Raw genomic sequence first — 72089 nt, 5'->3', positions numbered from 1 at the left:
GGGACTCCATGTTGCATCTGATGGGGCTGTTACATGACGCTGTCTTCCTGTTTGTAAATATAAAACTATCTGTAGGCAGTGAGCGGTTTGTTTCCTCTCTTTTTCGGGTCCTTTCTACTGTGCGCACAAGCTTTGTTTCATACCCGGGGGCAGAATGTAAACACCGCCTCTGCCCACAGTATGTAGTATGTGTGTGTTTTCATGTGTGTGTGTGTACTCTGTGTTTACTCTTGCTGAGCGTGGGCTGCTTGTTTGGGTTGGCTCCACATAAGGACAGTGTGAATTTACAAGTTTGTTTTTTTGATTCTCCCATGCTCACTCCTCTGTCCAACCATTCCTCGTCTGTGTTTATGTGTCTATATGTCTGCTGTTTGTCCCATTGTAATGCGGACGTGTATTATTGGCGCATGTTTGTACTGGCACCCACGCCAGGCCCCCCAGACCAGCGGAAGCTCCCAGGCCAGAGGAAGTGCCGGGCTCCTTTGTGAACAAGGCCCCCCCGGATTAAGCGTATCGCACCCTAAATGCAAGCCCTTTCTCCTGGGGATTATCTAAGGGACAGGGGGGCGCCCACTCCCACTGGGGCCCTGTCACCCAAATTCAACACACCGTCACCAGACCGCTCCCTAGCCCCCTCGCTAGGATACAGGACATGAGGGGCGGCATTGTGCCCCTAGAGACAATGCTGAAGTGATTAGCCTGAGTTATTAAGGGACCATAGAAAATGCATTTTGACACGGGGCTTCAAGTTGATCCAACTCGCTGTTGGACATGGTGAAAATATTCACAAGCATCAGGTTGTTGTGTACATATGTATAGTCGGTCTGATGCAGGCATGTAGACAAGGGTCAGCTATTTAAGCTCAGTTGATTTATTTGCAAAATGGTTTAAATTCATTGCTTGTGTGATACTACTGTCAAAGTGATTTACACTTCATGAGAAAAAGGGCCTTAAATAAACTCATATGGATTTGATTTATATCGATGTCTGCTGTGATGATCAGTGACTGGAGTTAACATAATTATTTTCTACTAAGTGACCAGACAGAAGCCTCAAACAGTAAACCAGCTGTTTTCTGTGCAACCTTAAAACATAATTTGCATTGTTTCTTCATTGGGAGTACCTTTAAACCAGTGGCGGATGGTAACTAAGTACTTTGCATACAACTTGAACTTTGCTTGAGTAATTTATTTTTTATTTTATTTTATTCATTTATTTTTAATTTTCACCTGAATGTTTTCTTGAAAAAGATGCTGCAGATGACTGGAACTGGGAGGTATTACTTGGAAACCACAAGGAGACCACAGCATCAGGCCTTACCCAGTCAAAATTCAAAGTAAATAACAATATCAAAGAAAATTAACAAAATTTTTCAAAATAAGAGGGTAAAACAATCTACTACTAAATGTGTGAAAATAAGTGAAAAACAAATCAACGAAGAAAAGATTGCCAAGAAAATTTATACTACTCATAACTCAGAGCTAAATATTGTATTTTTATCGAGGATCCCAGGAATAATAGCTGTTGCTTTGGCTACAGCTAATGAGGATCCTAATAAATGAAATGAAATATTGTACGCCACTACATTTAATTTATAATTGTAGTTATCAGTGACTTTAAACGTTAAGAATTTACATAAAACATATGATAAACTTACAAAATACAATGAGTTATGAAGATTAAATCATGGGGTTTCAAACCTGACTTGACTTCCAAAAAGTCTGGTTGGGGCCCCCATTCAGATATCTATGAGTTGTAAGCAGTTCAACCACAGAGACATTTTTCAGATGGTTTCATTTAAATAATTGTTTCAGGCTCAAAGAGGAAAAAAACCCAATATTTCACAAAATGCAAACATTAAGAAAGTACTCCAAAAATACAAAAAGTGTTGTGATCCTTTGGAAACCACTGGATTTAACTAACTGTATTTAACTGTACTTTTTTTCTGATAATATTTCTGTACTTTTACTCAAGTAGGATTCTGATGCAGGACCTTTGCTTGTAAAGCAGTATTTTACTTTTTGGTATTTTACATAGTAAAGGGTGTGAAAGTATAAGGTTAAACTATAACCGAAAACAAGCTTTGTAGAACAAAAGCTGTTGAGTAATTCATCATTATCAATTCACTGTGTGACTATAAAGGTGAACCAGGGTGCACAGGCATGAGAAGAGAGCCCCTCTGGTGTTAAAGCGCTGCTGTGTCGGCATGGAGACACAGACAATGACTGCAGGGAGATAAATGTTGTCATCATATAAAACCCCCTCTGTGGTGTTAATGCTTCTCTCCCTTCTCTCTCCCTACAGGTCTTTACCACATTAACGTCTCTCTTCTGTTTACCCTTTCATTGTCTCCTCTCCTGCTCTTCTGGCACAGGCTTGTGCATCTCTTTCTCTCAGAGGCAGTCATACATATTCCCACTGGCATTAGAATACTAATGTGTCAGAGTGAATAGAGAAGAGCTTTCTGGTGGTGGTGGGAGTCGACCCACCTCTCAATATGTGTGCTGTCTCTTCTGGGGAATCTAAATCTTCTTTTGATTGCTCTCTCCCTGCTGCTTTTTCTGCCTCACAATCTCATTTAACTCCCCTACGGAAACTCTCCCCGTCTCCTGTCCCGTTTATTTTCTATTGGATATGGGAAATATATTTTCCAGAAGTTTAGGACAGGTAGAGATGAGAGTCACAACCGACAGCAACCGCCTCTTAAACTTCTATGCCTCCCATTTCTTGGCCCATGAAAGCCAACGCAGCCAATATTTGCAGAACTCTAAATCTTCGCCTGTTGAATGCTGCCGTTGTTGTGGAGGGGAGCGCTTGGCATCGACACAACGACCTGCTGGGTCTGAGGGGGAGCTGGCCCGTGGAGGAGAACAGAAAAATGTCTGTGTAATTAAGATTATAAAAACGCTGATATTTATGGCCTATACGCAGGCTACACACTGACACTGTTTTTCTTCACTGTGACATTAATGGTGTTTCTCTTGACGGAGGTGTCGTAGTAGTATACAGTATATGGTACCTTTTTTCTTTTTTCGTACATCTCACATTCAAATATTTTCATGCATTTGCTGGGGGAATCACATGCACATTTCTATGAGGCGAGTATTCACACTATACCCTGCACAAGATGCACCTCAGCATCTCACTTTCTTCCTTCATTCAAACCTCATTTCATGCTCTAAATGCAGTTGGCCCTCAAATCTAACCAATAAAGAATACAATCTTTACCCCTAATAGCCTATAATATCTTAATAAGCCATTTTTCCACTTGTAACAATTGTTTTTATGATTAGGGTTTTACAGAAGTACTTACAGTGTGGGTTCTTAATTGTCTAAGAGGTTAAAAAGGGTGTTGTTACACAATATCACCAGAAATAGTACGCAGAGTTCGTGGATACTCACAGCATGCTTGACCCATGTACAAATATTTTTATAAAGTTATATTGACGTGAACAGCCTATAAACCTATGAAAATATATAAATCACCGCCAGATTATTTGCAGAACTGTATGTTCTACCCCCAAAGTGTTATACAGCTGTACAGCATCACCTCCCCTCTTTTTCCTCCCTGTCTCCCCCAGTTAGAGAATCCTCCACACATGAGCAGCCATTCCTGATTAGCCACACATTCGAGAAATGTCAGAAATGTTTCATGCAGCTTGTCTCAGCTCAACTGGTGCAGTCAGATGTCCGTAAAGGGCTGATAAGGGCTATGGGCCGGGGAGCCGAGGGCGCTGCATGCCATGGGGCCACTATTTGGTTTAGAGGATGAACCCTCAGCCAGATACTGCTACCCTCGATGCTTCCAAGAATCATTTGCAGAGGGAGAAACTGATGTCTTTCTCTGAGAAATCAGATGACAGAAGTGAAATCCGTCCATCGTTAAGGACCAAAGCACCTGAACTCCAGTTGCCCGACAGCCCATGAGACCGTTAAGCCATTTGCAGAAACACTTAACTGAACAAATATTTATATTTCTGGCAAAAAGCGGGCACAGGCCGTCAAATTGCCTGGCTCGGGTTGACAGTGGGAGAGGGTGCGGCTGCTGGTGGAGCTGCCATGTGTGGATGGACGAGGGAAGGGGGACAGATGGGGTAGTGGAGCACGATGCATTTCCCAAATGGAGTTTGGAGAAGACTTAGGAAAAAGGTGTAGCAGCATTTTTCATGGACTGCATATACAATTTAATGACTGTCTTTGTGATGTTATTTAGTAGAGGTGGTGGTGCATTCATAGCTGCCATAGTTAGGACGTAAATAAACTGCACTACAATATGACCCTACCATTGTGTGTATGTGTACCCTCAAAACCACTCCAGAGAATGATGTAAAATCTTTTTAAAATGTCAAGTACTGTGAGTTCAGGTAACAGCCAATACATCAATATAAACCACAATTGCATTAAATACTTTGGTTGATGTGGTTTGCTTGGACGCTGTACGCTGAGAGAGAATTCGTGTCTGGGTTTTGAGTTTGTGGTCGCTACATGGCGCCCGTAAATCGAACCAAATAAGGACCGTGGCCAGATATCATGCTCACTCCGAAAAGCCAGAGCCTCTGAGCCCTACGGAGATAGAAGGAGAGATTCACTGATCCCAGAAATCCCCCATGGCATGCAGCCTGGCCTGCTCTCGTTCAGCCGCTGTGGCCGCTGGACCGGGGCCCATCAGTGGCTCGCAGAACTGATCAGAGTCACAGAACTACAAACTGTTCCACTCTACCGAATGTGCGTGAGTGTGCAGGCTTAAAGTGCTCTCTGCAGGTTTATTGCTGACTTTGCTGATGCATGAACGGGGATTCACAGAGTATTCCTTCATACCAGCACTCATCCAAGTGAAAACACAGCAAGAAATATTTCACTGCTCTTTTTTTTTTTTCCCTACCAACTTAAAGGCGTCCATTTTCAACTCTAGGTCACTGCTAAACAAAGACAGCATGGACCAAAGTCTCTTTCAGCAGTGATTCAAAGGACGCTTGCTCGGGTCAGCACACGAGGCTGCAACGAAGAAAGTTGTTGGCAGAGGGGATTTCTCAGAAAATATCCCCTCCGCTGGTTAGCAAGCCACAAATCCCTGCTTTGGCCAGGGAACTTCGCTGAATGTGCAAGAAAAAAACAGCAGATGAGAAAAAGGGAAGAAAACAGTGGGCTGCCATGCAAATTAAATGCAGATTCTGTATGTATGATTTTTATGTCAAATTGGAAAAAAAAAGGAAGAGATGAAAAATGGAGAGAAATAAACATCACGGGCTGGCTGGGCCTCTTGTTTCATTTGGCGAATTGAGGCCCAGTACCATTACGGCTCAGTCATTACCCAGGAATCCAGAGTTAGGGAAAAGAAAACCAGGCCTTTCCTTCCTCTTTTTCCTCCTCTCCAGCTCTTTCACTCAATTTCTCTCACCCTTTACGTCCTATACTTCTCTTTGCTCCTTTTCTGTTTCTCATCTACCCCTTTCCTTGTCCTCTTCCTCGTTTCTCTCTGGATTGTTCCCTCTATCGTCTGTTCCCTCGAGGGCAGTTCTAATTCACTTACAAGCCCCTAAAAGACCCCGACATGCTGCACAGAGAGACCGTTTCAGCCTGTTTGGGGTTTAGAATAAGTCTACTGTTGGTGTGAGTTTGGACTGAGAAAGATTCTGAAGTGCACCACTTTCAAAAAGCACTAGATAATTTGGGGTTAGTGTTTATGAGGCACTCTGGCAGCCAATACTGTAATATGAAGAAAAATATAACAAAAACCTGATCTGCAGAGCTGCGGGAAAGGAAGTGTTTGGGCTCTGGTCACGTTATTAGTATTATTCTTCATGGAATGGGTTCCTTTCTGGTGGGAATGAGGAGCCTCAGAGTGAGCCCACGTCGGTCTGTGGCCTCCGGGTTTTACTGTTCAGTAAACAGAGCGGGGAAGAAGATGGTCTACGCCACACATGTAGAGAACCCAAGAAACTTCAGCGCTTGAATCAAAAACGTCTGTGCAGGAAAGCTCTCGAAGTCTGGTGCCAGCTTCACCACACAGGATACTAGCAGCCAGAAGTAAGGAGAGAGGAAAGAAGCGTCGGGTTGGGTGCATGGGTGGGGTACAAAGTTGAGAAGTGGGTGAAAGAAAATGGATCTTTTGTGTCCCCAAAACTTATGAATAATAATTTTTAAAAGCAGCAAAATGCAAATCAGAATAAAGATTCTGTGGTATAAATTTGGTTTTATGCACTCCCTTTTTTTCAATGCAAAAATAATAACGCTACCAGTGACTGGTGTCATTGGATATAAGGACAGATGGAGTGAGATACACAGAGACAAAGGCAGAAACAGTCGTGCATGACCAGCATTATCCCTGGTCACCACTCTGGAACCAGGTTGTCGTCTCTGTGGAAATTACCATCACAAACTAGACTCTGAAACTCGCTCTCATTCGCGGGGGAAAGACATATTCATTATCCTTTTAAGATAACACCCCATGCGGCTCTTCCAAAATACATTTCTACTTGCTGTGGTTTTTCCACTGCATTAACCTGCGTGTGTATGTGTGTGTGTGTCTGAGGCTGCCCCTTCAAATTATCTCATCTTCTGACAGAAAGCCTCCCCTCTCCCTCCCATAAGTTTCCTCTTAATTCTCCTTTGGTTCTTTAAAGCAGCTGGCTTCAGACCGGGTGAGCTGAGTTCCTGGCCTGCTAAGGCGACTTTCCATCACACTGATGTGTGTCTGGAGACAGGACCGGGCCTCTGCTGGCTGGGATACCCCACTCCCAGGTCCTCAATGTTGGGGTGAGATATGGGGCTGCAGTCGGGTGCCTGCACGGTGTAGGGTGCAAACCTGGATAGACAGAGAGATAGAGAACATTTCTAGAAACTGTATCCTTTTGGGAACAAGGTAATATTGAGGTAAGGTAATCTAACCATAGCATAAACAAAGGGCTGTTAATGTCCAGACATATGTTGGCATAGCACAGTGAAGCTATAAATGCATGCTGCTCCAACTGCCATGTTTTTTTAACCTTTATTATTACAGAAAACATTTCAGTTTAATCAAAACCACACACAGAATTAACACTTTTTGTTGCGTGATTCAGTGCAGCTCAGTTGCATGCAAATCTTCAATAAATTTCAGGGTGTCATACAACTCATTCGCATAGAGTCAAGTTGCATGAAAAAGATCCAGTGTGGTGAAAACTTCCTTCACAAATTCCCTTATTATTATCTTGTGAAATTTGACAATGAAAGCATATCAGCACAGTGGAATTCCTGATATCTCAGCTATGGCTTTTGGTTTTAGTATGCCACCCCCAAACTGTCAGAGGCACTCTCCGTCCACCCGTAAGAAAGAGTTCATGGGGCGCCACTGGTTACAGATGCAAAGACAGTGGTCTGGAACATTTATAAAGTTTAATATGGATGGAGGAAATGATAAAGGAAGGGCTGAGTGCTGGCCCTCAGGGATGTCCCTGTTTCAACATCTAGATAGGAAGAGGAAAAGACAAATCTGGGTACTTAAGGTTAGGAAGTAGCTCAATTGCTTGACGACCTCTCAACAAAACTCCTCCAGAACAGTTTGGTCAGTGTTACACTCAATGGGATTTGAAAGGGATTTGAATCTTTCCCTAAAGTCATCACGAAAAAGAGAACCCTTTTCCATCCAACTCTTGTTGGTTAACAAGAAGTGAAAAGTATAAAAACACATCTGAGCGTTAAACTCAAGAGCCAAATTGGTACCAAGCACTAAATATCCTGTGATGTTGTCGGACACAGGGCTGTGCTCCGAGCCTCCTGCCAGGAGCATCTGTGTCATTGTGCCAGGGGGAGGGTGGCATCAGTGTCAGTCTTTTCACACCGCCCACCATCCCTTGTGGGCAGATTTAGCATGGTGCATTCTTCCTTTTCAAAGAGTCTGAAGGGCCGGAGGAAAAGACAGAAAGAGACCCTGTTCATGACTGGACGAGGTGGAGTCACTGGGCACCGTGCCCACAGTCTCTCCTCCCCTCCTCCCCCACTGGTGGACTGACAACGGGTAAGAGTGTGAGGCTGAAGCTTTTGTCAGTCATATTAATGAATGGCAAGCCGAATGATTTTTAATGTGAGTGGTTTTTGGGGGGAGGATGTAGTTGGAGTGGGCGTGACCATCAGGGTGTGGGGTGACAGGGCTTGTCAGTCAGGGGGACTGACAGACAGGCGGGCTGTGGGAACGGGTGACAGAGGCCATCCGAGGCCTTCATGGGCTAACTTGGGGGCCTTTTATGGGTTTATCAAACTGCTGACCCCCATCACCCCGTGGACAGGAAACGCTCTGGCAGATGAATGGAGAGATCATGTCAATGAGGATGATGGGGCCTGGGACAAGAGGCTGGGTGGGGGTGAGTCATGTGAAGGGGGGGAAGATGAGCAAGGGGGAAGTGTGGGTGAACTTGGTGGGTTGGGATGGATGAGGATAAAGCTCATCCCTCTGTCATGACGACAGTCACTCAGTCCGTGGGGACTTGGCTTGGGAACCTCAAGTCCTCGTACAGACCAAGTTCGGGGTGTGGCCTGGTATATGCAGAGGTGTCAGTTTGCTTCCTAAGCAGTCCACTGTCAGGTGTCCTTGAGCAAGGCTCCAAGCCCCCAACTGCTCAGGGCACCTATCCATGGACAGGCCCCGCGGCTCTGACGTCTTTCTATTAATGCATGTGTATAGTTCCTGTTTGTGCATGTGTGTATTTCAAGTCTGTGTGTGTGTAATGTGGAAAAAACAACAACAGAAGGAAATACCTGAACTTCCCCTCGGGGATTAATAAAGTATGTTTTCTTCTTCTTCTTTTTCATTTTAGCCTCTAAAATATAAAAATTCATACAGAGAGCCAAAGTCCGTTCCCTTCCGGTGTCTCCAATGTGACTTGGTTTAGTTGGAAAAAATATGTAAAATGGCCAATGGCGACAGACAAGTACTGTTTTTGATCCGGTTTGAATTGTGCCATGAATTACATAAATGATGTTTGTTAATTTACAAGATAATTTTGCAAGTCAAGAAAGCCACAGTTTGTCTTAGTACCATTTAGTTTAGTGTAAAACTGCTCAGTGAACCATGTCTTTCATCTCGCACAATACATCACCAACACCAGCTAGCTAGCTAACTTAGCTATGTGCCATTCACAAATGTAAAGTTATCTCACCTGATGTGTTTTGTCCAGTGACTCCAGAGGCCTGTACTATGAAGAAGGATTTGGAGTTAGCGAGGTAACTTTAGGGTTAACTCTGGGTTTTCAGTACTACAAAGCTGGCTATCTTTTTAGCGGGATAAATCACCATGGTAACTGATGTCGAACAGTTGACTGCCCCGGAGCAGGTTAACTTCAGAGTATAGAATTGGATGACAGCCTGTCAACACCCAGTCCTCTGACCAATCAGATCACAGAAGAAAAAAGTATCCATGGACAAAGGTTTGGAGTCTCAGGTAAAAAAGAGGAGCCCATATGCTGTTATAGGTCAGTAGAATCATTTCGTCATTCCAGGGCTCTATTTCCACTGGTTTTAAAATAGAGCTTCTGGCAAACAGAGATTGTTTACACACTGAACACATGATTTTAGCAGGATTTTAACTTATGCAAAGTTTATTTTAGTTTGCAGTGATTGCTGACAGTGCTGCTACTTTACACTCTGATTCCATCACTGCAGCTCAAATATCATGAGTGACCTGTGTAATGAGAACATGACAAAAGATAACAGATTATAAGAAATATAATCTACAGTGTGAATTGGCTCCTGTAATGCAACATTTGGGTCAGATAGACCTCATCAATCATTAACTAGGCCACTTTTCCACCCTTTATTCGGAACAATCTGGCATCACTTTAAAGTGTTTCATCTGACACATTCAGAGTAGTTTTGTCATCTTCCAACTAAATAGCAAAAAATACTCTATACTAAGGTCACATATAGCCTAATGACACCTACATGTAATTTGGGTCTTGGCCGGTGGTGTATTTTTGGATAGTATTTTCAATGTTTTTACAGTTTCCATGCAAGATTACAGAGTATCATTTACATCCCGTGTCACTGACATTTTACTGTCTCGCACACTTTTGGTACCATTTCATCTCATGATATGAAGCAGCCTCCTTCATTCATGGTTCTGATGATGTTGCTCATAATAAACACCCCTGCCTCTTTCACATGAACACACTTGTGGCTGGAGAGGAAAACCCAGAGTTGATTGAACTAGTTGCTAACCAGCTTTGTAGTACCGGTTATCCAGATAATGTTAGGGTTAGTCAAGTCAGATAACGAAAAGATATCCTGGATAAGTTGAACTGGCTTCGTAGTACAGGCCTCTGGTCTTTTTATCCGATGAGAAGCAAAAGATGAGCAAGACCTGTTGCTTATGTGAGTATATCCTGGTACAAAACACACAGGCATCGTAGCTTGTCCGTATTTTTTTTAATGAAATAAGATCCAATGGTGGTCCACCAGAAGGGAAGGGAGTTCACCTCTGATAACTAAATAACTTAACAGATTAAAGAGATAGTTTGACATATGCTTATTTGTTTTCTTGCCGAGACTTAGATGAGAGGCTCAATATCACTCTCATGTCTGTATGATGAATATGAAGCTACAGCCAACAGCTTGTTAGCTTATCTTAGCACAAAGACTGGAAACAGCAGGAAACAACTGGCCTGGCTCTGTCCAAAAGTAACAAGATCTTCTCATCTAGCTCTCGGCAAGAAAGCGAATAAGAACATTTCTCTGTTATAGATTAAATGACACAAATAAATATGCTACTACACGTTCAAATGTTCATTTCCTGAGACCATCAAGTTGCTTTCGTGCTGCAGTCGGATACTGAGCTTGGGGTTAACCGTGTGAGTGGATTCTGATCCCCTTAAAACAGTGTTTTGTTGTTTCTCTCCCTCTGCCCGGCAGCGAGGTATTGGTAAACAGATCATGTAGCATTGCAGCACTGAAGCGAGCAGTCGCAGACAGATCAGCTGGATGATAGAGAAGGATGGCAAAAGTTAGCAAGAGGGAGGGGGAGTTATGACAAGAGAAGAGGAGAGAATAAGAGCATGCTGAAGATTTTCAATATGTGCTACAAGCACTGCATGTAACGTCCAGTGTGGGCCTGCGACTGTCAGGTTATAACATCTGCAATATATGGCAAAGATCTTAATCTGAATCCTTGCCTTTATAGTTCATCCCTCCAAAGATCTATATACTGTAAATCCATTATTTACATAAAACTCTGCTTTTTATCAACCCTCCATGTGGGAGTTACACAAAACATATCTCACCCTGAGACAGATATGTGAAAGAATAACATGAGAAGTGGAGCTGAGCATCAATCTCCTGTTCAAAGCGTGTGGAGCTGAACACATTTATATGAATCTGACCTGTGACCTCTATAACTGAATTTAAGGGCAGTGAAAGTGAGCCGCCCTGGCTCTCTCTCGCTGTGTGTGTGTGTCTGCGTCGGTTTGGTCCAAGCTGGGCTGTCTGGATTTAAGGCCAGGGCCCCTGTACTCTGCGTCTGTGTGTCTGGGTTCGGGTGTCCTCCTCTCTCCAGGCCGGCTTATTTATGACCTGAGCAGGGCCCGGTCCAACAGTCAGAGACAGAGAGGAGAGGAGGGATCGAGCGCTGCATAACCCTGGTGCATTCCTACGCACACAAGACCTGACTGACACATATTCACATAAAACACAGACACACTACAGATAAGGAGATGGAAATATCTCCCATGATCTCATATCAGAAACTCTGAGTGCTAGGCTGTAGAACAGGCCACCTTCCCTCCCTACTGTTTGTTCTCACCTCTCTGTCTTTCTTACTCTGATTCTTTGTCCAGTGATCACTATAGGCATTGGTTTCAAGGTCATGGCCGCGGCTTTACCTTGAATAAACTGATGGAACTGAAACTGAATGCCATTTTAAAAAATATTTCTCTCAACCCTTCATCTAGATATTTGAATCTGCGACAGAAATATCAATGAAAGGTATCCTTAACCATAAAAGTCATGGTGATGCAGGTTCAGGGTTAAGCCTGATTGAGAATATATCATCAGGTCTGGCCACAGGGAGAATCGATTCTATGACGTCTGCTTCGAACAGCGTGACGTCCCACATTGCTCTCATTTTCTGCCCCATTTCAGTTGACCTTTGAGATGTTCAGAGAGAGCATTTTGAGCCTTAATGCTTTATGCTATGAGAGCAGATAGACTGCAGATGCTGATGGTGCACAGATTTCCTTGATTGGGTTTCAAGCTGATATATCAAAGCCCTGCTTCTTCTCTTACCTTGAAGGTACTGAGGCCTCTCTCAGTCAGCTTGGATTAGAGAGGATACAGTTCAAAAACTGTGCATCTTACCTGTTCTTTATTTCTTCCCTCCCTGCTGTCTTTTCACCTTTTCCCCCCATATGTAAAAGCTCGGCCCTATCTTACATCACTGCTCAGTAATCTCTGTGTCAGTGAACTGGACAGAGGGCACCAAAACATCTCCGCAGCAAAACCGAGGCTGTTGCTGCTGACTTTCTGCGGTAGACATGTAAAAGAGAAAGGACGGATAAGAGAGTAGAGTGCTTCACTGCACCTCTCTCTCAAATTCGCTCTTCCTTTTTTGTGGTTAAATGCCGCGGAAAATTGGCCGGCCTGGCAAAGCAGAGGTGGATGTTTTCCCCGAAGCAGAGTGCGGATGGAGCACATTCCAGGGGAAAGCTGTGTAAATCCCTCCATTGATTTGGTGCGAAACCCTCCTGACCTCTGGAATACATTAGCAGATTAGCCATGGAGGCCATGTGCACACAGCTCTCTTAGCTCAGCCGCCGGCCTATTCAGACTCAACGCCAGCAGCAGTCTGCTCATGGGCCCCCCAAACACCGAGCCCAGATACCCGGGGCAGATGGGCCCACACCCGCTCTTATACTCTCAAAGCCCAGTTACAGCTCTGTGTGTATGCACTTAATGTATTCAATTGGAGTTACGTCCATGTTGTTTGCTTCATGTATGTCTAGGAGTGGCTTAGCGCGCTGAATTTGAAGTGGAATGGTTTTAAGCTCTCTTTGTAACTTCAGATACTCCTTAACTTTGAGTTTTCTGGGTCAGACTCCAGACACAAGACAACTGAGTGTGCCTGATCAGTTTCAGATCTAGACTGTAAAGGCTCATGTATACCTTCACTTTTCATAGACAGGTGCATAGGGGGAAATATCCATAGGCAAGAGAGGAGAGAAGTCCTGCACACTGTCCTTTACATGCAATAAACTTTATCAAAAATACGTTTTAGTCCTGTCCTCTTCTCATACCTAAAAATAATTACAAAAAAAAATCTGTAAAAACATAAAGAACTTATTGATTCAGACTTTATTCTTATTGTGAATTTGGTAAATTAAAAAGTCTTCACACTAAGATGCAGCATAATATCTTATAAAACTGTTGGTGTAACATCTTCTCTACATGTCTTAATGGCTGCATTGTGCTTTTGTGCAATAAATTGGTAGTACTAACCTTTACCAGATCCCGAGCATGGATCTGGTCGCCAGCTTTCCCATTGTATTGCAACCTCTGGACATGTGCTTTTCATAACATTGTAAGCTCATATAAAAGCGAACAGAGTGTTAATGGATCAAGCAAGTGGTCATTGACCTGGTATTGTGCATATGTGTGTTTGGATGCGTGCGTCTTGTTTGGGGTGAGGGGTGGTGCTCTGGGTCAGGGGAACAGGCATCATGGTCACAGGCGACAAGGCCCACCAGGACCCCTGTGCCCCCTCAGAGGGGACACATGGCCCGTCACCCCCCGACAGACCCCCACGCCATAGGCAGGCGGTTCACCCACCGGCCAAGCAGCCGGACGCCCAGATGGTGGCTCCATCTTCTCGCGTGAGGCAGAAGAAATGAAATCAACTCATCTGTCATCAGTATGTTCTCTGTTTGTTTTCTCTGAAGACTGAGTGATCCGCTGACCTCTGGGAATAATAAAGATATTAATATAGATATGATCCATTCTACTCTATTGGACTTTACTGCTTTCTTTACTCACACTACACTCCTACACTTCATTCTGAAATACTGTACTCTACTCTGCTCTACTACCATCCTTACTGATAACCACCCACCCACCCACACTATTCTTAATACTGTACTGTAGTCTAGTACAGTACTCTACTCGGCTCGACTCGACTATTCTGCTGCCCTCTTTACATACACCCACCCACACTTTAGCCTTTACATCTATGCTTTACTCTACTCTACTCTACTCTACTCTACACTACACTACTCTACCCTACCCTACGCTACCCTACTCTACTCTACCCTGCCCTACCCTACCCTACCCTACTCTACCCTACTCTACTCTACCCTGCCCTACCCTACCCTACTCTACTCTACTCAACCCTAATCTGCTCTACTCTACTCTACTCTACTCTACTCTACTCTACTCTACTCTACTCTACCCTACACTACACTACACTACTCTACCCTACCCTATGCTACCCTACTCTACTCTACCCTACCCTACCCTACTCTACTCTACTCTACCCTACACTACACTACACTACTCTACCCTACCCTACGCTACCCTACTCTACTCTACCCTACCCTACCCTACTCTACTCTACTCTACCCTACCCTACACTACACTACACTACTCTACCCTACCCTACGCTACCCTACTCTACTCTACCCTACCCTACCCTACTCTACTCTACTCTACCCTAATCTGCTCTACTCTACTCTACTCTACTCTACTCTACTCTACCCTACCCTTACTATGCTTTATTCTACTCTACTCAACTTGACTCTTTTCTGTTCTACTCAACTCTGTTCTACTGCCCTCTTCACATACACCCACCTACATTTAAATCTTTACATCTATACTATACTTAATTCTACTCTATTCTACCCTACTTTACTCTACTCTACCCTACTCTACTGCCGTCTTTACTCACATCCACCTACACTTTATTTTTTAAGCTTTGCTGTGCTTTATTCTACTCAACTCAGCTCGATTTTGCTCTATTATACTTTACTCTACTGCCCTCTTTACATACACCCACCCATACTTTAGCCTTTACATAATTCTACTCGACTCGATTCGACTCGACTTGACTCAACTCTGCTCTACACTACTCAACATGACTCTACCCTTTTTATCCATCCCCCCACCCTTTATTCTCTACGACTGTACTGTACTGTACTTTATTCTACTCTCGCCTCTATTCTATCCACTCTATCTCTCTCTCTCTCTCACTCTCACATGCTATATATAACTCTATGGCTTTTTTTTAACACTTGCTTTATTCCACTGCGCTGTATTCTACTGTATTTTACCCTATTCTGCACTACTCAGATATACTGTGCTCTAATCTATGCTACTCTTTTTTTACTTCCCTACCATGCCATATCTTCAGTTTCAGCTGAACTCTGAACTGTGCAGTATGCACACTCCACACTGTAAATTGTGAACATACACACTGGCACACAGACACTGGTTAAAAGTACATATCTGATGTTCCACAAAACAATTACAATACCCACAGAGCTAAACATCCTCTCTGTTCAATATCATTGTGGGCAGCTGACTGTCACTACTGACCACAGGAAAATGTTACAGATGGGAGAATTTGCTTGTATGCATTTCTGTGCTGTCGCAGTGGAGTAAACAAGTTCCTAGTCTAGACTGTCTGGGGGCTGTGATGGTCAAACACAGGGGACATTAAATTAAATACACATGGCACACATGCCACCAGCACCACATATACAGCTGCTGTAAAAGCATGATGGGGAAGACGTTTACCGCTGAAATAGTTAACACTACTAATTATTATTTCTGCACAGTCACATTGTTGTTTGCAAAAAAATGTACAAAAAAGTCTCAAACTTAGAAACGTGTTTCTCTTATCTTAAGATTAAGGCCTTTCTTTACTCACTGATTGCACATGCAGGGAGTTTGGTTGCCCTGTTTGTCATGCTGTGTGTGACTGAATTCCTACTTTTTCCCTGAAAGAGTTTCCCGCCCTGCAGCTCTCTGTACCCTGGTTAATGTTTACACGGTGATTGATTTGGCTCTTCTGAGTAATGCTAGATAAACAACAACTGATCAGAACTATTAGCACATCAAGTCTCAGAAGTGGCTGCGCTCTGCTAGAGAACAATTTGGCTCCTCAGCTGGAAAGCAAAACGTCGAGCCCAAAGGTGCCGTGTTTTCACGCCATCTTTGATTTATGCCTTGTCTTCGGCTGCACCTTGGGTCATGTTCCTTTTCTCTCTTTCTCTCCATCTTTTCACCCAGCCTTCCCTCCTCCCTCCTATTTCCATTTCATTCCTATTTCTCTACCTATTGGTATTCTTCCCTTTGCTCCTATTCCCCTCCATTTCCCTCCCTGGCCTTTTTGTCTACTTTTAAGTACTTAAGGTCTCTCAGGGAAAGAAAATGCTCCTCACACTCAGCGCTGCATTTGAGTAGGGGTGTGAAACTTAAACTGCCCACCCTCACACCACCTCTGTCTTTTTTTCTATGCTTCGAGGTCAGAGGTCACCAGCTCACTATTCCTCAACCTACCAGCCCCTCTCTCAGGACCATATTGATTGTCAGCCTCATTGTGGCCTTTTGGAATAACAACAGCACTATAGCAAAATATTAATTGTGGGTTTTTCCTGCTGCAGCAACGCAGCAGGACGTCATAATGTGGAAGGAAATATTAAAATGGCTTTTGAACGATTATGACAGATAATGGGTTTATATGCGTGACAATAGCGTCCTCTCCCCTTTGGCCCTCTCTTCCAATCTTTCTACCCTATGCCCTCTTTCTCTTCTCTTTGTCCCCTCCTAAATGTCCCCGTCTGCCCCCTCTCTTCTTCCAACTCTCAAACCCCCCTCAGTTTTCTGTGAGGGATCATGGGTAGTGTGTAGCATGGCCAGTTGTTTGTTGTCACTGTGAATTACGGTGACATACTAAAGGAGTGACAGCTCGTGCTGGGTAGCACAGGCAAGAGAGAGTAAGGCAGGGGCCGGGGGTTGAGATGGGTGTTTGTGTGTGTTTTGGAGTGGGGGAGCTTTCGGCTTAGTTATGCAGCCTGAGGAAGAGACAGGGGAGTGCCGTTCAGTGTGAACATCAGGATTCTCAGGCATCAGTTTACAAGGTGTGTCTCCTTGACTTTCACTGTTACAGTAATTACAAGCTGAGGTTTTCCCACACTGCTGCACTCTGCACTGGTTGTGCATTTAATTACAGCAAACACTCCACAGGATGATAGATTATGTGTGTCTTTTTCTAGGCTGACAAGGCGTATCATCTTGTTATACAAATTCATCCATTCGGTTACAGGCTGTTTATATTGACAGTTTACCTTTAAACTTGCAGTGGGTAACATCAACCAGCACATTATAAATGTAAAGGAGGACTGTTTTGTTAAAACACTCAAGTTTGATCCTGTTAAATGGGATCAAATTCATGCACATTTATATGCTGTATGCAAAATCATGTATGTGTAAAGGTACTTACACTAAATGTTACCACTAAGACACTTTATTTATAGTGATAACAAATGTTTACGTTGTAACTAATGGTTTTGTTAATGGTTAATGAATAGTTTGATAATGGTTAAAGATCAACAGTAAGCCAGTAATAATGACTTTTGTGTTGCCCACAGTTATGAAAAATCTGTTTGGTTTGTGTAGGCTATGTCCTCTTCCAACACAAATTACTGATGGCTTCTAACAAAGTGAGGTAATCATCAAAAACAGGTTCTTCAAAAACGATATTCAGCCAAGTCTGCAGTTGAAAGATACAACTTATAACTGAAACTTTGAGTTCATGTAAGTATTTTTTTTTGTATAATTCCAAGCACGCAAATGTTTCAGAAGCCAAGTGGTTAAATGTTCTATGGGTGGGGTCTTCTCGATTGGTTAAAGGAGCTCTATACAATCTTCAGAACATTAATAAAGCAGCAAACCACTGTTTGCTATATAAAGATATAATAATCCTGAGCAGAGAATGAAGTTAGCTTCCTCTGTGTGTGTTGTAATCCAAGCTTCTCTGTTCTTTGTTGTGGTAGATGGTCCGGCCACACGTCCATGGAAGTGTGAGTCCCTGTTTGTGTATGCTAGTTGTTAATGCTGTTGCTCTGCAATGCACCTATACGTCAGTTATCACTTATAATGGGATACTGGTGTTGTGGAAACATAGCACCCACCCTTATGTTTACTCCTCGGTTAACACTGTCAGCTGTTTTAGCACTATTCATGCTGTTAGCACAGTTTGCACTGTTGGTAGCTGCTGGCTCAGCCTCCTCCATGTTGAGAGCCGTGTGTAGACAATTGCTGATTTGCTCTGAATATATAGAGCTCCTTTAAAGCAATAGCCAAAAACAATTTTTTACAACCTAGCAACCTTAATTTGGTCTTTCAAGTGGCTTATTATTCATCTATAAGGCTTTAATAAATGATTTATTAGCCATTATTAATAAGCCATTGGTAACAACTTGAAAACCCCCTTATAAAGCATCCCCAATTAGACGGTGGCACAAACTACACTAAATGATATCCTTTAGTTAGAAACATTTTATTACATCCCGACTCGCAGATGTATTTCTTTGCTGCTCTCTGTACTTTTCAACACAAACCACATTTACAATTCCGTCATTCTTTGCTAAAATGCTGCCCCGTTGGAACAGTTCTGCATGTTGGCCTCGTCCCATCTTTCCAGAGGGATTTGATCATGATTGATGGAATATGCACTAACGGGGCACCCGAACTGCTAAGTGCTTTGAAAGGAAGTGTAGCATTCAGCCTGATTAATTTATTTGTTCGGTACGGTTTTCCAACAAGTGAAGTGTACATTAGTCGACACATGTTCAGGCATATACGTCTGTTTACATGAAAATTGTAAAGAGTTTTCCCGGCAAGTTGCCAAGGTTGGTGTAGGTATAATCTTTTCTATAAATGAATCAGTCAATAGGTCTTTTGTCTTGAGGGGCATTCAGCTCTGCAGAGGAGTCTATCCAGGTGCCTTCATAAGTACTTGTTTTTTTTTATAGGCCTTGTAGGAGTTTTTAATCTGCACTGCTTTGCTCAGCTCAGGGTTTCTGCCATTGCTGTGGGCAAGAGGGCGGGAGAAAAAGAAACGGGTAGATGCTGAGAGATGGGTTTTTCAAGGGATGCCATTGCTCAACAGAATGATTAGAACTTGCAAGTGCGGAACAATGTGGTAGACAACAATGTAAATCTGTCAGTCTGCTGCAGAGGTGGGCATGCTGCAACCTGAAGCCTTGAGTCAAGCCAGCTCGCTCACAGACGCTCCTCTGTTACTGAGTACGGGAAACTGTGTAAACAGCCGGGAAAACAGAACACACAAATGCACACAAAGAAAGAAAGACTGGAAATCTAAGTTTGTCGTTTTTAAAACTGTATTTTGAGAGTTGCCGTCCTGTCATGTGTGCACAAGAGTAATTTGTCATGATGCAGAGTGTGGAGATGTTTAATAAGACATATATCTCTGTCACTTTCCTTCTCTTCCTCTATCTTTCTCTCTGGATGTAGTGCAGGAGCAGCTTGAAGAGGTCAAAGTTCAGGGCCCTGGTGAGGAGGTGACTCCTCAGGAGACCGCTCAGCTCAAATTAGGCCTCAGATTGGCGTTCACGGTCAAAATAGTTAACCTTAGCTCACCTCATCGTTTCTTAAGAAAACATATGCTTTACCTCAATGCATTAGTCTTGTTTCAGCAAAGTACGTCAGCTACACAAAGGCAAAACAACAGACCGCTGACACTTGTCTAAATATCTCCTGGATAAACAGTTACTTTCAAATAGCCATATTGGCATAGAGTACAATAAGAATAATTAAGAACTCTATAGTTGTTGTTAGATGTTACTGACAAGACCAAAAACATGTTGGGGCAATAATGTTTCCTCTGTCCATAACTTACTGTTTCTTGTGCTCCTGCCACTGGACAGAGCAGTTAGTAGGGACACAGAGAAACAATAAACAGAGTTAAATGTGGGAGCGGGGAATGGAAAACAGCACCAAGCCAAGGTCAAGTCTATAACTGCCGCCCTGCAGAGTGATTTAGGTGCTGAGGCCAGGGGCTTGTCCAATAGCAGCTCAGCAGTGTGAGTCAGGGTGGGATGGTTGAGGTGTTGAGAGCCTTGGCGGTAATGACTTGCTGATGACATCAGGACATAGAGCAGAGTCTTTTCTCTGCCCCAGGGTTAAAGGTCAGACAGCCCATTCACTGACCTTGTGATTTATTCCCTGGGCCTCCCTCGATCTATAATCACAATGAAAGCTATGTGTATGCTGGGAATGCATGACTCTCTCTGAGGTGGGCACTCCAGAAAGACCCTAAATGCTTTGGGTTTATATTCTTCAGCCCTCTTTAGTACTTGCTTTATCACTGTCTGCCACGACAAATGTTCTCTAAAGATCAGCCAGATGACAGGCTCTGCTCATCTTCAAATGGTGTAAAGACTCTGAATAGAAAACACCTGCTTTCAAAATGCAGTGAAAGTCTTTCAGAAACCCCCGCTGCCTTAAAAGAGAGTCCACGAGGACTTCCTCAAAGATAGCATCAGTTCTCTTCATAGCAGCGGATAGTGCTGCTGGTAAGAGCAGTAGATTGTAGGTACTACAAAGCACACATCCTGTGAGTTGTCACTCAGGGCTGCTGCTGTTTTTCTGGGGAAGAGTTCGACTCTGAACACCAGGTAATGTTTAACCTGACTTCCTGCTGCTCCGGACAGAAGAACTGTAGTGATCGCTGCAGTCAGCGCTAATGTCTAACTCCCTCCAACAACAGGGAATCAGGACCAGACTGCAAATTCTATGAATGTACCCAAGTAATGTAATCTAACACAGAGCATTAAGGTCTTACGGTTCACACTGTAAACCAAGTGAAACAACGTATTTCAGTGGTGAGAGTTGGTCTCACTTCTGTCTAACTTTTTGATACACTTTTTTGAATAGGTGACCTACTTTTTAAACAAATACTGTATGAAGACATTTTGGAGAATAGGCTGATTTGCCTTTGGAGAGTTAAATGAGAAGACTGATACCACTTTCCTATTTGTTTGATTAATATGAAGTTACAATTGGCTAGCTGCTCACTGCTGGATAGCCTAGCAACAAAACTGCGGGAACTGCCCATTGGTTCGACAGCCCATTGTTCCGACCATATTAAACCCATTGTTCCGAAGTCCATTCCGAAATCATCATGATGCCCTGTGGTTAAGGTCTGGTTAGGTTTAGGCACAAAAACCACTTGGTTAGGGTCAGGAAAAGATCTTGGTGTGGGTTAAAATGAAAAAGAAAGTGACAAACACATAAGCTGTGAGCCTGCTTCGCCTCAAGCCTTTCCCAGCTGACCCAGAGCCAGTCGCGGCGCACCATCAAGGCAGAAGTACACCCGCTGGGAGCCGTTCAGCACCGCGGACCGTCGGACTAATGGGATGTCGGACCAATGGGATGTCGGACCAATGGGCTGACATGGGCTGACATGGACCCAAAACTGCAGGGACACAGTTAGCCTGGCTGGTCTGGTGGTCACAAAATCTGCCCACCAGCACCTCTATAGCTCATTAACTAAATCTGAGGTTTACAAATGACGGTTTGCCAATTTACCATTACGTGCCATACTATTTCTTGGCTCTGACCAGTTTCCACTGTCCTCTGCAATGAATGTTTTGTTGCTCCTTCAAACAAAGGGAAACATAGGTGATCTGGACAATTACCAGAATAATTACATAAAATAATAAACATTAAATAGTCTTATTGTATATATTTTATGTCATTTTTTGTGAACAATACACTGTCACCATTGCAACATATCGTCATGCATGTTTGGTTTTACCGTCCTGCCATCCCGTCAAACTGCTTGCTTGTTTTTCTAGTGCCATCTACAAGTGTTGTCTTTCTTTTGTCTAGCGTCTGCCTGATTCAATGTCAATGCTGCATTAGAGTTGCTGGTAGGCAGATTTTGTTATGACTGGACAGAGGCAAGCTAGCTGTTTACCCCTGCTTCCAGCCTTTATGCTAAGCTAAGCTCACCTGCTGCCATCACACAGATACAAGAGTGGCATCAATCTTCCCATCTAACTCTCCACCAGGAGGTGAATAAGCATATTTCCCAAAATTATGAACCATTCATTGAAATGTACACCAATGCAAATGTATTTTGCTAATGCTTATGTTGGAAAACTTCAGATAGATGTTTCCATAAAATGGACGTTACTGAGGTTGTTTACTGGCTTTCTGGATGTCTTTTTACCTGTTTTTTTTTTCTTTTACTTGTAAAGCACTTTGGTCTCAGCTCTGTTGTTTTAAATGTGCTATATAAATAAATTGGTATGGTGTGGTATGGTATGGTTTTGTTCTCTACCTGTGGTACTGTTATACTAGGTTTTAAGATTTATCAGTAATACATAACTTTCAGGCTACTTGTGATCACTGGCTCAGCAAAAATGACAAAATAAATAATGGTTTTCATGGTTATTGTTATTCAATATTTCTCCCTACTCGAGACTTTCAACAGGGACACAAGGACTAACTTGATGTATTTTCTGTCCAAGCACTTTTCTACTGGGAGCAGGATTGAGCGCTGAGTCACCGAACTAATGAATCTCTGGCTTTGCAATGACGTAAGCCTTACAACTCATAGTCAGGATGTGTACCTTCGCTTAAGAGGAATATTGAGCTGTTGTAGTTAACTCCTACAAGACTGTTAGCTTGAGGAGAAAAACAAACCAAACTTCAACAGTGTCAGCACAGGCTGAAGTCCTGACTTGCAAAGTATGAGTCATACCCACAATGACTGAAGTGACCTGTTCTCTGAAAGCAAATGAGCTGTGTAATGTGTTTGTATGCGTGTGTGTGAGCATAATGCTCATGTGTTGTGTGACCACTGAACCGTGGAAAAAAGGGAGAAAGGAATGGTGAAATAAAAAGAGAGACAAAGACAGAGTGAAGAAGTGAGAGAGAGAGAGAGAGAGAGAGAGAGAGATAGAGAGAGAGATCCTTGTCACTGTTAAAATGCCAGGAAAAAGCTCTGTTCATTCTTCATTTTATATAGAGGTATAAAGTTGTCAGTTCTACTCAGCATTTCTCTGTGTTTCTCTTTGGAAAAAGTCCTGTGTTATTTTTACAAGGAGTAATGGTGCCAGTCAGGTGGGAGGGAAAGCAGACATTTTGATCAGGAGTTACACTGCAACACTGCAGAGCGCCACATGTTTCTGCTTCTTGTGCTGCTGTTTGCTGTTTCCCATTGCAGCTTGAGGGAGTTGAAACTACCAAACTCCCAGTTTCAAGCTGGAAACATCACCCCTCCTTCTCCTTGTGCTCCCCTTTCAGCTGAGCTCCACTGCAAGCTCAATCTGCAGGCATCCCAGCTATTTCAAACACTCTGGAGTACTGAGGTGGAAACATGTGAGGAATCTGGATGATTGACCCTCCACTCCCCCTCTATCCACTCCCTCTATCCCTGCTCTCTGTTACCTGCTGAGGGGGAGGAGAGGACAGCGGAGGCCTGGCTTTCTGGATGAGGTTATTACAGCGTATCAGTGACAGTGAAGAGGAAGACCTGATGACTTATGGGGTGATGCCTCCTGAGCTAAAAGCAGAGGGACTCGCTGTGTGAGATGGCTCATGTCGGGCAGAGTGGAGGGGGTTCAGCAGTAAGAGCTGGCCTCCTTGATAGAGGAGATATCCAGTGTGCCCACATGAAGAGATAAGGAGCTGCTCTCACAATACTCACCATTTTCAAACACATTTCTTGTACTGCTACTACCAGTTCTCGTCCCCCTCTCTAACCAAACACCTAAACTTTCCTCTTACACTTTCTCTCAGGGTCCCCTTACATCGCCACATGGCTGCAGAGAAGCTAACATATATGGTTCAAATTAGACCCCGAGGCGCATGTCTACTTCTTAGTTCTCTCCTCAATCCGTCCCCATCCCCCCACCACACACAGCTCAACGCATTTGTTTCATATTTTGCACAGGATGTGAGTCACCCACGTTTGTTGTTTTAATTATATAGTGTCAGTGATATATTGGGAGAAAAAGGAGGGGTCTCTCCAGGATTTGGCACAGTGAAGTTACAATAACATATCACTGCCACTCATGATTAACAGCAGCACCCTCAAGGAAGAAGCAAGAACGATCTTCTAAAGGAGAACAAGTGTGTTTTGTACTCACGCGGTTCTCAACAGTGAATATCTCCGTTAGGCTTCAATAGCATTCAGAGACACACAGGGAGGGGTTTAGCCATCCTGGCTCAGCACACTGTAAGGGAGTGGATTGTCTGTGTGCCACTGCAGTAAAAAAAAAGCACTGTATAATGGTTGATTGCCTCCAATAGAGGCGTGAGCCACAACCGTTGCCTGTGTTATCACTGATATAGCACTGTTGGGATTTGAGAAGACTTGTTGTGATGACTGCGCCTGCCTTAAATAGACATGTCCGAGACAGAAGCTGCAGTAGAAAAGTTACAAACACCTTCACAACACCGGAATAAGAAGGAGTATTTGGCCAGGCTTGTGCCTCTGTGAGGAGGACGATCACCAAAGTCATTAGGGTGCATCCCTCAGGCACAATAAATGTCTGTACAAAATTTTATGGCAATTCATCCAATAGTTGTCAAGATATTCTCTGGATGAAAGTGGTGGGCATACAGACCTAAAGCCATGGTGCTAGCATGGCTGAGAGGTAGCAATTTCTGGCACCAAGTAAAATATTATAAATATCAGGCTAAACAATTAAGGACATACGAAAACCCTCTATTTTTAATGATAATTTGTGTCTTTATTACATACATTCATTAACTTGTTAAAACTGTATAAAATACATACTTCTCTTCTTCGATTACAAATCCCAAATTTTTAGTTTCAAAATGAAAATCCATTATCATTGTATGTTTTCAAGTCTTAGTTGGTTAGATCTTAGCAACCTAAAAAAGGCTTACCTAAAAAGATCAGTATGACCTTAAGCATATGCAATATTTAGAATATTTTCACTGCTTTACCTTGCCGTCAGAGATCCCTTTCTGACAGGGAACAGAAGCCACTATCTCAAAGCCACCAGACTCCATTGGGCCCATCTGAGTGCCAAAAACATTCATTTTAATTTGCAGATCACAGGAGTTGCTCTGCTGGTGCCTTGATTGATTTGTGTGCAAGGTAAAGCAATGGAAATATTCTAAATACAGCATGTGCTTAAACTGACTTGAAAAAAGTTCCAATGTTTGATAACATTGGTCGTGCACACGGATCCGCAAAAATGACCAAAAAGGCTGCAGTATACATGCCAGGCCAGTAGTTGGCGGTGTGACGCTTACGCTTCCTTCTACAGAGCGGCGATGTATAAACAAACAAAATGGCAACCGCACAAACGTTTGTCTGGACAGACGACGAGGTGGAGTTGCTACAGTAAATCTACACTATGTTGGGGAAGCGTTGATAAATTCGATAGGGTGAGCAGCACAAGCAGAGCTCGGGAGTCCACCATTGTTGTTGTGATGGTCGACTTTCCGCGCATGCCTAGTGACTGGAAGTGTAATGCGCATGTGTGAAAAGTCTCCGTTTTGAGAGGAACTGCATATTGCAAGTTTACATGACAACGGAGACGGTGCCATTTCCAAAAAGTTGCACTCTGGAACCCGTTTTCAAAACGTTGCGTTTTCAGGCACCCAAAATGCCGCTGTCGTGTAAACGATTGGCCAAAACGCAACTAAAGTTTACTGTTTTCAGTTGAAATCGTTGTCGTATAAACGGAACCTTAGAGCTGAAAATGACAACAGAAATAAACAAGGTTGCCAATTTCACGAATCTTCCCTAAACAAATCAGTTGTGTTTCCAGAAGTGATTGTTAGGACGACATCATGGTGATTCGGTCTATAAGTCTCACAGTGGAACATAACTGGCCTCCAAACTAGTTGTGATGACAAAAAAACATGTTTATATTGACGTGTTTTTAAGGTGAGCGCAGGGAAGCTTTCTCCCTCCTCTGCAGATAAATTTGAAAACAGCATCCTGGAGTCTCTGCTCTCGCATCATACTGTGCGGTGAAGCTCAGACATCCAAGTGAAGTAACAATAAGCAAAACTCATTCTGGAGTGTAGGGGGACTTTAATGTGAACCAATTATCCGGTCCATGGACAAAGGGAAGTAACGGCTAGTTGTTGATTAGCTCTCCTCAGCAGCATCTTAGATTTGCATAGCAGCAGGAGGCGTGCTTAATGACTGGTGAGTGGCTCAGCCTCAAACATCGCTCACAGCTTCAATCGTCACAGCAATAAGAAGTATTCCCACCATTAAGAGGCAGTTATTGGAGAACCTCACCAATAAGCTGCCCTCCTGATGATTTCTATCAACAATGACAAGGAATCAATATGTTCATCTGCGATGGTGATGGCAAGCTATTAGCTTGTCACTTTCTTTTCCTCTCACTCTGCTTCCTAATTCCAAACACTGCGGCGGCTGGCGCAGGAGGGATTAAGGAAGAAAGAGGACTGAAGAAAAGATTGGAGATGAAGAGGGACAATGACAGGTTGACGGATACCACAGTGCAAGGGCATTGAGTCCATCCAGTTCTTAGTCAAAAGGCCCATGAGACTCTGCTTGATGAGGTTTCTTTCAAACGTGGGATGCCCGAGCAGTGGAAAATAAATTGGGCGATTGTAAATAGACTCATGTAGTAGGAGGAAAGAGACACACAGAGACGGAGAAACAGTGGGGGGTAGTTTGTGCCACTCTTGAAAAATGAGTCAAACTCTCCTTCCTCACCTCTCGCTCCCTCTTTATTTCTGGCCAACCTGTCAGCTCCACTGTTATCTGATGGCTTCACTGGTGGAGGCAGAGATGGGAGAGGAGAGAAAAACAGACGTAGAACTCTCCATTCACAGGCCAAACCTTTGCCTCAGAAAAAAAAGCCTTGTTAGTGCCTCTTTTCAAAATGAATGGAAGAGTTTTCCCTCCCTTGTTTAAAAAAAGAGGGCTTCAGCAGTGGAAGTGAGACAAAAATAAAAAGTCTGTGGAGATTAGAGTCTTCCACCCTCCCCTGTGTCTCTTTCAGAGCACTTGAACGCCTGAACCAATGCAGGAGACAGCTTGAAGCAGTGGGGGACGAGCTACAGGGGGCCAGCCTTCAGTCTCTCTCTGGGTAGCTGTGGACAGATCTGTTCATCTGTAGAAAAATTATGAACTTCAGTTATTTCAAAATCTGCAACAGGACGCCATATCATAGGAAAAAAATCTGTCAGTCCCTCCCTTTAACCTCTTTGCTTCCATGTTATCATTATGTTATCACAGGCGCTTTGCTTAATACTGGATGCTTAAATTCTTGTATAATGTTTGTGATGTGAAATTTAATGAATATTTATTGTTGAGCTCATTGTGTAAGCAGGGGTAGAAGAAGCATTCAGATCAATAATTAAATTTAAGTAGCAATACTATGTTGCAACAAGTCCTACATTCAAAACTTTAGTCGACAGGATGAAAGTTTTAGCAGCAAAATATACAGTATTCAAAGTATCAAAAGTAAAAGGAGGCTACTCATTCTGAAGACAGAGGGGCCACCTTCAGAGTTATATAGTGGTATATTATTATATTATATTATTGAATCATTATCATTAATGCATTAACATGTAAGCAGCATTGTAAGGGTGTAACTGGTGGAGCTAATTTTAACTACTGATACTGTAAAGTACTTCAATCTACAATATGTCTTTAAACTGATCACACATGTGTGTCAAATTAATCTTTAAATATTATATATTTATATTATATATTATATATATATATTTAAATATATATATATATATATACTTTATTAATCCCCCTGAGGGGAAATTCAATTTTTTCACTCTTGCTGTCAATTACACACAGGTCCGAAAGACACACACATGCACAAACAGGACCTATACATGAACAAAGTGGAGAGAGGTCAGGCGCCGCGAGCGGTTGGGGGGTTCAGTGCCTTGCTCAAGGGCACCTCGGCAGTTGGGGGGTTCAGTGCCTTGCTCAAGGGCACCTCGGCAGTGCCCAGGAGGTGAACTGACACCTTTCCAGCTACCAGTCCACACTCCATATTTGGTCCGGATGGGGACTCGAACAGGCGACCCTCCGGTTCCCAACCCAAGTCCCTATGGACTGAACTACTGCCGCCCCACAAGCTTACAGCACCAGGTATTCCCAGGCGGTCTCCCATCCAAGTACTGACCCGGCCCGACCCTGCTTAGCTTCCGAGATCGGACGAGATTGGACCTATGTCCTGCAAAAGTAAAGTAGCGTCAAATATACCTCAGTACCTCAAAGTTTGACTTAAAGCAACGCATTACGCCAGTCAGAAGCCTCCACGTGGGGAAGACAGACAGGACGCTCGGCCAATCATTGCATTCGGATTGATTGGTCGGAGTTTTCTTAGAACCATATGAGAATGGTATAATTATGAGTTTTTATCTCTGGTGGAATTAATTTACATTTTAGTGTGCCATCAGCTTATTAATAGCATTTTAACCTAAACAAAGAAAAGCGTAAAATTTCCAGAAGGGTAAGTGTTGCTTTAATGAATGCATAGGTCCTGTTTGTGCAAGTGTGTGTATTTCGGGCCTGTGTGTACATGACAATAGAGTGAAAAAATGTAATTTCCCCTCTGGGATTAATAAAGTATAAACAATTAATTCAATTAATTATATCTTATTTCACTCAGATATTCTTCTGATTAATTTCCATGTGCATATGTTGCTATAAGAAAGACAGATTTCACTCATGAGCTGCCCCTCTTGGCCAAGTAGTTAGTCATCTGCTGAAGTGATCATGAGGAACACCCAAGCCTGACTTGCTGTAAAGGTGCCATACAAGTTGCTGGCTGTATTGCATTGCATAGGATACATTTTGGAGGGGGGGGGGATGCAGGGGACACAGCCCCCTCAATATTTAGAGCATGTGCCTCTGTTGCCAGCAGTAAGAACATGAAAGTAGAAAAGGAGTTTTATTTTGATGAAATTAAAGGCATTTACACCGTAAATTGATACAGAAAAGGCAAAATTGGTGCACACAAGAATGCATAAAATTATGTGTTTGACACCCAAACCCTTTAATTCATATGTGTCCCCTTAAGTGTTGAAGTGAAACCTACAGTAAGCCCTTGTTGCACTGGTTAACATTCATCCCCTGGTGCAGCATCTCACTGGAACAATAAAGTATTTACTGAAGGTCTGCTACTAAAAACAGTGTCGATGTACTTCACTTGAGTATTCCCAGTTTACTTTATGCTTCAAGGGAAGATGAGGGGGAGAGGGAAATATTGGACTTTATACTCCACATCTATAGTTACTACATGGCAGATGAAGTATTAAAAGGAAAAGTACCTGTAATATTATGACTTTGCTATATTTCATGTATATTTTGATATTGTTGTAATACTACTGCTGCCTCTGTTGCTCCATAATATATCCTATTTAGAAGATGGTGCCATGTTCTATGCTATACAGGCTACTTCAAAACTTTTACAGGACTTCTTCTTGAAACAGATTATATTCTAAAGTGCTTCTGGTACTTTTACTTACAAAAATGATGTAGACATTTCTTGCACCACTGCAGGATTTGAATATGCTAAGTGTAGATGCCTTGAGCGTTTGTGTGTGTGTCCCGCAGATGTCATGCCTTGGCCACTGAGGGGCGTTGTTACTGCGGTCTGACAGCTCCGGAGCGGAGCGGGGGCCCTCCTCGTCCTCGTATTGGCCCCAGTTTGAGCAAGTTGAGCGGGCAGGGCAGGCAGGCGGGCAGGCAGCGCTGCAGCTTGATGGGCGGAGGAAGGCAGGGCCCAAAGGCACTGCGGCCAGGAAAAGCGGCTCGAATTACACGGGGGTGCTTGGAGGGGGGGGGGGGGGGGGGATGACACCCACTGGAGTGAAGGAGGAGGGCAGTGTGTGGAGACGTAAGGAGGAGAAAAAACCGAGTAAACCTGACAAAGCGTCTGAGAAACAGTGCGAGGACTGTCGGCGGAAGACGAGAAAGAGACGCGAAAGACGCACTTTTCACCAGGGGAACGCGCATTGATGGATTTTATGACATTTTGCATCGGACAACTATCCTCTTGTACCTTTTAGACCCCGTTCCGCCTCCCTCGTAGCTGCAAACTTTCTTTTTAGTTGACAAGTGCGCTGCTCGGGAACACTGGGCATGTTTTGCGCCCTGGAAGAAACTTGGTGACGGGGAGGAAAGTTTCGGGGGGACAGCGGTATGGTTTTCCGAACTGTTTATGAAGGATAACGCGTGTAAACTCGGATTTCTTTGCATGGCACTGGACTACGCTGCCAGTCGGGTTTGGAATATATCCTCTGATCTGAGTTGATGCCGGCTGATTGTGGAATAGTAAGCTGAAAAAGGCAGCGCCTCGCAGATTTTTTTGGTGCATTGTGGAGTTGGAGACATTCCTCCCTCTGGATTCAGCTCATGCTCTCTCCTCCCTTATCTGTGCATGCCAAAACAGAGATCTCCACGATTTTATTCCTCCCTGGTAAGTATATTCTGGTTACGTCTGAACGTTTCTCTCACAATCTCATCTGTCAGGGTTTTGGCTGTCATGGCCATTAAGCTACGTGGTTGTAGAAATGCCTTGCGCTTTTTTGGGTTTTGCAATATTTTGTTCTTCTTCACAGCTGCACAGCAAAAATAATTACAATTTCATAATTACAACTGAATTTACAAAGTTGTCTGAGTAAGAAGTCTTTATTGAGACTTTTCTTTAAAATATGCAAAGTTGTCTATAAAGTTTATTTGAGTTAAAAAAAATACATCTAACAAAATAATGCAGTGCACTTTATTTATTTTTCCACCACCCTAAGTGAAATCAGAGAAATCCTTGTTTATCTTAGGAGAGGAGGAACCACGCAGCACCTTGCATCATCACTTTAAGGCCCATTAACAAGTGTCCTGGTTATTTATTACTTTGCTTAATTTTCTACATTGCATTTATGGTGCCAATTATCCCGTGACCGCAGTTGTTTTTTCACTGCTTGGTGCCGGAGCCCTAAATCACTGAGCAGCTCCAAATGAGCCCCCATTGTGGAAAAAGCCAACTGATTTGAATTTCAATAGGAATTCAATCAGCGCCAAGAAATTTCATTCAAAGCCCGGTTTAAATGAAAGCTGTGGACATGTATGGAGCAAAGTCCCACATGTGTCAAAATGTCATGTCGTCAGCAACATGCAAAAAGGAGTTTATTTAATGACGAGCACATTATGTAAACTCTTTAAACCATTTTCTCTTAAGTTTTATGAGTTTATAGATTTCATATTTTATTGTCAACGGTTCTTTTACATATGTAGCTCTTAGTTATATTCAATACTTGCTGAAATATTCATTGTTTTGTGTGTGCCACGCGCTTTTAAATGATGGTTTCTGCGTAATTCTGGTCTCTATTCGTCCAGATGAAGTTTTCAGACAGCGGTAAGCCCAGTGGTTGATTGGTGCACTGATTGGTTTACAATCCATTAATAATTCATACGTCTGAGCTGTAACTACGCAGAATTATTCACCTTAATTGCAAAATCACACCGGTGCACATATTTCTAATAGAGTTAGGATGTCGGGGTGCATTCATGGATTCACCCCGACATCATGTGCGCATCCACTGTCCGTGTCGCGTGTAGTCCCTGAGGGGGGGGATTAAAGATAAACCAGGCTCCACGTTTTCAGGTTGACTCTGTAGAAGTCAAACTACATGTGTCTTTGCGGGTAAAAACCAATCGATACGTCCAGCTGGAGCAGAAGGAGCGCAGGGAAGCGTGACTTCACCAAACCTCCTGAGACACTTCAGCACGGTTGAACCGCAGATGTCTGGCTAAACAGATTGCTGTGTGTGTGTGTGTGTGTGTGTGTGTGTGTCCAATATTGCAATATTGCATTTCAATTAAAGCCTTACTGGTTTCATAATCAAGTCACGCAAATGCAATAAGAGCCCCCTCTTTAGGAATACAATTAACACGGATGCAGCAGCGCGGGCAACAGGTTTGGCGCATCTGTTGCGCACGGGAATAAACGATGTCCATCTAATCCAAATTGGTGCCACATTGGCTGATCTGCTGTCCATCCTGTGCCAGGGATATTTTCAAATCACATTATGCCTCATCACTGAAGAATAGCTTTTAGTATTAATTTGATTTAGGAGAATAAGCATCAGATTTGTGTGAAATCACATTTTAATTAACTTACACAACGTCTGGCAGTGTGAGTCAGGGATACATCAGACTGGTTAGACTGTGAATACTAAGACCTACAGAGCTCTTAATTGGTTTCTCTAAGACACAATTCAATGCATTTAATTATAGATATGAAGTAAAGATAGATGCAAGTTGTGTTGACTGCTGCTGCCTCACAGCTTCGGTATGTCTGTGGCACGGCTTGTTTGACAGCATTGTGAAACCCTCTGTGTCTCTGTTGCTTTCTCTTGCTCCATTTTTTTGTCTCACTCTGTAAAATAAAGAAAGAAGGAAAAAGGGTTCAGAAACAAGGTCTCTGAAATGAATTATTCCACACTAACAAATGTCCTTTTTCTCATTCTTGTGTCCACCTCCTCTGTCATCACTCGGCCACCTTCCCTTCCTCCTTTTCTCTCATTCACCTCTCAGCCCAGGTGATTGGGTGAATTCCACTGAGTGACAGGCCGACCCGGCAGCAGTTGATGGTTGGGTGGACCCCCTCAGATGGGATCAGTGTCCAGGGGGAGGTGGAGAAGGGGGGTATGGGGAGCGCTTGCCCCCACTAACGGGATGGCCTCGTGGGCCTGGCTGCTGGCCGCTGTCCTGCTGTCCCTGCTGACCGTCAGCGTGGCCCGGCCGCCCCTCACTGGCACCAAGGAGGAGGAGGCCACTTTGGAACCTGAAGGTAAGCGGAGGGGGATGGGGAAGGACTAAAAAGAAGAGTGTGGGAGGTGGAGCAGGGGGGAAAACCATTTGTTTGGTTTGTTTTTAGAGAGCAGGTGTAGCTCTGTCAAGTTTGTTTTCCCTACTCAAACCTTGAGTTTTGGTTAACTCTTGCATCCTTTCCTTAGAATTCCTGTCCTTAACTTAAATGTCAGTGGATAAAAATCTACAATATGCCTCCACTGAACTAAGGGATATTTCTGTTACATCCATTTTAAGATAAAACAGTCGCAAAATAACAAGGTATCACTGTCACTTGTACACTTACAAGTTAGTATTTTATATTTCTTGCAGAGGAGACCGGTCTTTTGAGCCCTTCTAACCATATAAACTTCACTAAAAGTCTAACAAGTAGAAATAGCATTCATGTGAGACTTTCAGGAGATTAATAATACACTGAAAAGGAAACAACTAACCTCAGCATGGCGAGCCTCTTGTTTTCCTCACCATGAGGCGTGGGATTCACACTTTTATGTTTTATTTCTCCTGCTGATGTCTGTGGTAGTTCAGGGTATACTTGAGTGTTAAAGGCAGGTTTGTGACCCCGCATGGGAGGACAAGGGAGAGCCGTGAAGGAGGGTGGGACTGTGTTTATGCTGGCATTTTCTCTCATGCCCTGTTTGTCTGGAAAGACGCACAAAGAGGGAGGGAAAGAGAAATGAGAATACAGAGTTCAGGGCTTTGCTTTGTTTCTTCGAGTCACGACTGCCTGTCTGCGTTGTTGTCTGCAAAGTTTGTGAATTTAAATGTTATAAACCCATGTTTTTTTATTAGTAAAAGTATAGGGAAAGCTGTTTGTTTTTCTTGTCTTTTGAGGCTTCTCCGTTTTCTGTCTCCAGTCTGGTCAGAGACTAGCTAATTAGAGTTGTTGTGATGGATGGTGACTCACATTCCAAAGCCTTTTGTTCCCGGGCTTTTAATCAGCATGCTAATTGTAAGTTGGGCCAACAACAGAGCATCACTTTTTTTTAAGCCACTTCCCCCATCTGTCTCTCTCCCTACACACACACATACACGCTGTACCTTGTCTTGCCCTTTGCCCTAGAGGTCAGGTATCATTCTTACCTACCTTGATGAGAGGCTGCCTGCGCTCTCCTCTCTTGTTGATGTTTTTGTTGTTCTGTCGCAGACTGTTTGGCTCCATGCTGGTGAGTTCAGAGCCCCACATGGCCCGGGCGCTTTGCTACATGGCCATAGAGAGGACAGAGGGAGAGTTTTCCAGAGTTATACAATCCTCCAGGAAAGGTCTAAGAGGATTTGTGCATATTTGACTTCTTCCTTTAGATGGAGAGATTACAGAGCGCTGGGCTGCGGTGAAGTCATGTGACTGGAGATTAAGAGGCTAGACCTGGGGGTCACATGATGAGGGATCAACGGGGCACAGAGAACCCTGGCCTGCTTATCTGATCCTGAGTCAGTTTGCCTGCTACACACGGCAAACATAGATTTTATTTTTCAGCTGTGTGTGATTGAATCAGTGCGTCCACGGCTCCGGTTTGTTGTGGTCTCCCTGTGATCACAGCTCCTGGTGGGCTGCACTGCTGTCACCTGTAGGGTATAGATGTGAGGGAGACAGATTGGCTGGTCCCGCCTTCTACAGAGACGTAGGATTTCCACCCCCCCTCACCCCTTTTGCCCTGCAGCCTGGGTCACACCACTGCATGTGTGTGAGAGCAGTAATTGCTGTAGATCCATCAGATTGCATATCAATGTTGTCTCCATAGAGTCCACGCCTGCACCCCTGGTGGCCTTGCTAGTTTGTTTACCTGTGGCTGCTGTAACAGTAGAAGTAGAGCGAGCGCGCTGGTTAAGGCCTCCACAACAGACCTATTGTTGTCCCTGTAGCTACTTCAATATCTATGGGAGTGTTTACCTTGTCCAGGCGCTCTCCGCTTGCACAGTGATTAAAATACTCTGACTGAGCTGAATAACAATGGTGCCAAACACAGCAGGTGTGTGTCTTTAACATTGGTATTCTGTGCTCTCTGGTCTGTTCAGCCAGGGCCCTCTTTGCATTAAAACGTGGAATAAATGTGGCATCAGGCACGCTGACTGGAACGAAGGCTGAATGTGAGTGCAGCTGACAAAAGTCAGCTCATGGTCTGGCTGTACTTTCCTGTTCTCCCCTGCCAAATTCTGTTCTTCAGAAAAAGCTCTGATCAGCATGGAGGCAAACACTTCAAAAGAGTTGAGTGGTTAAATAAATAAAGGCTGCATTATGTGTCAAGGATGAGTCTTTCATTCTCAGACAGAAACAAGAAAAGGATGGATACTTGTCGACAAAAGACAAGTTGTGTTTCATAAAGAGTTTCTGCGTACAGTAGGAACCTAATTGCCTTCTTGGCATATCTCTGTATTTATTTGCTGCATGATTTCTACTCTTAATCAAGTTTCCACTGGTACGCTGCGTACCTTATTTCACAAGATACATCGTCTGCTTGTGTTAAACACAGCAGTAATTGCCTTTATTTCATTAACAGTCATGATGATCATACACTGCTAATTAAGATCATACATTGTAGTAGACTGTTGGTGGTTGTGTGTGAAAGTGGGAATGTGAAGGAGTTGCTGTGCTATCTACACAGCAGGGGTACAGCGGTAAAAGTATAAAAGAGTCAGCTGGCCAGTTAATGACACAGAGTGTGTGTCTGTGTGTGTGTGTGTTTGACTGTGGCGATGGCAATGGAACTGAACTCCAAACAAACGCCGGTGGTGTGACCGGGGGGGCAGTTGGGCGGAATATACGGCCCTCACACAATGACTTTTATTAGCCTGCCGTTGGCCAGTGGTAAACTTGAAGGTTTGAGTGTGTGTGTGTGTATGTGTGTGTGTGGACTGTTATTTGCTTTGGCTGATGTGCCAGAAAATACCTGGTCACTCCACCGCTCGATCTCACACCTGTCTGATAAGAGGCTGGGAAGAGCTGCGGCCTGTGCCAGCTTGTGCCTCAGGTCTCAGTGGACTGTCCGGTGTGCGGCAGGAGGCAGAGTGGAATCTGAGCCAGCATGGATAGGGGAGGTGGTGATGGTGGAGGAATAACACTGACTAAAACTACTGATTAAAATTTAAAAAAAAATAGATTAAGAAATGAGACGCTGAGGCAAAATCAATGTTGCAATTTCCTAAAGTAGCATGCATTTTACTAGATAATGTTGCACCTACTATGTAAGTTTTTTTTTAGAGTAGTTGCTCAGGATAATAGATCATCCTTTGATGTGTTTCTGTGCGAGGCACTGAACCTCCTGCAAGTAATGCCACTTGTTATGTTAATTAGTATATTAGAGTTAAAACAATTAGAGGAAAAATAATCAACAACTGTCGTGATATATTCAATTGATCATTTCTATAATTTTCTATAGTTTTCTGGTTCCAGCTTCTCCGCTGTGAGCATTAGCTGCTTTCCTCTGTTTTATATCATTATAAACTAATTATCTGTTGGTTTTGGATTGCTGGATTGACTAAATAAGACATTTGCAGATGTCACCCTGAGCTCTGGGAAGTTGTGACGGGAAAAAATAATTGGCAGATTCATTGATTATGAAAATGGAAAATAGATTAATCTCCAGAGGTCAGAGCAAAGAAGAGGGTCAATAGAGCTTCAACTTAAGAAGATTTTGGGAGATAAGGGGTTAGCCTGTGGGTTAAAGGGGTCGGGTGGGGTTCAGGGAATGCCTTGATGAGGGGTGGAGGGGTGGGTGAAGCAGAGGGGCTGTTGCCATGGACGCCAGCAGGAGCCAGTTCATGGAGCTGCTCCTTTGTCATAATAAAAAAAGCTAAGGAGGGATTTGAATGTGAAAAGACACTGACATCAGAAAAGAGGGAGAGACAAAAAAGGGGAGAAAAGTCCTGGGATTTGACTACGTGAGGAGGATACAGAGGGAAGAGGAGAGGAAGAAAGGAGGGATAAGAAGGGCAGCAGAGATAATGTGATTTGGCAGTGTGTGTGTGTGCCTGTTGCATGCATGCTGAGTGTATGCCTCAGATGGCAGTCATTACATTTAGTCCGCCTATCCCGTTGTGCAGAGCGCGACAGGGAGGAGATGGGAGAATAGATTTGCAGCCGAATGTGCCTCTCTGCAGAAGTAAATTCATAAGATCATTTACGTAAGGAAATCTGTCGTAAACTCCCCCTTTGCCACTTTGCCAAGCCTGGCTCTCGCTGGCTTGACAGACAGACAGACAGAGACAGACAGTCGAGCAGACGTCAAGTAGATGTTGGTGGGAATTGCTCGCTGCATTTTGCCGCAGACACTCAGGCTGCGAGACTAATTATTGTCAGCCAAGACGGTGTGAGTGAGGACAAAGCCAGGACTGGACAGCCTGAATCTATCACACCTGATAGACACTTGTAATAGCTGTCAGAGAGCGAGAAAGATGGGTTTTGAAATGGAGGTGTGCTTCAGGAGAAGAGAGGCAAAATGATAGTGGTGATGGAGGGAGGGGGAGAGAGGAGAAAGCTGTTTGAAAGAAATCGAGCAAAAGTGTGAGTGTGTGTGTGTGTGTTTGTGTGTGAGAGAGAGAGATAGCGAGGCGCACGCCCCCTCCTGCGGTGCAGAGCGGGATGAAACTTTGCAGAGATGAAAAATCTGCAGTGAAGTGTTTCAACTCTTCAACTCAGCATGCATCCCTGGACCCTTGTAAACTCTCCTCAAGGTGTGTGTGAGTGTGTGTCAGAGCCTGTATGTCCTGGTGTGCACGTGTCTGATTCATGCATTTATTAAGGTCCAAACTCTGTATCTTAATTTTCTCAGTGTCGAGGTTTCTTTAGGTTCTTGCTGCATTCACTTTGTGTGTGTGTGTGTGTGTGTGTGTGTGTGTGTGTGTGTGTGTGTGTGCTTACGTGACACAGGTTCCCATGAACAATTGGGCATGCTGGAGGTGTCAACAGGTTTGGGAAGGGTCAGGGTTAGGTCAGCAGGGTCAGTGGGGGGTGGAGAAGTGTGGGAAGGGGGGAGGGAGAGGGCAAAGCTGAAGGGGGAAATGAAGGAGCAGCGGCAGCAGGAGGAGGACTTGATGGAGGGGGACAGATGGACACAGCAGAGATAAGAAAATGATGAAGGCAGAACTAACACGTGCATGCTTTCTTTAATCAGACACACCATTTGGAGAGATTCCTTTCCTCTCCTCTGTATTTATTTTCTTTCCATACATGTCTCCTTCTTCCTTAGATGTCTCCTTGTAGTGTAACACACATGTGCATCCATGTATCTGTATCATCTTTCTATGAAGCACCTCAGTACCGTCCCTATTTCTTCAGTGTGCTGACACACAGAGCGGCCTGTGTGTGTGCATACATTCCAGGTGTTGCGTTCCTACGTCAGTGTCATTGCGGGGATCTTGAAATTGTCCATACCTGCTTACTTCCCAGCAGATACCTACACCGCTTTGTGTCCTGGAAGTTACGACATCTCTAACTCTACAAAATCCTAAATTAAACAGCAGAGGAAAAGCTGAAGCCAGTAATAATATTGGAGTAAAAGGCAGTGGCCCCCGGTGTGGAAAACCATGTCGTAAAAGGTAGCGGAGACAGCTCCCATCAATCAGCGCAGGAGCTCCACCTCTTATCAGACCACACACTCAGAGTTGGGTGGAGAAGGAGGGGTTAATTATTTCCGGATCGAAGGAAAGAGGGAGAGAAGAGAGAAAAAAGACAATTCAGTAACTGTACCTGTCTGTGTGTGTCTACTTGCCCAGGGGGAGCGTTTAGAGGCTCGCACACATGCCTCGACCGCTGGCTTGTGTCGGAATGACTTTCCCTTCCTGTTGAGGCTGGAGTGTGTGTGTGTGTGTGTGTGTGTGTGTGTGTATAGTTTACATTTAACACACACGTAAGGCCAATAAAGGGGGTGGAATGTTGTTGAAAAGGTGTATTGAGGTACAGGAAAGGCTGGGAGTGCCACTGCCTCTATAATTACACCTATCAGTCTTCACTCAAACACTACATATACCTTCATCGCTGGCTTTTTCGTATGCTTTTCCATTGTTGCTACTTTCCCCCCCTTAAATCTTTTTAATCCCTCTCTTTTTTTGCCACTTTCACTCAGTTCCCTCTGAAGAAAAAACACAAACAGACATTTTTGTGCTGCAATAAAAAGAACTTGGAATTTCTTCCAGTTTTTTTTTTCTCACTGGATGGTTGCAGAGATCGTTTGAGCTGAGTGAATGTACACACTTGTGCATGAATGTGTGTGTGTTAAAGTCTGCAACAGCCTCAAGGTGACTGGAATTGGCTACAGTATATGTAGCAGAAGCCAGCTTGTATTTCAGGCAAGTTTCCCCCCTTTTGCTCAACATTCAGTCACAGACTAGAGTTTGCACGGAAACGTTTAAATCCGTCCTGATGTAGAAGTGCATGTCTCAGCTATGGACACTCTGAATTCCCTTTGATATATTGGACATTCACCTTGTTCCCTCCGTGCAGTTGTACAAGTCAGAGGACACGGTGTACACACATGCACTCGCAGGCGGACTTGGATTTTCTCCCAGAAGTGAAGGTTTTATTCACTTTGGAGTCGACAGGAGTTTCTTGCTCTCTGCCTTGGCCGGCAGATCCTGTGCAGTGGTTGTAGATCCTCCATGGCCATGTTATTAAAGAGAACGAAGAAGAGAGAGATGGAAAACAGAAAGTCAAGCAAGGTCAGCCAGGGTCAAGGTTTTCGAAGCTTAGGCGCAGAGTCAAAACCAAGGTGACGCCAAAAAAGAAAGCTCCCCCCATCCCCCACCCCCACCCCTTTTCTCCCTTTCCCTGCCTGACAACCGCTTCCGTCCCAGACCTTTTTGGCTGCTTTCTTCTCTGATGGGCAGACGTGCTGGAGTTTTATTACCTTTTTTTAGGATCTGTCTGTGCTGCTCCCTACTCACCCACACACACTGGCTGCTTGGCATCTAAGCTAAATGGGATGGATGTTAGTTGTGGGGGGGCTGTCTCTCAACACAGTGACGTTCTCACCTGCTCGCAAAGCATCGATTTTTTTTTCTCTACACATGTTGCTATGGCCGTAACTGCATGCTCTATGAACGCCAATCACACTGCACACCTGATAACAGAACAGTGGTATTTTCTAAGGGCTCCATTTCAAAGAACTGACTGGGAGTATGTGGTAATGACATGGTGGTGTGATGGTTTAAAAAAAATGGGCCTCCTCTTTTCTGTATTGCTCCTCCTGCATAAGTTGATTCAAGTGCATCCATTTGGGGGTTATGTGGTGTTTTTGTTTCTTACACTATGGCTTGTTTCTTCCTCTCCCACCTCTCCTTCCTCCTTCTTGTGCACCCTTTTCCTTCTCCAATCTGTCCTTCGCCTCCCCCCACCCCACCCATTCAACCTCATCCTCCTCCTCCTCCCCTCCCCATCCGCTCTGCAGAGGCATCGAACAAATACCAAATTTCTAAGCCCACGGTGTGCTCGGTGCACCCGGGGGAGTTGCTGAAGCTGAGCTGCCCTCTGCCGCCGACGGGGACCATCACCTGGACCAAAGACGGCAGCTCGCTGGGCACCAACAACCGCACAGTGATAGAACAGGAGGTGCTACAGATCCGTGATGCCACGCCCAAGGATTCAGGCCTGTACACCTGCACCAGCGTGGGCAAAGACACGGTCTGCTTCATAGTGAATGTCACAGGTGAGTCAGGGATGAGAAAGGTCAGGATGGGACAGGAAGTTCAGAGATTTAGAGTTGGACTGAGTGTGGTTGAGTCCAGGAAGTGGCCATGGAGTAGATATGGTCAAGGGCCTATATATATTTTTTCTGTAGCTCACAAGATTCATCTAAAAAGGGCCCCACTCAAGCATTTTTCTTACAAATTTGTCTGTGCAAATCTGCGCGAAAGGGACTGCATGAAAAGTTCTGCATGCAGTATTGTACGTGTGTGCATGCGGGTTGCCAAAGGTTGGCAGTAACCGTGGTTACTCTGTGCAGATGCCATCTCGTCGGGGGATGATGAGGACGATACAGAGCGTTCGGAGGACACTGGGGCAGACGGAGAGCAGATAAGTAAGTATGGTAGGGATGAAAAGAAGGATGAAAGACTTAATAATGCGCCTTCCTTCCTCACCAACTCCTATAGATGAGACGCACTTGAGCAGGGCACACTTAAGCAACAGTAGAAGCCAGTGGCTGCACTTTTGTGACCCTGTTCTCTCTCCACAACAACTCTCTCTGTCTGTCCAATGTTGTTTCTATCGTGAACGCAACCCTCACTCTCCTAGGAGCTACTGCTGTTTTTTCAGGACCTCCCCTGAGTAAAATTAGCAAATGCAGGACCCTCATCCTAGTGAAAATAACCATATTTTACTTCCTACAGTAGCATTTGGCAAAGGGAAGGGAAATACAGGGAAAACTGGGAAATGAAAACAAGGAAATAAGCAGCCACACAGTGTGACGTGTTCCACTTGTATCATATACTGTATGATCATTCAGTGATGCCATGTCACAATGCAAACAGCTACTTATAGGTGAGATTTAAGTGAAACAGCCAAAAATGTCACATTGAAGTGTACATTTTTGGCAGTGGCACCCCCAAGGGGGGCAGGGGGGCATCAACCCCCTGATACAATTGCTGAACCTCCACTGTCACCTCCAATGGCACCCCCTGGCAAAAATACTTGGAGGGTGATTTTTAAGAGGCTGTAGTGCACTCATTTTTTAAGCTAGTGTAAAGGTAGGAGTATCTTGCGAGAGTAGACAACCCAAGGCATCCATAAGTAGCAACCATGCCAAAATAACTTGTCAGGAAGGGGGCTAAATAACACTTCAAATTAGGCTAGGCTAGAACAACTGGCATGGCAGTCTTCAAGGGAGTCCCTTGAATTCTCACCTCAAGATATCTGAATGAAAATGGGCTCTATGGGTACCCATGAATCTCCCTTAAACTTGTTAGGACCTTTTCACAGTAAATGTTTTGTTCCTTACAACCAGTCTACTACCACAAATTAAAGCTTCATGTTTGCCTTTTTGAAGAAAAGGACAATCAGCCTATTTGAAGAACGCGATTCCTTAACTCTCCATATTGGCATAGTTTTCACCTAGCCTACATGCTACAACAGAATAATAGAATTCTTGAAATTCAGTTACCCCCATGAAAAATTTATGGGAGTGCCGCTGTGTTTTGGGCATGGCAAAAAATCAACAATTCAACACTTGAAAGTAGCATTTTTCCTTCCTTTGAAGCCATATCCCGGTCTAAAACAACAATGAGCTGTCCTTAACGGCATGTCAAAACTTAAGTCTGGAATGCTGATTGTAAAAGCCAAACACTCACACAGACTTAATCCCTAAGTGAAATAATCTACTTAGCGTTGTCAGTGTTTATTAGCAGAGTTCAGACTGTGCGATTATGATTAAGGCAGGAGATAGTGCCTATTCTTTCGGGATTGGGAGGAGACAGCTGTTAGCAATGCCAAAACTCATGTCAGCTCTGCACCCACATCTCTGCTACTCTATACCTTAGCATTCCTGCCTAGGCCTATACTGTGAGATTTTGGAGTGTGTGTTGTATAGCCTGCGTCTGTGTCTCTAGGGAATACAGAGATTCCTGACATTCCTTCAGCTAGTGTCCCTCAGGTAGTCAGGCCTCATGGAGCCAGCCAGCCAGCCAGCCAGTCAGTCAGCTGGGCTCATCCATTATGAAAGACAACCCATCTGGACTCAGTTACCCACCTGATGGGCCTGTGTGTGTGTGTGTGTATGTGTGTGAGAAAGAGAAAGTTTTTACCAAAGTTATGTGTTGGTGAGTGTCTGGGGTAGTGATGTGTTTATGTAGCCACGTGCACACATGCATGCGTTCCCATACACATACACTCGCTCAAGTAAAGATGAGGGCTTCCACATCTTGTTAAAATTCTCCACACGCATCGCGTCTCACCGTGAGTCCTCCTCCTCCACTTTTGGGCTGACTGTAATTGCCTGAAATCCATTAAATATGGGGGAGAGAGAGGAACTCAGCAAGAGGAAAAAAATGGGGAGAGAGGGAAAAGATCCAGCCATTCTGGTGGTAATAAGCTGTTTGAAAACAAAGGGAAAGCTGTTCTGGCAGTATAGTCGCATTTTCTCGCCGTGTGTGTTTCTGAAAATTCAAAACCGAGATTATTATTAAAAGAAAGGCGGAAGAAGCGGAGAAGGAAAAGAGGCAGGGGGAAGAGGAGGAGGGGGGCCGCGTTGTTGGATCAGCACCAGCTTCTCTGAGCATGGCGTGGAGCCTTGGCCCCGGGCCGAGGACTGGAGTGAGGGAGGAGGGTGCGTGTAGGCGTGGGAGGGAATGAGAGCGGAGAGTGCGGGGTGTAGCTTTATATTCGTGGCTCTTTTTTTTTTTTCGTCTTCTGGAGCTCTCAGAATGGGTTGGGCATCAGGCCACTGCAAAACAGAGCATTTTGATTTGACTTTGTATAAAAGATTGAACAACATAAGCCGGTCCAGAGTGTTTGTCCATTGTCAGCAGTGGGTGGTGTTATTGGAGGAGACATGGAAGAGCCTCTACAGGGATCTGTGAGGGAAGCTGTGTTTAGGGGAAGGGTGAGGAGGGTGGGGGGACTGGAGGAGGGTAGCACTGATGTCATTATGAAGTTCAAGAGCCACGTGGAGCTTTGCTGTCTGCGTTCAATCCTGTTGTTGTTACAAAGTCTCTGTCCTGTTGGCGACATTGCTCATTATTGTTTACATCATCACTCATTGTCATCGTGCCTCCCCTTGAGTTGAAGCTGCACGGCAGGATTTTCATGGAAGAACAGATCTGTCTCAGCAGTATAATTAAAGTTAAGACCGAAACATAAAAACATGCAGCTTAAGCACTCATGCACCGCCCAGAGGGAATAGTTTTTATACTATTAATGAATAAATATTAGATCTCCACTGATGTCCTGTTAGTCTGTGGGCTGTTGCGGGTACTGAAGTAGAAAAAAATATGTCTATTGAAAAAATAAAAAGGTATTCGAGGCCTCCAGTGTGCAGCTTTTAAGTTGAAGGTTATGACCACTGTTGGGAAACAAATTAGAGATTTCTAAAATAATGTCACAGTATTTTGAAAAGAAAATCATATTAAGGGAATAAACTTGTACGTTTATGAGAAATAATATTATATTATGACGATGATGTCATAATTTCTAAAAAAAAATGTGGAAACAAAGTCGAAAGGTTACAACAGAAAAGTTCTGACAGAAGTATTTTTAAAAGCCCTGAAAACCTATTTATTCCATTAGCTTCTCACAATAAGTAATGAGGTCCTACATGAACACGCAATTTTCTGCCAAAGTTTGAGCCATTTTGGCGATGTCACAACTGTGATTTCAGTATTTTTATTTTGTCTGAGCTCAGCTCTCTTGTTTGAAGTGGGTGGGACTCAATTGGAAAAAGTTGATGTCACATATTTCTGTAAACCAATCAGGATTTATCAATATTTGATTTTGAACTTTGAAAAACTGATTGTTTGCAGGCAGAGAAGATTCTCCTGCTTTTTAAGCTGTTCAAAAACTCTCTGGCTAAAAAAAATGCTAGGATGTTTCTCTTCACTCATGAAAAGCTGACATTTTGGAGAAACATGTTTTTTACAGCAACAATACTCTTGACACAGAATTCTCAAAATCTCACATTGTTTCCCCAACAGTGGCCCTAAGGTGCTTTGTTCAGCCTGCATAGATGCATACAGTGAAGAGGAGGAACGAGGAAACATTTCAATGTTGAAATACTACTTTGGGTCACTGATGGATTTATTTCTCCGGAGGAACTTAGAGAAAAAAAATCTTGACTCATAGCACAGGAGTTCGATAACCTCAGCTCACCCCAGGCCAGCTTAGGATAAACAGCCGTGAGTGGGGATCCGGATGCACGGGGCTTTGGGGGGAGGCGGGGGTTCCTGGAGTCCACAGCAGTTGGGCCAGTGAGAGTTTGGCTTCATCTGGAGAGAGGTCTGAGGGTCGTCTCGTTTGAAGTGCTGCCCCTCCGGACGGAGAGCATGGGAAACAGCTCCGCTCACCTTTCATGTCCCAACCCCATCGTCCGACCTGGCTGCCAGTTTGGGGTCAGAGGTCGTTTCGGAGAGACAGCCTCGCAATGGGCCGGTCTCCACCTAATCTGTCTCTGTCTGAACGGACGGAGTGATGACAGGGAGAGTGAATGAAGAGGAATGGCGGGGACCAAGAGGTGCAGGAAGAGAAGCACAGATAGTGAGAGTGAGAAGGAAGGGCAATGACTAATTATAGTTTGAGCACTTACCGTATGCATCCATTCAGGAAGGAAGAGCACTGTTTACTGACTTTACCATCCAAGTATGTGCGACTTGTCCGGCTGTGCGTGCCAGAGAAAATGATGGGAGGTGTCTGATAGTATGCAGATTGGACAGGCAGTAACATTCTCCCGGGATTATGTTTTAGGGTCATACTAAAGTCAGTAGCGGTCTTATCTGTGGGTATTCCCTCTGTTGCTTGTACTCCTGCTATACGGAGAGGAAGTGATGGTGTGGAAGACCGTTTTGGTTGTTGTTTGACTTTGAGTTTTTCTTCCCCTCTGAGCCCCATCTGCTTAGGCAATCACGCTCCCAGGTGCAGAGAGAAAGGGCGGGCTGGGGGCTCGGAGGAAAATCCAGCTGACTGAGAGACAGAAATTGGGAGAAAATAGGGAACTAGAGAATGGACAAAACACAGGGAAGGTGACAGATTTCAGTGGGAGAGATAGTAACATTTTTGCCATTGATAAAATCTGGGCAAAAGTGTGTGTTGAGAACTCTGAAACCCTTCGTTAAACGTGACATTCATTTTCTCCCCTGATGGCACATAATGATTTTCCAAGGGTGATAAGCATCCCTGGCCCTGCCGTGTATATCTAGCCAAGTGACAGGCAGATAAACAGGGGAGCTATGGTAATTGGAGGAAGTGAAGGGAGAGAAAAAAAGCTGGTAAGTGGAATGAGATGAAATTGAATGTGATGGTCTAGTTACCCTCTTGGCAACGCCTAGGCACATTCTCCCCTCAGAGCTGATGTTTTTTCCCCCTCTGCAACACCCCGCCGAGCCTACAGGGAAAGTGTGTGTTTTTATTTAACTGTGTGAGTGTGGAGCTCTGGGTTGTGTTATACAGACGGAGGATCAGTCTGTGTTGCCAAAGAGGTGTGTGTGTGTGTGTGTGTGTGTGTGTGTGGGGGGGGATCTCTGGGAGTGTTAGGAATGGTTCAGGTTTGGCTTCTCCGCTGTCACGCTTCCATGTATATCTGCCTTAGTCAGTGCAAGCCCCCGAAGCCAAACTGTTAATACTGAGGACATGATTAGGAAATCTCACCCCGACTGAACACCAACTGTTCTCTGGTTGTAGGCGCTCCGTATTGGACCTCGTCAGCAAAGATGGAGAAGAAGCTGCATGCGGTGCCAGCTGCCAACACAGTCAAGTTCCGCTGTGCTGCAGGAGGCAACCCCCGGCCTAAGCTGCGCTGGCTCAAAAACAGCAGGCCTTTCCGCCAAGAGGACCGCATGGGAGGGTATAAGGTAGGATAAACAGTAATACATCATGCTTTTTTATTACAAATGTCAACTCACTGCTTTTTTTACTGCTTTGTGCGCTGCAGCACTTTTGGCCATTTTGTGAATGTATTTACAAGGGACGTCAAGCCTCCTTCTTCCAATCATTCTCTGGCTGTCCTTTCGCCCCTTCTCCACCCTTCACTGGAGAGACGGGAGGAGAGTAGACAGAGGAAACGAGGGCAGGGTTTCTGGTGTGAAATTGGAATTGCTCATCCGTGCGCCTCCTCTCACCAGGATACTTTGCAGAGCCTCTCACTGTAACTCGAAATGGTTCTTTACCCCCAACAATTAGAAACTTAAGCCCAGGACTTAAGGGTTAAATGCCCCCAGACAGTAACGTATAGAGAAGGTAGGTCGCGTCAGGGTTGAACTGAGTTGAGAATGCTGATGTAACTCAATCAGGGAGAACAGGTCCCACTGGCTTTGGCTGGAGACTAGTATGTGATTCTAGCATGTGATTCTGTTGTTTTTAAATGTGATTTACAAACACTGTTGCTGCGCTGGTTAAAGTTTAAACTGAAGCATCCTGGCTGTGCAGCTGGCTGACTTTTCATTTAACACAAACCAAAATTCAAATTAAAACTAGAAATGAACTCCAAAGCATTCCCTAATTCTTGGAAGGAGGACCAGAACAATGATATGTGTGTATGATGTCAGCAGTTGACAGAAATGAGTGCGACTTTCCATACTGTGGTTCCTTATGAAATTGTCTCCCACTAGTCCCATTTTGGGAAATAAACAGTGTGAGTTGATTTATACGTGCTGAAAATACCTGATTCTGTATGTCATGGGAAAGTAAAGCTTGTGTGGTTGTTTTATTTCCTATTAGTATAAAAAAAAAGCCTGCGACAACTAGTTTTAATGTGAAGAATTCCTCCCCTATGACAGAGTCTATTTGGATTGCAGTTTAGCTATTTTGCTCCTGAATTCCTCTTTGTCTCTCTAAACAAGCAGCATTTACTGTATATGCTGGAGCCACACTGATAGAGTGGAATAACAGTTGAATCAGACAGTTATGAAATTAATTTATGAATAGATCCAGTGGTGCTGAACAGGTCCGAGGTTCCTGGTTAATGACTGACGGTTTATGAGGAAACACATCTCCCTGCCAGGAAAGTTTAGGAGCAGATTATGTTGATGTCGCTGCTAATGTCGCTTCCCCTTGGCTTTCAGCGGACTCATTACAGCGTGGACAAAAAACAGCCACGACGTGACGGAAATGATACAGTCGGGCTGTCAGATACGCTGCGGGCAGCTCGTTTCTCTCTTTTTGTCAACAAATGTTGGACAAAAGCTGTACCTGAGCCCAGCCCTGCAGTATAATCTCTCTATTGTGTGAAATGTAGGCCTATGCAAGCAGTAGCTGCAGTCTCTCTTCAGTGTGCAGACGGAAACACTATTGTTAGCTCACACCTGTGGATTCCACACAGGGGTGAAACTATTTTTGCAGATAATTATGAATAACTGTGTGTTTGAGACTGCTTAGAGTAGATGGGTGGGGTTTACCGCCCAAGATAACAGTGACTGACAGAAGAATTAGACAGCTAAAGGCAAATAAGGGGTCTCTGCTAGGTGTGTTTGTCAACCTAAAAATTGTATCCTATTTTAATGTAGTTTTTTACATCTACTTTTCAGAACTTCCAAAAGGACTAAAAAGACAATATTCTGATGTTACAGAGTCATTTTGGTGGAATCGGCCTGTCGTCAGCCTCCATATTAGCTCCCAGCCCTCTGCATCAGCTCTCATCTTCCACTCTTCCAATCAAATCCCTCCATCATTTTCCTTCCTCATCTTTCTCACTGTTAATGTCACCTGCATTTCTCTGCATTTGTGTATGTGTGTATCTTTGTTTCCATGTGCTCATAATGAGAAACCCCTGCCTCTCGTACCCAGGTGCGTAGCCAGCACTGGACCCTGATCATGGAGAGCGTGGTGCCATCGGACAAGGGCAACTACACCTGTCTGGTGGAGAACGAATTCGGAGCCATCAACCACACCTACACCCTGGATGTAGTGGGTCAGTACCATGCACAAAACACACGCCTACGCTGAGAGAACACCTGTGAGGCTAAAGAAGGAGGAGTGGACAGATGGAGGGAGGGAGAGGTGGAGAAGGGGAGGCAAGCGGGAAAAGTTCTCACAGTGAGAATGGTGTATGTGTGTGTGTGTGTTGTTTGATGGCCCAGGTGCACTCTGGATGCAGGTGCAGGACAAGGAGTGTTGCCAAGTGTGTGGAAGCTAAAGCTGCATGTGTCAGCAGTGTTAATGTAGTAAGCAATTTATATTATTTGGGTTATTATATTAAATATGATTTTATTCATTTAGGTAAATCCGATGGTATTTTGTGCCTATGGTCCAGTTATAGTGTGTATGCGGCAGTCTTCTAACATGATCTAGTTGTTACATTCAGTCTGAAGCGCCAACTTGGTGGTTCTGCCCTTTGTGCTAATTACCCATCTAAACTCCAGCTGAAACATACTCAAATATTTATCTCTAAAGGTCAATATAAAGGGTCATTTCACCCAAATCACAAAAATTATTACTGGAACTACTTTTTATTGGAGAAATGATTCCCCCCAAAAATTGCTCATAGTCATGTCTGTGGAATATCTTGAATAATTGGAACACAGTTTCTGTAAGGAAAACCACATTGTTGTCCAGTTTTTCAAATGCAATTTTCCATGACTTGAGCACCACAGCCTTGGCTAGTAAATCAGAAACTATCTGTGTGGCTCAGTACCACAAGAGGCAAGTGGAAAGATATGTTTTTTTGTGTGCTTTGGGCGGCGTGACCCTGTAAGGTCAACTAGGGTATGATGGGGACTTAAACGGATGACCGTTTAGTGTCACTCTATTAGGACACAAAGTGCTGGCCTCAGCGCTATTACAGCGAGTTCAGACCCAACTCAGTCAACCCCTCACTATGACCTTTGGAGCCCAGAAAGCAAAGAGTGTTTTTCTGCTCAGTTTGCAGAATCAATGCGGGGCAGAGAGCGGGGACAACAAGGGGAGTGGGATAAAGATTGTAGATCAATGTCTTCTTTGACCTCACTCAAACCACAATACAAGCAATCAGTACACATCAAAGTTTATCTGACACAGTTATTCTTCTAAAGGCTGGTCAATAGTCCACAGATAACTCGGACAGACGTGCAGCGGCAGCAGTTTGATTCCAAGAAGAGCATTTAAAGGCCACTGGTCACTCCATGTCTGTGTCTCTATGTAGAATTATTCTCCAACTGTCACCATTGTCCTGAGCAGACTTACTGTAATTACACACTTCTGTTTTGATTAGCGTCTCCATGGTAATAAGGAGTATTATTTTCCTTATATCAGATGGAGATTTAATACCTGAGGGTTTTTGGACAATGAGCGTATAAGCACGTGCACACAAACACATGAAAGTCCACACACGCACACACATGCTCCCCAACTCCGGCCCCCTGCTCTGCTCCCCTCTGGAGTTAGCTAAAGCTCTCCTTCAGACTGCATATTTCTGTTTTTTGTTCTGTTTTATTGCAGAGCAGTAAACCCCCTCCACGTCTGGCTCCACAGCCACTGCCCCCTGCAACCTCTTGCTTCATTTTCCTCCATTATAGTGAGGTGGACAGAGGGAGGAGAGGGGGAGAAAGAGAAAAGGAGGGGAAACAGAGACAGAAAAGGCTGTTCTTATCAGTCTCCTTTTTTACCCAAATGACCTGCAGGATCAGCTATTAAAACCAAGAGGAACCAGCCCTTTCTGGTTCAAACTGGCCTCTGGAGAATGGGCCGCAGTGGGACATCCACGAGCAGATACACATGACAAGTAGACACAAATGAAGAGTCAAAACAGACATCGGCTCTTTCAATCAGAGCTGTGGCATCCAGTAGCCGTGCGGTGCTTTGATGGTAGCCCCATGTCATCCTGTGCCATGCCGCGCTCTCTTCTTGTGCCTCTACCCCTCCCTGACCCTTAGGGCCTTGTGTGCCAAGCTGCCCGGTTACCCAGAGTTCACTGGTCTCGCATGGGACACCATGGAATGCCCCTGGTCCGTCTCCTCACGCTTCTTTCTGCCTCTATCCCACCGCCGCTGCCATCAAATTTTCTCCACTAATGACTTAATTGATAAATGGATTCAGTTTTGAAACGGGTCACTACATATTGGCTACAGCAAAACATCAAAAGGCACCGCAGCATTCTTTCATTCGATTTCAAGGTCATTACAAGTCCTCTATTCAAAATCTTAAGTAAAAATACAGAAATGTTGTAAGCAAAATATTCTTCGAGGTGCTCTACACAACACGAAGAGCAAAGGCTTTGTATGATTCAGAGGTTGTCTGTGCATGGCTTTCAACATGGAGGGGGCTGAGTCAGTGGCTAGCAGCTAACAGGAGCACGAACAGTGTCGACAAATTTTTACGAATCCTTTGATAGCGAAGGAATGACCCATTCGAAACTCCCTGTGATTGGTGTTAGGGTAAAAATGTCAGGGTAAGACCATCAGAGGCAGAGTAAGCCAGGACATTCCTTCACCATCCTCGGATTTGCTTGGAGAGTGGGCGCTACACCTCCGCAATGGTGCTGTCCCAATATAAGCGATAACCACCTTAGTAGCGCTGTACAGAGTGGTGTTGATTAGCTAGCCAGTGGGATACACACACACAAGGACTCAAATGTATTAAAGTGGATGCTTGGCCAAACCGTGTACCACAACAAAGAACAGAGAAGCTCAGATTACAACACACACAGGTGTAGTGTAATTTAGTTCTCTGCTCAGGATTCCATTACTCCACCATATCTTTACAAAGCAAATAGTTGTTTGCTGCTATGTTAATGCTCTGAATATCATATAGAGCTCATTTAAAGTATCAAAGTAAAGTACCAGTTTTGCAGTAAAATGTCACCTGTGACTGATGTATTGTTTTATAGGATATTAATAGAATGTCAATACTGATGCATCAATGTATATGCAGTAGTTTTCTGCTATATTTGCTTTTTGGTTAAAAAATGGATAATTTGACCTCTTTGAGCACTGAAGTTATTAAAACCATCTGAAAATTTAAAATGGGTCACAAACCGAAAAGATTTAACCACTGGTTAAATATATCAAATGTGTTGTATATTAAAAACTTAGCCAATATTTTGTATGCAAAGTCTTACCTTCAAAATCTACTAATTCCAGCTGTCATATAAATGTAGTGGAGTATAAAGTAGCAAGTAAAGTACAAGTGCTAAAATTTTTACCAGATTTGTACTTCAGTAAATGCATGTTGCTACATTCCATCACTGGATACATGCTAACCACATGTTAGCTTTCTCTGTTGCCATTCCCTCATTCCATGCTGCGGACAGAGGGGACAGCATGGCTAAGTTTTTCAAATTCTTTTTTTACTATTTCCTCTCCCAACATCCCTCATGTCTCGCTTTCATGTGTGTGGTCGATGGGCTATAAAGGAGCTTCTCTGCCCCCACACACACACAATATTCCTTTATCTAATTTAAGCAAGAATTGCTCCACAAACTTTTATTGTGTTGGAGTTTCTCCATAATCATGATGTGGCCTATTTTCTCGCACTGCACGCTCATGCTGTCATTTGGTCTGAGTTGTGGGCTCTGCAGCTCTAAATGCTCCAGCTATGGTTTCGATCAGCTATAATGGTTACAATGAATTTCTCTTAGCACCATGTCTCTGTCTGCATGACTGTTGTTTTCCCTTTTGGCTGTTTTAGTCAATGTATATGATTCTATTTGGCGACAGACTGATTTACGTTGATCACCTCTCTCTGTTTGGGAAAGATCGAGAGGGCAGGGATGCCTGTGAAAGATGGAGGAGGAGAGAAGGGGGGAGACAATAAACAAGGCGAGCCCTAGGAATGTGCAGGCAGGAGGAGGGAGATGGGTAGGGAGAGGAAGGAGGGGTGGGAATCATCTGATCTGACAGATTTCAGAAAGATGGAGCAGGAAGACAGGCGGGCAGACAGACATATGGAAGAAGTCTCTGCCTCGTCGTTTCTGCACTCCCCATCTGTTGATGCCTTTTCTTCCCTTCGCCTACCCTGCTAATTCTCTCTCCCTTTTTAAAGTCCTCCCTCTACCCTTCATCACACAGCCTCACCCCCTGACCATCCCCCCCGGCCCACCTCCGACCTTATACACACACATGCACACACACATAGTCACTGCACCTACCTTAAGGCTTTGTTTTGGAAAGGCAATGCCGCGCCTCAGGCTAAAGTGATGTCATTTTGTGTGTGTGTGTGTGTGTGTGTGTGTGTGTGTGTGTGTGGCAGCGGGTGGTTGCTGTCAGTGTGGGGGTTGGTGGGCTCCTCAGCGTGGTTGTGAGGGCTGGGCAGTGTTTGAAAGGGGGCATTGTTCAACAGGTCTCGCTCTGTTTGGATTCGCAGGCCAAATGTTTGCTTGTAAAAGAATGCAGATAGCTGGATTTAGGAAGGGGGGGGGGGGGGCAAGGTGTTTCACTTTCCAAGACTGGCACATAGTTTTGCTTTACCCCCCCTTACTCACTTGAAATATATGCACCCTTCTTTCTGGAAGTCCTCCTCCACCTGAGTTCTTTATCTTTCAGTGATAAATGCATCCGCCTCTTTGTTTTGTGTGAAGCCTTTAAATGCTTTTGAGATAAGAAAGAGGCAGTCATGATTTTACCTGTCAAGGTTGCCGGGAAACATTCACACTCACAGTATGTGAAGTTCTGCTTCTGCAAAGATAAAACAGACTATATCATTCTTAAAGAGGAATACCAGGTTCTGAGACAGTTTCCTATTGGTCAACACATATGTTTACAGTACAGTGTGTAGGATTAAGGGGGGTATATTGGCAGAAATGGAGTATTATATAATAAGTATGTTTTCTTTATTGTATAATCATCTGAAAATAAGAATTGTTGTGTTTTCCTCACTTTATAATGAGTCATTAATAGCTGGAGCAGGTCCTCGTCCATGGCGTCTGCCATGTTGCACCACCATGTTTCTACAGTATCCCACAACAAACAAACCAAACACTGGCTCTAGGTAGGGCCAGTTGCATTTTCGCATTGACCACTGCAGTTAGCAGCCCCTCTACAATGACCAGCATTAGAAAAACTGCTGGATTAAGTGTGTTAAATCATCGGGTCTGTTTGCTGTGGAGTTGAAGAGACCTCTGTGGATAATTTGGCTCCCGGTAAAAACCTCCTGAACGTCTTTATCTTAAGTTTTCAGAGAAAAAAGGTGAGCATACATAAGCAGGTAATGGGCTAGCAGCCTGTCTCCTCCATGCCAATAAACATTGGCAGGTGAAACAGCTTTAAATAGTGTTTTCAGAGGTTTAAATCACCAAGTCTGTTTTGGAGAGAAGGAAACCTTTGCGAATAATTCTGCTCCTGGTTCTAACTGGGAGGTTCTAACTGGGAGAAGTTTCAGTCAGTTGCAGTCTGCAGTCCTCACCGCTGGATGCCACTAAATCCTCCTAAATCTTAGTAATGAATTAATCTAAGTTATGAACATGCCTCCTAAAAGTTCTATTTGTCTCTCTCTTAACAGAGCGGTCCCCTCACCGGCCTATTCTCCAGGCTGGTCTCCCAGCCAACACCACTGTGCACGTTGGGGAGGATGCCCGCTTCGTCTGCAAGGTCTACAGCGACGCCCAGCCTCACATCCAGTGGCTGAAACACATCACTCAGAACGGCAGTCGCTATGGCCCTGATGGTCACCCCTACGTGCGAGTGTTAAAGGTACGTTCCCATACTTCCTGTTTTATGATTTTTTCTTGATTAGAGTCCTTCCCTCTTTTTCCCTTGGTGTTTTGCCGGTGGTTGAAGGTGTTGAAGATGAATTTCACAAGTCATATAAGGAACTAATCATTACATTTCCTCCCTTATTTAACTGATAGGTCTTTTCCCTGCTGGCTCTTGGTGGTGATTCCTGCTCTCCCCTCTCTCCTTGCAGATTCAAATACAGTAGCTGTAGTCATGTTTGCATGTCTGTCTGATTCGTTTGACTCATTTGACTGATTTTACATGTTCATGTCTAAGTATGTGTATGTGTGGATTGCAGCGTTCAGGCATTAACAGCTCCGACGTTGAGATGCTCACCCTCACCAACGTGACGGAGGACGATGCCGGAGAGTATATCTGTAAAGTCTCCAATTATATAGGCGAGGCCAGCCAGTCGGGCTGGCTCACTGTCATCCCAGGTAACCCTCGAGACCTGACCCCACCTACCCTCCCTCCCCACCTCCCTGGTGTGGTTTCCTGGGCTTCGTCCCTGACCTGCTGTGCTGTGGTGGTCCTGCTGGTGGTCTCTTGGTGGTCCTTGGGTTCACAGAACCTTCTCTCCCCTAATGTTGGACCTTTGTGTTTCAGCTGCTCCCTCCACTGCTGAGACTAGTGCAGCCATGGAAGCACTGGTTGGACCTGCATACCTACACACTAAAATTGTCACAGCAAGCATCTCCCTTTTGCCTATGCTTACATTCTCTTTGGCAAGCTGTGTCAAGATGGTGTATGGTTTTGCAGCACAGTGCTCTCCATGTTCTCTGTGTTTTTTTTTGCATGTGTCCAGTCCAATGTGTGGATTAGACTGGCTTCTATTAGCAGGTGACGGGAACCTTTTTGGTTTTTATTTTTGGTGTATTGGTTCTATTTTCTCGTGTTTTGGTGGCATACTGGGCTCTATCTGTGTCTGTGTTTATGAAACCTCCTCCTCCTCACCCATGGAAACTACCAACATCCTTTGCTCTAGATGGGACCTCAACGATGGACGCCATCCAGCTCCTCTTATTTCCTTCTTGGTGTTTTGGGTCTCATTTTTTTTCTCTTTCTCTCTCTCTGTTCTCCCCCGTCTTTCTCTGTGACTCCCAATTTCTGCTTTCCGTTCCCCCTCTGCTCTTATCTTCGTCCCTCTCTTTCATCTCTTCCACCTCCATCTCCCCCCTTTTCCTCTTCCTTCCTATTCTCCATCTCCCCCAGACCGCAGGTGTTAACACCACAGATAAGGAGATAGAAGTTCTCTACTTGCCCAATGTAACATTTGAAGATGCTGGGGAGTATACGTGCTTGGCGGGTAATTCTATTGGGATCTCCTATCACACTGCTTGGTTGACGGTGCTTCCAGGTATATACACTCGTATGCGCTCCTCTTTTCTTTCTCTCAGCCTAAAACAGTTGGATTTTGTCATTTCAATGACCTCTGTGGAAGGCAAGTCCTCCCCCCTGAGTCTGAGGCACACAGCTCAAATATTAGATTACTGCACTGGGCCAGCACGGTCAACATCCAAGACAATGTAACGTAAGAGCAGGGAGCATATATTCTATAATATTGTCTGGATTGGCGAGCTGTTGAAAGCTAAGAGCAGATAACGGGGTAGTTTGCAGACGACTTAGTATAACTCTGAGAGCTCCCAGAGCAGCTCGAGTGTCTCCAGACTCCTGAAGGAGGGGAGGGTTTGCCGCCCGCCTTCTCTTTTCCTTCTGCTACATCTCTCTCCTGCACCCTGGGAAAAGTCTTTCAGTGCCACATTTTGGTTGTGAGTCTGCATGTCGAATGAATTTTTTTTTTTCCACGCCTCTACACCCCTTCCCTGGCTCTGATAATTGGCTTCTTTTAAGATCCTTATTTCTCCTTGAAATAAAGATCGAAAGGTAAAGCTCAACACTCTCTTCAAGTTGGCTTGACTTTCTCAATTATCAAGGCCAAACCTCTCCGCTTCTACACTCAGACTGCATGTGAATGTTTGTCCATTTGTGCGTTCTCTCATTTATCAACTCCTTTTATCCTATTTTTGTCTGTTGCTGTATGTCTGGCTTGTAATTATGCATACCAAAGGATCAAATACATAAAACTTAGTGTCAGTGTCTGCAAAAGTTCACTCCAGGCTAAATAGACAAATGTTTCTGCCCAAGTTGTAGCTGTAAGAAGGTTGGGCATTAAATGAGATCGATGAGAGTAGTTCACTGTCTGCAGCCCGCCACAGACAACCGGTATCAGCCCTCCCTTAATGTTGTAAGCAGACGATCATTTTGTTTTGTCTGTAAACAATACAACATGATGATCACAGGCGAACCATTTCCTCTGGGGGTAATATGTAATATTTATTGCCCTTGATGTGCTCTATCTGCAATGATGGCGCCTTCGAGGCTGCGGCTTCTGTGTGTGCGCTGTGGTTTTTGGACCAGCAGATACGAGGCAGACGGGAGAAAGGTTCCTACATGTTGCTTCACCTCCAGCTGGCTGACGGGCTGCTTGCTTGGCTGTGCTGCATAAGAGCCTTGTTTGTGGTCTGGAGGGTTATGCATTATGGAACAGTCTGTTTCTATAGCACACACACACGCACACCGACACACACAAACCGAGCCCATTTCCTTGACAGGAAGTACAGGCCATATACAACCACGAAGGACACCGCTCTCCCTTGTTTGCCATCTGAAGTGAAGCGCATATTGTTCCGTCGTCCGTGGGTGTGTGTTTGTGTTGGTGCTCGCGTGTCTTCAGCATTAGCACAGAATGCAGACATATGCTTTACTGACTGCTGAGACTGTTGAGCCGTGCACAGGCCTGTAAGGTTTTAAAAAAGTAGGCGTGCTAGTTCCCTGGGAAAAAGAACAAGAGAGGGATGCTACAAAAATCATTTCTGTTTAGTTTGCCTGCCGATGGTGATTACATTTACGCATGAGTCATCTCCAGAGCATCTGTCTTTGTGTTTGCCTGTCTGATACCCATGTGTGTGTATTCAAATGCAGGATAGGTCTGTCTGTCACACATACATGTGTGTGTAAGTGATCAGCAAGAGTCTTCCTCTAACTTTCTTTGCTCTGTCTCACCACTCACCCCTTATTTTCCTCAGCCCTCGAGAAATCCCCAGGGCCCTTTTCCCCAGACTATGTGGAGATCGCGATATACTGTGCGGGAGTCTTCCTCATCGCCTGCATGGTGGGCATCGTGGTGGTGTGCCGCATGAGGAACACTGCAAAGAAACCAGACTTCGGGGGCCAACCGGCAGTCCACAAATTGAGCAAACAGATCCCTCTGCGCCGCCAGGTAACAGAAAGTAGATAAAGAGTTCTAAAGGCATTTAACACCCCTAGAGGAGAAAACACACACTGCAGAAATACAATGTCAAAAAACAAACTTTACATAAATAGATACAAGAGGCTAATGCTAAAAAATATAATGAAAGTTGTATAGTTGACACATTTATTCTGAAGAAACTACAACCAGCTGCATTTAGAAGGCTTGCATTTCTGAGCAAGTTAGCACTGCTGCCTGAAACTGCAGCCAGAGCTTTTTCTTTTCTGTGTGAGCCATGCTTTTCCCTCAAGGGAAACCAAAAGGTATGCTCCAAAAGGTACAAAAAGTGTTGGATTACATTCTGCGGAGAGACTGATTCCTGTGTCAAGGTAAGGTTAGGGTGGAGAGCGGAGAGATGGGCCCCGGGGACAGCGGCGAGGCTGAATGATCAACACACATTCATCAAAATTACCATTGTTGCTCACTTCTTAATGATCACTGATCTCTGGCCTGGAGACAGACTCTACTGTAATGTTAGAGCATTAACCATGGAAATTAAGGAAACATTCATATTAATGTGCCAACATTCCTGGTAATTTGAATAAAAGTACCACAGTGAATCACACATATTCACTCATTTACTTTGACTCCTCTAGTGATGCCTTGGAGCTTTATCTGACCTATGAACCCAGACTGCGGTGATCAGCCAATCTTTCTACTCCCATAGGTGTCGGCAGACTCGAGCTCTTCCATGAACTCCAGTACGCCGCTGGTCCGCATCACAACACGGCGGAGCTCTGCGCACGATGAGCCAATCCCTGAGTATGACCTTCCCGAGGACCCGCGTTGGGAGTTTTCCCGAGACAGGTGAAGACTGTCTGTTTCTTATGTGCATGATCATGCTGACGTCCAGTTATTTTAAATCAGGAAAAAGTGAAACCATATGTCAGATTTTTTTGGGGGGAACAAAATAAGATTTAGTGATTCTGCTGGCTTCAGTGCTCATGAAGATTGATGTTTTGCATTGAAAATAGTAATTATGACTGAGATCTAATTGCAAGTTTTACCATTTTACAAAATGCAAATATATAATTATGTAAATCTGATTCATCTCCTGCATAGAGCATTAAAAAGTGGATCTGCTATGCAGCACTTTCATCTAAAAGGGGCATTCATAATAGCACACTCAGGAGTCCAGGCCTGCATACAGTACGAGTTTGACAGTACGGCTTTCTGCGCTACACCCTTTTGTCCTCAATGCTAACACAACTATCTTTAGCTCACAGGGGGATCTCAGTAGCTGATAACACACAGATTTTTACATAATGAGCATCTGTCTGATTGTATCTGAATGATCAGATAACTATTGTTCTAGGTGAAGAGTGCCATTAACACTGATAGACAGCAGGCAATAATGACTAACTGCTGAATAATGGTTGTGGTGTCTGAGATAAAGGCTAGTGATTCATCTGTCGGTGCTATAGTAAAATGACCTGAACTTGGCACTCTGCCCCATGCCTCATCATTACAACCACTGCTGCGTCACACTCTCACTCACACACAGTCGCACACATGCTTCTGATGGTGAGGAATGAAGCGGTGCTAATTACTGGTTAGCACTCGCAGCTTTCATCTGCATGTTTGGGCTAGGAGTGTTTGCTCAGTTTCATACCAGAGGAATTAACACCGCTGAGGTTTCGATTTGTCACAGTCGCAGCGGCCAGTGATAAGCTTTAGTGTGGATTTAATAGGGCAGCGAAGGTTAGAGTAGTTTAATACCCAGTTGAGGCCTCTGGTTTTGAAAGAGAAGGGAAAATCCCAAATCATAAACATGAAGGCCTGTCTTTTGTTAAAAAGATTGTGAAAAAAAATTGCTTGGATCATAAATGTTACCGTCACTCATCAGTGAAAAAAGCATTTCTGATGTAAAGTTAGACTCTCTTGTGTGCACACAGAATGGCATTCTGGGGAAAAGTTTTGATTTTAATTGATGAATCCACCAAATGGGATGTTTTGTCTAGGCTGCATAAATCTCTGTATGCCTCTCTGTTTGGGTCTTTATTCCTCGTCTGACATCCCAGCGCCTGAGGGATCATGTTGGTATTGCAGAACGCAGAGGAATGCTAACGTTTGCGGTTTGTGTGGAGGAAAAATAACATTGATTATGTGTGGCTGGATGGACAGAATGGTTGCCATTGAGCGTGGCAAGTGTGTGGACAGATAGGGGATTGTGTTACTGCAGCAGGGCGCCGGCCTCGGGCCCTAGGCTTTGCAGCATGCAGTGTGAGTGTTTACATAGCCGGGACGCTGGGCCGTAGGGGTGGGGCTACACCTGTCAATCAAATGAAAAGGCACCAATGCACACTGCTCAGCTCAGGGGTCAGATAGCTGCTGAGGCGCTGATGGATAGTTGTGAAAGAGCGTGTGTGAGCATATTTCTCACTGTATGAATCAGTGTAATACAGTGTAGACATAAAGTTTAACACACCAGCGATTGTGACACGGCTTACAATAAAATAGTACTTAAATTTCCATCTGGTTTTGTAGTCAGGCCCACCTGTATGCAACACAAAGCCAGCATTCCATCCGTCACAGGCTAATGTGTCAGGGGCTAAGCTAAGCCCTGTGTAATGACTTGTAAAGAGTGTATATTGGAACATGCCAAGGCAGGGTAAACAGTTTAGAAATGAGTGCCTCTCCCTGGCTTTATCAGGTGATTATCGTTGCCATGTCTGCCTTCCCTACCTACTGCCCTGGCACAGGTTGCAGTCACCACGCCAATAAAGCACTCACACAGACACAATCTGATTGAAACAGAGAGAGCGATCTAGTGAAAAAAAAGAACAGGGTGAGGTTGAGAAACTGGCTTGGTGCCTGGTTTCATTACCTCTCTTGCTCTCTCACTCTATCTAACCTGTTTTATTTCTGCTCAGGGAGTGAATCGATGCCACAGTCAGGTCAAGTCGATGAGTTTCAGTTTGTGTTTCAGCAGCTAAATAGCTTCCTGTCTGTTTTTCTTGTTTCCCTCCTCTGTGTTTGCTGTCTGGTGGCTGCAGGTTGACCCTGGGCAAGCCCCTGGGTGAGGGCTGCTTCGGCCAAGTTGTAATGGCAGAGGCCCTGGGCATCGATAAGGACAAACCCAAGGAGGCTGTAACTGTCGCCGTCAAGATGCTGAAAGGTGAGTGGGTCTCCTGCCGCTGCACAATCACAGTAAGGATGTAATTGTAAACGTCCAACTTGTGCTAAAAATCAGACCTCTGGGATAAGAAGTGCACTGCTTCATTATGTCTTGTGGGCAACCTGAGTACATTTTATAAGTGATTTACGCTCCAGTGAGGGTTCAGCAAAGGTGCAAGGCGGAGCCTGGGGCTGTCATTATTATTCGTTATTGGTGGTTGCTGAGTGACAGCTAAGGAGAGGCGGGTTGTGCAGGTAAGGGTTAGGGGCGGTCACATACCTGACCCCAGAGCAGCAGCTGGCTGGAGCTCAGTCAGCACCCACACAAAGAGGCAAGTCACACTAGCAGCACTGCTATGATTAATGAAAGCAGCAGGAGGGGGCACTGGGTTGGTTTGGGGTTAGGGGGGCGATGAGATCAGGTACAGCAGCAGGCTCTTGGACCAACCTTGACAATGGGGATCTGCTCTTTAGAACGACTCCAGGTAAGGTAATGGTGCAGAGGAATGCAGGCAATGCCATTCTGACTGTCTGGATACCTGGACTGGCTCAATCAGTCCCATGAAAAAGGAGCCTGTGCAGCAGATAATGAATCCAGATTGAACGTCTTTAATTCCTCCTCCTCCCTCCCCCTGGCACTGAAAGGATGCCTCTGTAGTCTGTGTGAGGAGCTTCCCTCACTGCAGTAACTTAAGCCCACATTGTCAGTCGCACTTAATCAGAAGCACCTACAAAACGAGGTGTTGTCTCACGGGGCAGATACCGAGTCCTGAGTGAAGGGTTAAAGGGAAAAAAGTAGGAGGGCGTGTTTGTTTTGCTGAGTTTTCCCTGACAACCTTCAATCCAACTTCTTCTGTTCGTAGATGACGCCACTGAGAAAGACCTGTCTGACCTGGTGTCAGAGATGGAAATGATGAAGATGATTGGCAAACATAAGAACATCATTAATCTTTTGGGAGCCTGTACACAAGACGGTGAGTAGGGCGGGACACAATATATCACATCATAAAGTACCTTAAGAGAAAATACACACGTTTTTTTTTTTGCAGTGATACATGTTGAAAATCATGTCATCTGTTGGTATAGTGTTAATCAGTAATCTGTCTGAGTATAGTCTTGCACTAAAGGTTGCTGCACGTTTCAAACAAATTCATTAAAATGTGTCATTAGACCACATCAGACAGGTGGTGCAGGATGAGGTGGAGATAGCTAGAAGCCATTTGTCATATGGAGAGGTTGATATTAATTGGATGCAAAGAGTGGTTAAAGCTGAGCACTCTAAAGGCCCAGACACCACAAACAGACACCAAAGAACTAGTGACGATGAAGGCTGACTGTTGCATCGCCTCACGCTGTCGGTATCCTGGCTGAAAAGTAGCACCTGAACACACCACAACGACTACAGACAACAGCCAATTAGCATTTTCTGTTCTGTACTTGTGTGAGAGGAAATAACTCCCTAGTACGGTGTTTCTCAAATGGTGCAGCACTGGACAGTCTGGCCATTTGGAAGTTCTTTTCCATACACTTTCTCATGTTTTTGAACAAAATGTCTTTTAATCCAGCACCAAATTTATAGTCTTAGCACTAAAACTAGAGGTGTCTCTTCTTGTGCCGAAGTCCATTAAACATTCTCTCTGAGTTTGTGTCACTTTCTCTCAAAGAGAATCATTTATGACCATGTTCAAGAGGTAATGTGGGTCTTTTCTTTGCTGCAGGCCCCCTCTATGTGATAGTGGAGTACGCCTCCAAAGGCAACCTTAGGGAGTACCTCAGAGCCCGCCGGCCACCCGGCATGGAGTACTCCTATGACATCGCCCGTGTCTCAGATGAACAGCTCACTTTCAAAGATCTGGTCTCCTGCACTTATCAGGTGGCACGGGGCATGGAGTACCTAGCATCACAGAAGGTAAGAGGACACACACATACATACAAAAATGTCCTGTTCTCACATCAGTCCCCTGCTGGCTGCCTAGACAGACCTCAGTGCCAGTACACGGAGCATCTGACGTGCTGTATCCAGGAAGGTTTTACGTAGGGAAGCTTGCTCGTGCGTCACTGTGGGAATATTGTCTCCTAAAAACACTTCTCTGACCCCCTGCCCAATCCCTGCATTGTCTCCCACTCCATGACAAAAGCCCCTCTGTGTAGAAGAATTGCGAAGTTTTCACAATGGGGGTACAGCCATGTTGGCCAAACGCAGCCTCACGCTCCCTCTCACTGTTGGAATGTGACAGAGCATACTGTCTCTCACGCACACACACACATGTACATGTTTGTACATGCGCGCTGATGCACAGAAACAACTTGGACCATATATGTGCTGAAGTATGTGAGGAATCCTTACTTATCCAGACATGTTTGTGTCGGCGCAGTCGATGTGGCGTCATGCTATGCAGTCAAGTGCTACCTCTGCGCAGGAGATTTCTGGATGATTACATGCACCACAAACATCTTAACACCGTTCCAAATTAAGTATACACCTGTTTCAGACTTGATTTATTTATGGTGTGATGTAACTGTCTTATTCTTCTCTTCCCCTCACATTTTCCACTCTGTGACCTCCCCTCTTTTCCCTTCCTTTTCCCCCTCCCCTCTCATTTCTCACTCTCTCCATCCCAGTGTATACACAGAGACCTGGCAGCCAGGAACGTCCTGGTCACAGAGAGCAACGTCATGAAGATCGCTGACTTCGGCCTGGCCAGGGACGTCCATAACATCGACTACTATAAAAAGACGACCAATGTGAGTCCTTAACCTGCACGGCACACATTGAGCAAATGGAATGTCTTTAAACGCCGCAGTGTGAGATCAGCCCACTTGTCTCTCTCTTTTTCTCCTATTCCCTCCCTTTCCTCATCTTTCTATTCCACTCTTTCCCTCGGCTGGTGTCTTGGCAGAAGCCGCAGGTTCCCAGGCAGCCTGTGAATGTAGTGCTTCTGGAGACTCTGCCTTGTTTATCCCTCAGTCTCTTGTTTCTTTAGTTCCATAGACACTTATACAATTAGCTAGAAAGAGAGACAGAGTGAGCGGGAGAGAGGGGAGCGGCTTAAACATAATTGACATTTCCATAGTGGCCCAGTGGTGTCTTTCTTTCCCACCGCAGAGCAGCGTTGCCTGCACATCCTCATTTAGTATGCATGGGTGGCTTTTCATCGCATGCACAATCATGCTGAGAACTAGCTGACAACAACAACAACAACAATATGCGATGATGTTGATGGTAATGATGATTAGGACAATGACAACAGCGACAATGATGATCACTGACGTTAAACTAATCTAGACAGAGCCATCACTGTAGTGACACGTTTGTTTTATTTTTCCCTCAGTGTGACAGAAACAATTTACAGTGGCCTTATTATAGTTAAATAAACATTTTTTACCCAGCACAGTGGGAGTTTTTATGTATTAAATGAAAACCTACAATACAATATTTTGATATATTATTGTTTTTTACCATTTTTCCTGCATGTTACTGATGCTGGCAGTAGTAAGTATGCTGCCTGTTAGTATTTACCAAAGGTGTGGACTCGAGTGACATGACTTGGACCCGATACCTTCCCCCAAGCTCCCAAAAAAGTATATTATTAAAAGATTGTGCCACAAATCTCTTCATATTCCGATTCAGCTAATATTAACGCTATTCCTTCCCAGCATGTCGACACTTAAATACCCAGATTCACTTTGTTTGAACCAGTCTGACAGCATCCAATCAAGTTGTAGTAGACAAAAAAAGAATTGCAGTGTGCAAAGAGTGCCGGTTGAAAATTACAGGTGGAGACACAACAACAACTTCCAATGAACTTGTTTAACAAAAAAGAGCTTTCATTATTTTATGAATTTAATGTTATTACTCTGTTGTTAAAACAGCATTACATTTGATGAAGAGAGCAATATGACTTGACTCAGGCTTGAAATTCAAAAGTTAAGGTCTTGGGATTTGACCGTAGACTTAAGTGCAAAGACTTGAGTTACTTGTGACTTGCAAAACAATGACTTGTTCCCATCTCTGATAATTACAGCAGCTGAAAAAATCTGTTTTATAAGGACTTATTTTGGTGTTATCTCCCCTTTAGTAGCTCAGTGTGTCTGATGAGATTATTTTTGCCATTAGCCTACCACACAGATATTGACCAGGGCCGCCTTGTCGGCTATGCTTAGCTTCCCAGCCAGTGTTTTAATGGCACACGGAGATAAACCCTCTCCTTTATCTGTGACCCTGTTTATCAGCTCTATTGCTTTAACAATGTAAACGTTCCTCTGGGAAATCCTCCTCCTAGACAGTCGCTTTAGTGCGATATTCCCCAGGCTGCTTTCACGTATCGGCCTTTCCAGAAGTAATGAGATAGCCCAGCAGGGGATGAATTCAAACATGCTTATCAGGCCAGAAATGAAGAAATCCAGGGGATGGAGTTGTGTGCAGATTTTGTTTGACCTCTCACCTGTTTGTGTCCTCAGGGTCGCCTCCCGGTAAAATGGATGGCTCCAGAGGCCCTCTTTGACCGGGTCTACACACACCAGAGTGATGTGTAAGTATACAACAAACTGTTTCTGTGTCCCACAAGTACATGACAGAAAATCCATTTACACACACCAGTGATGCTAATAAACCTCTCGTACAGTCAAACACACCATCGCTGCAGTTTTTAAGAGTTTATTTGAAGCCCAGCTGTTTGCCTGTAGCCTGCAGTCAGATTGAGAGGGTTGTTTTTCAGGGAGTGTGTGAGGTGTTTTGGTGCAGTGCTGGTGAGTGTTAGGTGGGGGATGGCTGCCTATGGGGGGGGCAGCACTGGCCGTTCTGTGGCAAAAGTGAGGATTTCACGCTAGACTTGTAGCCAATGCCGTGTTACTAATCTGACCGGCTTCAAAGAGCCCTGGAAGGAGCCCGGAGCCTACCAGCACCTCCTCCTCCACCAACTCACCCCTTAGTCCTTCGGATCGGCTCGGAAGTCTCCCCTCATTTTGGGCCTCCGCACATGTCCAAACGCAACAATGCTGCGGCCCTCCAGTGTGCGGGCCTCCTCCTCCTACACCCTCCTTCTTTAACCCCTCTGCCATCCCCTCTCCACTCTCCTCTCCTCATTCAGCAACACTTTGAACATGTGGCTCATCATTTTGGAGCCGATCCATGATCAAAATAACCCCCCCCCCCCCCTCCTCCTCCTCCTCTCGCCCCACCGTTCTTATTTTCATTCATCTGGTATGTGAATTGCTGACCCGTCTCTGTCTCTCTCTCTCTTTTAAAGTTCAAGTGTACTCTTTCTAAAAACAGAACAAAGGAAGCGCGTCCCTCTCTTTTTGGTGTTTGAGTCTCATGCGTTCTGACAGCGTTGTTTGAAGTTTCTGCTCCAGACACTGGCGGCAGAAAGTGTATGTGGCAATTAGATAAATGCTTCGCATGCTGACCCCTGGGAAAGGAGATTTTGTGTGTCTATGAGTCATACACCGGTAGCACACTAAACATAGCACTCATCCAGTTAAGCACTTGGATAGAGGATCTCTCTACTGTCCATATTTGTGTGTCTATACTATGTGTGTGTGTGTGTGTGCGTGTGTGTACATAAATAATATGTGTACATACACATAATGCCCTTCATGTTCCATGGCGCAGCACCAATCAATAACCTGGGGGAGTACAGAGGGCTGAATGGCATGAAGTGGCTACTGTAGTCCTTTCTGTCAGCTCACTGCTAATTATGTTTCATCACTCACTTTTAGTAATTGGCTTTTTCACATAGTGCATGAAGGGAGAAGGAAGATGAGGAGGTGGAGGGTGGTGGGCTCACACTGAAACATCACCAGAAGCGTAGGCGATCCATACATGACATCAGATTAAATGAATACATGAATTCCAATGAAACTCGCCCTGGCTGTTTTGACAAATGGGCCCAGGGGATCTGAGCTCTGGCTGGCTTAGGTAAGAGTAAAGAGTTGTGGCTCAAGCCCATAAAGACAAAATCATGGCTTGGTGGAGGCAATGTCGGTGGTCTGATCCCCCCTGTCACAGAATAAAAAAATGAAAAACACAGTATTCCTGTAGCTCTAACTTCTATACCACGTTTCAGAGCCTTGAATCTTATTCTGATCTGCTCCACTGACGTATGCACATGTATTAACTGCTTTTCTAGCATTTGCATTCATGTTGCTTTCAGTCGATAGGAGAACGTACAGCCGAACTGCCTGAGATATGAATGTAATGAGATTTGAATATGGCTCCAGAATATGAACCGTGCTAATACAATATACTGATCGGTAATTTATGCATCTACTTGGCTGGAATACACAAGTACACTCTAGTTGGGCCGAATGCCAGGTCATTTAAAGTGACCCGGAGCATGTTGGTTTGCTTGTTTATTTGGTGAGTCAAGCTTGGTTGCAGGCGGACTGCGCACAGCAACAGGTTGACAAGCGCTGAGAGATGGTTACAAAGTAGCACAGAAAGGAGAGATGAGTGTGTCAACAAGTGGAGAGATACAACGCAGTGATAGAAGAGAGAACAAACTCACGGCTGGTTGTGTAAACAGATGCAGGAGCTGATAAACGCCTCAACCTGCCTGTCCATGCCCAGTTGCCTGGTTGGACCACTGACATAGCCTGTGGCTGCCCGATTGCGCAGATCAGCGCTTGTAAGCGTGTCTGCGTTTTATAATACAGCTTTTGTGTGAACATGAATCAAGCATGCCGTCAGTGCAAGAATTATTCATTTGAGACACTGTGGATCCGCGCTCTCTGATACAAACAGGCAGCCTGACAGTGATGGAAATCAGTGGCCTGGAATCACTAATATTTAACAATCAGGAAACCAGTATGAGGAAGTAGTTAATAGTCACTAGCCGTCTCTGGGCCTCTCCCTCCTCTTTTGTCAGCTGTGGGTGGTCCACTGTTTGTTTTGGTGTGGTGTGACTGGACAATGCCAGCCTGTGTGTCCGGCCCAGCCGGGCACAAAAGCCATCATTGAGATCAGCGGCAGAGTGGCACTGGGAGCGGGTTCGCGCCACAAGCCACCGGACGGCAGAAAGAGGGCATTGACACCACTGCGGTCACACTGTTGAAGTTGTTTCCAAACTTTGGCCAAGTGACTCTGTAGACTATCTGTAGGTTAAAGGAAAGTGACACTTATTGGGCCTCATGTTATTTAAAGACTGGGAGCTCTTGAAAGTTGTTTACAGATGCTGTTTTGTTGCTATGCTCGACTATATTCATAACGTATATCCATTTTCTTGTCTTATCAGCTGGTCATTTGGGGTGCTGATGTGGGAGATCTTCACCCTAGGGGGCTCCCCCTACCCTGGCATCCCAGTTGAAGAGCTCTTCAAGTTGCTCAAAGAGGGACATCGCATGGACAAGCCTGGCAACTGCACCAACGAGCTGTAAGAGTCTTAGCTTTGCATTGTTTCCCCCAAACTTACATCCACCCTAACCACACTGTCAAATACACACTAGCTCTTACACTCAGACTCGAATGCCCTTTCCAGTCTCCATCAGATCTATGTCTCCGGGGCTCTGTGTCCACTCTGTCAGGCCTCTGCACAGCTGTGACTGGCTGCTATCAGTGTCCTCATTCACAATTAGTCCTCTGCAGTCAGCAGACAATGGCACAGCTCTGCTACGGTGCCACACTGAGAGGGTTGATGGAGAACAAAGTAGACACAGACACAATGGCAATGCATGACACACACACATTATAGTATTTAAAAATCCCCAAACACCATAAGACATGTTTGTGATCAGCAGCAGGCCATCAAAATTGTCTGTTACTGATGGCAGACTGAAGTAAAATTTCAAAATGAGATGGTGTCAGATGCTGTTTTGATTATTCTCTGACATGGAGATCTGAGTCCAGCGGCATGAATCATGCAGCTGGCAAATTTTTGAAACTTGAATACAAGGGAGATGAGCAGTCTGGACAGGCTAAATAATGCCTGCAACACTTCCTTGAATTACTCTGCTCTCTCTCCCTTAATCTACGCTACTCTTTGAGTAAACACATTCTATTTTTTTCTCTCTCAGGTACATGATGATGAAAGACTGCTGGCATGCCATCTCATCCCACAGACCCACCTTCAAGCAGCTAGTAGAGGATCTGGATCGCATCCTCACCCTCAACACCAACGAGGTGAGTGCTGCACACTCATTTCTTCTCACACACATTCTTATTCCATAAAGTTCCTGGATTCAGGGTGGTCAGAAATCACGCTACACAAACCCTAAAATTTCCTGGCAGATAGGAGTCAGGCATTTCATAACAATAAAATAGAATAATATGATACATTCCTACACACAGTAACATGTTTCTCGGTCCAAACCAAATCACGCTCTTGCCAGTGCATGCAGGGTTCAACCGAATGTTGCTGAAAGCTTTAGGAGCATTAGCAGCCACGTTGCTGACACAAGGCCTAAATGGTGACCGAAAAAATGGCCGGATGATTTGATCCAGGCCCAACATGGCCGCTACGGCCCAGTGATGTTGCCCAATCATCACATTCATGCCTCGCTCCCTACAATGGCCTGCATTTCTTTCCATTCCCCTTCCTGTCTAATGTGATATCCGAGCGCAGACCTGAAAAGAGGCCGTCGATGGAAAGCTGTCAAGACTCGTCTGCTCTTGGAGCTGGAACTTCATGAATTTATGCCAAAAAAGCCCAACTTTGAGTTTGAACTTTTGAAATGTAATAAAGCGCCCTTTTCTTGCCTTTATTCCCCCCTCCTTCTTTCCCTCTGCCCCAAACCGCTGGCAGATGTGGAGGTCTTTAGTAATGTGAGCCTTCTCGTGTTGAGCTGGGAAAATGGAAGCCAGCGCTCATTTTCTAGAAAACCCCAAGAACTCTTCCTCCTCACAACCAGTCCCAATAACAGCCATGAAAGACAAGAAAGAGGAAAAAGGGTGCCTCAGCCGACATGAAAAGACCAAAACAACTTCAACTTCACTTCAACACTGGGCCGAGTCAAAAATTAATAACAGGATTTCTTGGGGTTTTTATTTTCCTTCATCTTCATTGTTTAGGAGGAGGGGGTGAGCATTGAGCATTGTGTTGTGCCAGCTTCTATATTTTCTCTAGCCATCTTTACAGTGTTTATGTTGGGTGCTTCAGATGTCAGATGTGTTTGGACTGAACTGATTTTAAGAGATGCTGTAAAGGCTGGAGAACCATATCTCTGCCCCAGTTCTCTGGTCGAAATGTATCCTCTTTTCCCCAACCTCCCAACCACTTTAAACCATTATGTACTGGACCAAAACCGCAGCTAGTCTTGCTATCTTCAAGCTCCGCTGGATCAGCCAGCAGTCCAGCATTCAATTCACAAGCTATTATTCCTGCAAATATTTTCATACAGTATCCAGTTTAAGATTATTTTTTCTGCTCTGTTTCATAAATCCTTCCAGGGTGATTTGGTCTGGTTTAGATAAATATTACAATGAAGGTGATACTCTCTCACCCTCTTCTGGAAAGTCCCCGCTCTTGTTGACTGGGTTTCAACTCTGTATTTATGTTCCCTTGTTTGCTCTAGGTCTTTTGCCTTTCACTCCTTCGAAGCGTCTCTCCCTTTTGTAACATATGAGCTTGTGTATGAGTGTAAATCATCTCACTCTGTGTCTACAGGAGTATCTGGACCTGTGCGCCCCAACAGAGCAGTATTCCCCCAGCTTCCCTGACACTCGCAGCTCCTGCTCCTCTGGTGACGATTCTGTGTTTTCCCACGATCCCTTACCGGACGAGCCCTGCCTCCCCAAGTACCAGCACATCAATGGAAACGTCAAGACATGAGCCCCCAACCAACCCACCCACCCTCTCTACCTGCCCTGCCCCAGTCTGACGACTTGACGTCCCAAAACACACGTAGCACAGACACCCTCTCCGAAATCCTCCCAACATCCTGCCCCCCTCCCATCACCCCTCTGGCTCCCAGTGGACTAATGGACCCAGACGGGACTGGGCTGGTGGCAGCGCTGCTGTCACACACTCATACTGCCACGCACACACACTACATACACATGAGGTCTTAAAGGAGAGGACAGGGACTGTACAGAAGAACTGATGTTCCTTGGGGACCCTCCTCCTCCTCTTCCTTCACATAAACACAAAGACTTTTCAGTTTGGTTCTCATGTTTGTACCCGGACTTTGTTTTTTTTTTTTTGTTTTGTTTTGTTTTTTACAATCGACAACGTTATTTGTTTGGCGATCTCATTCCAGTGGCTGGTATTCCAAGACTGTTATTTGCTCCTGGAGGAATGTATGGACCGATGTGAACTCAAAAAACAAAAAAAACAAAAACAAAAACAAGGGACTAGAAGAGGATGATGAATAGGAAACGGACTGAGAGACAGAGCTTCAACTAACAAAACAGAGGAATAGAAGGAGAGCACATATAGAAACTGCTCTCCTGTTTATTTTGTAATATTGATGCATTTCTTTTTTCAGTTCTCTTGATAAACCCTCCCAATTATTCTGGAGAAAAAAATACACAGTATAATGTATAGTGCTGGGTATATTTGTAAATATATTCAAAAATGTATAAATATATATTATATATTTACAATGAATTATTTTTTGTATGGACTCCGAAATAACCCCGACCCTCCCCACCCCACTTTGAGTTTGAGGCAGGTATTCTAACAGGTTATGTGTCCTATATTTCTCTTCACACACACACTCACACACACAGACATGGATACACACTTTAATATACACAAACACCTGTTTTACTCTCACTCAGTAACACAGTTGAGTATTGGCTTTCAGGGACTGAGGTAGCATGTTAATTTATTGACTTGTGTTTTTTTTTTTTTTTTAAATGAATCGAAAAAAGTCTGGAAAAAAGAACAAAAACAATATGGCAGAAATGATGACATTAATGATGCTGATAATACATAAATAATCCATTAAATTTATGGTAATTTAAAATGATCTTTCAGCAGTAACAGAAAAAAAGCTATTTTAGAGGGTTTGAAAGATCCAGGTTTTGTAAGTTTTATATATGAATGTGAATATTAAGTTAAATTTTAAAAACTGTACATTTTATAGTCAGCTAATCCCTTTCTTATGTAGATGTTGACGCCATTTCTATCCAGTCATTTTACTCTTTCTTAGCTTTGCTTTAGGAAATGAGATTGATTTCTGGATATTTATATATGATTGACAGAGTAAGATTTTGGAAATACCTAATAGCAATCCACTCCCTCACTTAGAGACAAAATATAGACTCCAAATTTACTTGACAGAATTGAAAGCTGAAAAACAAAGTATTAAATCATTCAAGTGTTTTTTGTCTTTTTCTACTGGACCAACTTTAAGATGTTCTTTTGCAAGTGTTCATGCCACATTTGCAAAAATAAATGATGGAAAAACTTTCTTGTCCTAATCTCTGACTTTGTTGGCTGGTAAGTATGAAGTTGTGCATTTTTGCAGTGAATGGCAGAGATAACGGCCTGAATTTGTTTTATTTTATAAGTTGGAGGAATGTGTTATCTTTAAACTGCACATTCCTCAAAGCTAAATGTCTTTTTCTTACAGTCTGATATGGGCAGACGTGATTTAGCTGTCAGTATTAGTGCTTTT

General features: G+C 44.3%; 1 protein-coding gene across 2 annotated transcripts; it reads left to right on the top strand.

Moving 5' to 3' along the window:
* The first annotated feature begins 29868 nt into the window (after window positions 1-29868).
* On the top strand, window positions 29869-71881 carry fgfr2 (fibroblast growth factor receptor 2). Of its 2 annotated transcripts, none has more exons than XM_050070515.1 (18): window positions 29869-30458; window positions 32573-32828; window positions 40231-40488; window positions 40786-40860; window positions 46164-46333; window positions 48264-48387; window positions 53889-54079; window positions 54402-54540; window positions 57190-57383; window positions 58081-58220; window positions 60410-60531; window positions 61394-61504; window positions 62249-62439; window positions 63153-63275; window positions 64992-65062; window positions 67766-67903; window positions 68544-68649; window positions 70133-71881. In XM_050070515.1, the coding sequence occupies exons 2-18, from the start codon at window positions 32648-32650 to the stop codon at window positions 70295-70297; spliced, it is 2499 nt and encodes an 832-aa protein (XP_049926472.1). In that variant the 5' UTR covers window positions 29869-30458; window positions 32573-32647; the 3' UTR covers window positions 70298-71881. The 2 variants fall into 2 exon arrangements, with proteins under 2 accessions (XP_049926472.1, XP_049926471.1); XM_050070514.1 differs by lacking the exon at window positions 54402-54540 and adding an exon at window positions 55316-55460 and having other exon boundaries at window positions 29870-30458.
* The last annotated feature ends 208 nt before the right edge of the window (window positions 71882-72089 follow it).

Source organism: Epinephelus moara, chromosome 19 (genome assembly GCF_006386435.1).
Source record: "Epinephelus moara isolate mb chromosome 19, YSFRI_EMoa_1.0, whole genome shotgun sequence".
Taxonomy (NCBI): domain Eukaryota; kingdom Metazoa; phylum Chordata; class Actinopteri; order Perciformes; family Serranidae; genus Epinephelus; species Epinephelus moara.
This window is presented reverse-complemented; position numbering and strand designations above follow the sequence as displayed.

Excerpts from the sequence above, each read along its gene's own strand:
- fgfr2 (XM_050070514.1), top strand. The coding sequence starts at position 32,648 with ATGGGATCAGTGTCCAGGGGGAGGTGGAGAAGGGGGGTATGGGGAGCG. Across the intron at positions 58,221-60,409 it reads TGGGAGTTTTCCCGAGACAG|GTTGACCCTGGGCAAGCCCC; the intron begins GTGAAGACTGTC and ends TGGTGGCTGCAG. Across the intron at positions 68,650-70,132 it reads TCACCCTCAACACCAACGAG|GAGTATCTGGACCTGTGCGC; the intron begins GTGAGTGCTGCA and ends CTGTGTCTACAG.